This window comes from Lissotriton vulgaris, chromosome 6 (assembly GCF_964263255.1).
Source record: "Lissotriton vulgaris chromosome 6, aLisVul1.2, whole genome shotgun sequence".
In the NCBI taxonomy this organism is placed as follows: domain Eukaryota; kingdom Metazoa; phylum Chordata; class Amphibia; order Caudata; family Salamandridae; genus Lissotriton; species Lissotriton vulgaris.
The window spans coordinates 265830543-265902631 of record NC_141694.1 but is presented as its reverse complement, the minus strand read 5'-3'; the positions used below and the strand labels follow the sequence as shown (position 1 = coordinate 265902631).

The 72089-nt window shown below is 46.3% G+C and overlaps 1 protein-coding gene across 1 annotated transcript; it reads right to left on the bottom strand.

Annotated features, from left to right (window-relative positions):
* Positions 1 to 37535: 37535 nt before the first annotated feature.
* On the bottom strand, positions 37536 to 62511 carry RDH14 (retinol dehydrogenase 14). The gene is made up of 2 exons (XM_086926294.1): positions 62131 to 62511; positions 37536 to 38394 (listed from the first exon to the last, which is right to left on the bottom strand). The coding sequence occupies exons 1-2, from the start codon at positions 62506 to 62508 to the stop codon at positions 37777 to 37779; spliced, it is 996 nt and encodes a 331-aa protein (XP_086782420.1). The 5' UTR covers positions 62509 to 62511; the 3' UTR covers positions 37536 to 37776.
* Between the last annotated feature and the right edge of the window lie 9578 nt (positions 62512 to 72089).

Below are 72089 nucleotides of genomic sequence, written 5' to 3'. Positions count from 1 at the left end.
CATTCACTCATGACCAAAAACCAGAGTCTATTTAAGTTTTAAAGCTTTATTAAAAGTAAAAATATTTATTAAAATCAAGTTCGTCATAAAACAGAAACGGTTGATTAAAAATGGAAAAGTGCTAATAGTGATTTATTTCACACATTTATTGTGGGCGAGCCGAGCCCTCACCTGGTTTGAACTTTAATTTTTCTTTTTGGTGATGAATCGTTGGTCCCTCTGTCCTAGTGGTGATGATGATTTTTTTCTTAGAAGTGAATCTTCTGTCTGTTATGAGAAAAATGGTGCGTATTAAAAAGTAAGCATTCATCAGTTGTGCCAAAAAGTGCAGCAAAACAAGACCCTTCACTGGAAAATTTTACTTTAGAGTAGACAGTCACAAATTATTAGATTGGTTTCTGTATTCACATTTCTTCATTCCTAGATAAAATTCTAGTGGGTGGTGTATGTCTATGACATGTAACATTCTTAAATGTACTTTGTAGGTGGAACATCTGGTGCTGGGCCCAGCGCGGAGGTGGAGGAGGAAAGCTCTGTGGAGGAGGTGGTGCAAGTGCCGGACCAAACTGCTGTGCGGGTTGCCACGGTAGTGGCGGGCAGTGGTAAGCTCTTATATTCCTTACTTATTGAGATTGCAGACTGCATAGTGTGCTGCTCCCCGTGAGAAAACGTAAGGCTTGTCCAGATGAGAGACATGAAGAAGAATGATTGACATTTAGGGGCCTATTATGATGGCGGACGGACCGGAGTCCGTCCGCCACCATAGAGTAGGAGGGACCATCTGCAGGTGCAGTGGCGGTCCCTCTGTGGTAATTAGGATGTGACCGCCACCCTGGCGGTCACATCCTGTATTTTTATCATTGCCGCGGGTGCTGCTTGAAGCAGCACCCGCCGCAATGATAAAAATGTAAGTTGTGCATTTGCATGCACAAAGCGGCAGGCACCGCGTGGTGCCTGCCGCTTTGTGAAGGCAAATGCAGGGGGGTACCTATGGTACCCCCCATGTGCACCCCCCACCCCCACTTCACCTCTGGGGGCCCCTAACAGGCCCCCAAACAAAAATCTGTATGCCTTTGCACGTCGGAAATGCCGCCGTGTAAAGGCATGTGTTCCTCCAGACATCCTAATATGGCTGGCGGTGTCTGATAGACGCCGCCAGCCATGTTAGTGCTTTTCCGCCGCGGACGGGAGGAGACCGCAGCGGAAAGGCTGCGGACTGAAAAACGATCCCCCAGCCATCCTAATCTGGCGGGGGGTCTTTTTCAGTCCGCTGCGGATTTCCCGCATTCTCCGGGCCGGCGGTGGATTCCGCCGGCCCGGAGGATGCAGGAAATCTGCAATCTTAATCTGCCCCATAGTTTGAATGGATGGATGCCTGGATCATGGTACTATCTGACTCTTAGATAGCATATGTGTATCTAGAGAGAGTAGACGGTCACTGGATGAACTAAGTGTTACTTTGAAGAGCATGTAACACCCGCACGTCCGTCCCAGTGTAGGAAATGCAAGGAAAAGAAGTTGTAATTTTGTCCGAATACTACCATGCATAGTAGCAGTAGTTTGTATTGCAAGCACAGCATATATCCGGCTATTACGATGGCCACTCACTACCTCTGTAAATAAGTTTAGTAGAACCTCGGTCATTCATGTGTGGATGTATCACTGTTCACTCAATAAAAAGCAAAGCACCTAAAATCATCCCATGTGTAAGTAAATACATACCATGTGCAGTGATAGATAATCAGATTATTTATCTTCTTCATTTTCCTTTTCTAGTATTCATAGGCACTGTAGGGTGAAACTAAAATTAATGAAGCAGTAGCCCTTGTAACAGTGTATTCTCAGTGCTACCCGTAATAGAAAAGTAAGAGCATCACCACCTGTATGTACTAGACTGGTACAGTAACGCAAGTCTGTCTCACTCATCATGGCGGGCGTCTGTTTTCCTCGGGTGCAAGTTGACTGCGCTGGCATGATGCCGGCTTGCAGAAGTTAACGTACCAATTTTGCTAAACAAGAGAGAAGAAGAAGAATAAGACTGGTGTACTGTCATAGTCGACTCTAATGGAGTGAGTCCATAGTGCTCGTAGAATTGATTCCTTAAACTCCCACTAATGTTAGAGCAAGGGTGAAGAAGTGGGAGGTTAGATAGATACTGGCCACAATAGTTATGTACTGCACTTGCAAGTTGCTAGTTCTACTGTGACACAACTTTCTGCTGAATCATTTTTTGTTAATGTTAAAGAGCAGTGGTTATAGACTATGTCTTTCTTTCTTCGTATAGATGCTCCTTCCAAACCAACCCGGAAGGAGATGGCTACACGGGCCCGGCAACGGAGGCTGGAGGCCACTGTCGCTGAATATCGGCGGCTGGCGGCCTAGGAGGAGGGGGACACGCAGTCTACCACTACATCTACAGGGACTGCTGCATCCTCCTCCGCACTCCCTGGGTCACCTAGACGGCGCAGGTCTCCAGCGGTACGGAGCCGGGGTACCGCAGCCACCCGCCACTGCGGAGCGAAGAAATCAGCTGCCCCCCCCACAGCAGTTGAAAGAAACGTATGCACTTCATCAAATGGGGAAAGGATCACTTGTCCTGCGAAAAACTCAGGTCTGCAGGTTGGTAACTGGGTGTCTCCCAATAAAATGACCCTCATACACGTGTGTTTCTCTCTTGCTTGCTTTCGTTAGCGGTATATGAGGTGTCCCAGCTTGTATCACACGTGCGTGCGTAATCACTGGGTCAAGTCATTTGTGTGCACCCTCCACCAGGAGGTTGTACCTTAAGTTTAAGGCAGTAGTGATCGTGGAAATAGGGTGATCAGGATAGTGATAAGTGATTTTAAAAGTATAGTCCAGATACCCAATACTTGGAAGTTTATTAAATTTGGAATTGGACTATTGTTAAAAAATGGGGCGTTCGTGCTGCTGTGGAATCTGTTATGAATTCTAGCGCACTTAAAGGTCTGCTAAAATGGACCATTTTAGCAGACCTTTAAGTGTGCTAGAATTCATAACAGTAATTAATTGCCCAAATGTTTTCAAAAGTAAGTGCCTCTCACAGAGTAAGTGAATTCAATAGTCCTAGGACTTTACAAGTACTAGCGTCAGTCTCTCGTCTCTCCTAATACTCCATTATACTTCCTCCCCCCAAACGCTTATCTTACCTGTAATTTGTGTTTGGAAATAGGGCTAGGCACAGGGCTGGCTGCACGTCAAATGGCGATATGGCAATCCTGGGCGGATGAAATGTCATCATTGCGTTGGTACTAGTGGTGTTACACAGTGGCAGTTGCAGCATCTGAAAAAAAAGAAAATGAAACCTTGTTTGTCCTTACCGTAGCATTAGAACGGTACAATACAGAATATAGCAGGTGACAGTACACTAGAACAGTGTATTGTATTGTATTGTAGCAGTTTTTATTGAGCGCGATTGCTGCCCGCAGGCGTCCAAGCGCTGGGTAGAGGGAAAGTGACTGAGGGAGCTTAAGGTATATAGGATTGAGAAAACAGCAGTGTTTTTAAGTTTTTCCGGAATGCAAGTAGGTCAGGGTTGGAGCGGAGTTTGATGGGAAGGGCATTCCATAGCCTAGCGGTGTTCAAGGAAAACATCCTGCCTCCAGATCTAGCTCGCTTCACCCTAGGCACAAAGGCCAGGAAAGCCTCTGAAGACCGAAGGTTCCTTTTAGGGTGGTAGGGGGTGACCAGGCCAGTGTTTATGGCAGGTCCCGTCTTCCAAAAGGTGCGATGTGCCAGGCATAGCGCCTTGAAGGACACTCTCTGCTTCACTGGCAGCCAGTGGAGACTCTTCAGAGCAGGTCTGGCCGACTGGGTCCGAGGAATTTTCAGTAAAGTGCGTGCTGCACAATTCTGAACAATTTGCAGTTTCCTGAGGGTCATCTCCGGGGCCCCTAGGTATAAAGCATTATTTGAGTCCAGGCGAGATTGAATCAGACCTTGGACTGCCACCTTTTTTGCCTCTAGGGGAAGTAACGGGAGCACCTTCCTCAGAATTCTGAGTAGGCTAAAGCAGGTGGCAGACAGTTTTTTGGCCTGGGTGGAGAAGGAAAGTTTATCATCTAGCCATACTCCCAGGCTTTTGACACTTTCTTTATGAGTGGGCGGGGGACCCAGAGCACTGGGCCATAGGGATGTGAAAGACATAGGAGAGGTTGGGCCCAGGAGCATGAGCTCCGTCTTATCTCCATTCAGCTTAAGGGAGGAGTTGGTCATCCAGCCCTTCACGTCCACTAGGCAGTTTAACAGGTCTGCTGGGGAGTGAGTATTGTTCTCCGTTGCCAGCGAGACCACAAGCTGGGTGTCGTCGGCATATGACACAATTTTAATGCCGTATGGTTCTACAACACCCGCCAGCGGCCTCATGTAGACGTTGAACAATACAGGGCTCAGGGAAGAGCCCTGTGGCACTCCGCAGCTCAGGGGTTTCCTGGAGGACACCGTCTTTCCATCAAAGATCTGAAACGACCTCCCAGACAGAAAGGACTCGAACCACCTTAAAGCGTCACCTGAAACTCCGATGTTATGGAGACGGTCTAGCAAGGTGGTATAGCTGACCGTATCGAAGGCGGCACTTAGATCAAGGAGGATCACTGCCACCGATCCTCCCTGGTCTAGTATCCTTCTAGTTTCTTCGGTGACTGCTAACAAGGCGGTTTCGGTACCATGTTTCAGTCTAAAGCCTGTCTGGGAAGTATGTAGTAGAGAGTGGTCCTCCAGGAACTGGACCAGCTGCGCGTTTATGTGTTTCTCCAGTACCTTGCTCACCCATGGGAGAAGTGAAATGGGGCGGTAACTGGAGTGGTCGTCTGGGTCTAGGCTGGGTTTTTTTAACAGTGCCCGCACCATGGCCTGTTTCCAAGCCATGGGGACTGAACAAGCAGATATGGAGGTATTAAGGAGGTCTAGAATTGCGGGCAGGGTGGTTTTGCTGGCTCGCATAAGGATCTCTGGGGGGGCAGGATCACAGGGGGAGCCTGACTTGACTTGTTGAGCCACCTTGCTTAAAGTGTCCAGGTCCAGAGGATGGAAGTGCTCAAGGGAGGGCTGGTCTGGACGAAAGAGTGGTCTAGGGGGATGTGAGTTGTTCGAGTCCGGGGATGTGGCTGCAATAGGGAAGGTAGAGTAAATTTTTTGAACCTTTTCGTAGAAGAATTCCGCGAGCTCGTTGCATTGAGCCTGGGTTTTAGTAGGTGTAGGGGCCGTAATGTAGCCTAACAAATGGTAAAGTATTGAAAGTATAACTAGTACTTGCGTTGAATTTCTTTGACATTGGCTACTATTACAAGAAATAGTACTGAAGCTGAGTAAGTCTAGAATATATCCTCTGATTCCTTCACCAGCCTGTTGCTATGACCTTATCCTCCCCAGCAAGTGTGTGGAATTAATGCTGTCATTTAGTCACACATCAATCAAAACCACACAGCCCGGGGGAAGAGGGTTAGGGTTTGGAAAATGGATGGGAATGGGGGTTTCTTTTTGGGTAAGTTTTGTTGAGAGAAGAAAAAAAAAGCACAGCATGGACAAACAATAATTGAAGATAAAGAAATCTTTGGGTACAAAGCTAACCATAAATCTTTTAAGTGACATAAAGGAAGTGCATGCACCACTGCATGCATTGTTACTGAAAAGTAAGTAGTACTTTCGACAACCGTGAATGACAGAATGCGACAGTACAGGGCTGCAGCGTTTTCACTTGTCTATCTCTGCACTCAGAGAAACACTTGCTACATTAAATTAGGTTGAAAAAATAGCCGAAGTAAAACCTATAGAATGGCTGTAGGGATCAATTTAGAAGCAGAGAGAGATCCAAGAAATGCAGAGTCACACTCATAGAAGTTCACAGCAATAACATTACTTAAAAAATAATTTGAAAAGAATGGATACTGTATCTGTATGTTGTTGTAGTTGTCCAGTTGAATTTGGTAAGTAAGTTGCACGCATCAAACCATTCCTCTTATTAGCGGCACTCCTCCATTCCAGCTGACGCTTCGTCCATCAATGTTGGTGACCAGAAGACACCCTGTCCACTGCCTGCCTGGCGGATGCTGAATTGCGGCTCACTAATGTGAAGCCTGACTTCATACTTTTTTTCCCATTGCACAGACTGAAACCCGGCCTGTAATTATTGATGGAAAAACAGGAAGTGATATTAGAACACCACTGACAAATAAATATAAGGTATGTACGCTGTGTAGTGCAAAAAGTCACACTTTGAGTTTCCTAATAGACAGTACAATATTTTTGAAAGTGCGTACTCTGTCTGAGTCTCCTTTTGAAGGATAAATAAGTATGGGCAAATTAATTTAGCGGATCTTTCCCCTCAAGCTAGGTGTACTGTAAACTGTGTTTTAGAACAAAATTAGACCTTCCCAGCAGTGCTCCCACCCAGACCCTTACTAAAGCCAGTCGCAAAAATTTAAAAGACCCCCAATCAGATCTCAAAATACGAGGCTAGTAGAAAACTGGTGACAAAAAGTAAAAGTAAGCCCAAATACCCCCTTACCCACCGTGGATTGTATTCAAACCACTTGCAAGCAAGCAAAAGAATCCATACCCAGCATCGTTCCAAGACTCGCAACCCCCCCCACAAACAGCCCCCCACCCAAACACATGCAATACAAATACTGCTAACCCGAACGAGCCCCAAGTTAAGAATAGTGGCAAACGCTTTCTTTAACTATGCCAAATCCCCCCTTTCCCACCATGGATTTTCTTCAAATCACTTGCAATCAAAATTACACATTCCCACAAGTGCTCTAAGACCCCAGAACTCAGTTGCAAAAATCTGTGGTAAATAAAATTACCGGACTATTTTTCTATACATTAAATGACAATAAAGGATAGCTCAATAAATGAGAGGCAGAGTCCGTGGTATCTGAGTCATACGGGCTTTAATTAAGGTTCTCGAGAACCGGGACATCGAGTTCCATCACCACTAAGGTTCAGGAAGGGACATTCAACGTTTTATTAACATCACACATTATATATAGTAAAACAGTATAATTGAAATGAATATAGTAGGCGTAACAAGTGAAAAGAGAGATAAGAACACATGTGCGTAACAGGAGGCGTGTAAGAGGGCGTACACATAGGCGTGTAATGGAAAACGTCACAGAAGTGTCATAAGTGGGTGGATGCATAGAGAAAATTCTGCAGGGTCAGCAGAAACCTTTGGCATGGGTGCGTGCGCAACTGAGCATGACGTAGTATAGACGTGTAACTGGGGAGAGCTGGGGGCTTGACATTTAGCTCTAGTAGAAGAGTCTGGTGTCGGGGATGTCAGAACGACCTGTACCTATAGCATATCTGGTATCTTATGTTTGGAGGATGTATTGTCTGAAGTAAAAGGTCTCTCGAGCAGAGGCCGTTCAATACTGAATGCTAGTGCGTGCATACGTGTCTTGGTGCAATGCGCGGGGCCATGGGCCTACCATGGTAACGGGTTCTGTAAATCACTTGCAAGGAGGACAGGAAGGCCGGGCACTTTGCTCTGCAGCCGGGAATATGTTTACCTATTTCACTAGACTGGAATGTGTTTTCGAGGAGGCTGAGCAGATAACTGTAGGCAAAATACTGTCTTGGCAGGCAGGCCAGGCTGAGCCGGGCACCGCTTCGCTGGGCAGGAAGTAAGGTAGAGGTCAGGGATGCATACCTAAACAGCAGCTTTCAGAGACAGAAGAGACTCGGAGTCTCAATTAAGGGCCTGGCTCGATTAAGCCAGAAAACGTGGAAAACGTGTGCTTCGCGTTATTTAAAAGTGCACCATGTAAAGACGTTGGCACCATAGGCCTAAAAGCCAAATTAATGTGGTTTTCATGGAGGACTGAATAACTGACATGTTAACGTTGGACGCAAACGCATATGCGTCTTCGTGGCATGCACGGAAAAGAACATGGGTGCATGGATAGGGTGTGAGTGGGGGACACATTAACTACCTAAAAACTTCTATTTCCTCATTTCCTCCTTGGCCCCTACTACACCCTTTAGGATATGTCTATCTTCATGAGACTATCTATCTGTTCATATAGCATCATTTGTTCATCTTTTTTCATTCGGGAACGGGAACGTGCACTTGGGCGGGGAATACAAGCTGTGGCGCACAAGCCGCAAATCGCTGGCCCACATTGCAGACAGAGACAACAACTGAATACTATGAGGAATACTAGTCCTAGGAACGACAGTACTTTCCATCCCCAGGCGGATATCACACTCCAAAGCCAATCGGACCAAGTCCAGGTGCCAGGATTCTGGTGTATCAAGTGAGCTATCTCATGAAGCCTTGTTATTGCTTTATATACTGACGGTGCGTTATTAGGAATGAAAATACAACAACTGGATCCGATGACTCTACAAGCCCCGCCCCTATCGGCCAGGATGACATTCAAGGACAAGGCGATTTTGAAGAACAACAAGTCTCATAGCAGACTGCTCTTCAGTCAGGTTACCTAAAGCAAAAGTAGTTTCATTCACTACTGCTTCCAAAGTTCTGGTTAATTTGCGTATCAGTTTACTGTTTTGGACAGGACCTACAAAGAAAAAGAATCCTTTATTGAAATCTGTATATTGCTCCCATGTTGTTTCAGTCTGGTCGACAATCGGGGTCTTGATCTCCCGTCTATGTCTTACATGCACAAGATGTGGATTTCGATGATAATCAGGTGGGGCTAGGAAAACAGGTGGCAATAGGAACGCAATATAACACGTTCCATCCCAATCTAATGGCAGACGTACATAAGCTGTCTGACCACATATAAAATAAGAATGGCGGGAGGCTTTGAAAGTAGACTTTCCTTTATCACTGAATTCGACCACAGTATTACAATCACTGTGTCCTAGATGTACTGAACCATTCTTTCTGACGCATAATTCGCCTTTCACTGGCAAAACGGTAATAAACGGCAAGTCCGAATTAGTCTCGGATTGAACGTTCAGAATCATGAGGTTAAGTGTAAAATTACCTAATCCATATACTTCATTTTCTAGATCGGTCCCTGTCCTTTGGGGAAGACCTTCCTTGTCTGGGAAACATATTTTATTCATGACTGTATTAAGGTTCCCCCATATCCAATTGCCTTGGGAAACTGTGGACTTACTGTCTAGGGAGAACATTAAAGTAAACCATGCACCACACGAACCATTATGTGTAAACGGATAAGGAAAGAGGGGCAGAGCTCCCTTGTATTTCTGATAGGGAGGGAGTCGGCCACATACCCAGCAATTGGTGGCATTGCTGGTCTGGTGAGAATGGTGTAATATACGGATAAAAGTATTGTTGCGCATTGCTAGTCGATAAGACAGCTCGTGAGGGGGCAGGTCACTGAAAGTGTGCTCTACAGTGTCATTAGAGGAAGTATGTACATGTGAACCAAGAGGAAAGAAAACATGTAACATTAAACTTATGCATATGATTGTAAGACTCAGAAGAAACATAAAAATTAAAGTAATGACGCATCTGCTGTGCAGATTTTTACAATATTTTTCTCTCTTTTCGATTCGCCTATCTCTCTGACTACTTGGGTCTATCTTATACATGTCAGAAACCTGTCTAACCGCTTCACCCGAGGGAGACTTAAACAATTAAACGCTGTCTGACTTACTAGACCTCAACTTGGCTCGATACTCCTGTTGTGGAGTTTTCTCTAACAGGGGGAGTTTAGAGTCTGTAGCGGGGCAGTCCTTGGGAACAGTCTTTGGACACAGTCCATGAAATCTCTTAACGTGGCTGGAGTGTAGCCACCCCTTCCTGCCTTCGATCTTCACAGCGGTCCTCGTGGTCATCAACACCAATTTGGGTTCCTTCCACCTGGGCTCCAGAGGGCTCGATCGGTCAAAGTTACGGACTAACACCAGGTCTCCTGGAACGATTTCATGCGGTTTCACCTGGGTGTTGTCCGGGAAGGCAGCCGCGACCTGTGAACGACAAGATAGTAGTGCAGACATCAAGGAAGCCAGGTAATCTGTCAGAATAGTACTTTCAACATCTGTGATTTTTCGGGGCATAGGCGTACCCCACATATTTGGGGGACGTCCGAAGACTACTTCATACGGGGACAATCCGGTCCTGGAATGGGCTACCATTCGCATGTAAAAGAGGGCAACCGGCAAAGCTACCATCCAATCTACACCTTTTTCTGCACAGACCTTCGCTAACCGTGTTTTCAGGGTTTGATTATGTCTCTCAACGAGACCGGCGGCTTCGGGGTGTCGTACGCAGTAGAATTTCCACTGGTACCCTAACAGGAGTGATACCTGTTTCATGAGCTCGGACGAGAATGGCTGTCCATTATCAGAGTACACGACACGGGGCAAGCCGTATCGCGGGAAAAATTCACGGACCAGCTGTTTGGCAGTGGTTACAGCAGTGTAATCTGGGACTGGGTATGCTTCTGTCCATCGGGAAAGGGCACATACAACTACGAGGACATACTTGAATCCTCGGCATCTGTCCATCTGGATATAATCCATCTGGAGGACTTCAAAAGGATGGTCAGGAGGATGAAATCCACCTTGTTCCACGGGGATACCTTTGCCTGGATTGAACTGACAACAGATCATGCAGGTACGCACTTTCTGTTTCGCTGCTGCACGTAAATGCTTGTTGAACCAAAGATTCTGAATGCTGTCTAACATGGCTTTCTCTCCTAAGTGTGCTGGACTATGTGCTGTATTAATGATAACTTGAACCATAGAGTCGGGGAGGAACCATGTGGCTCTTCCCTTCGTCATCCATCCCTGATCTGTCTGGGTCCCTCCTTGTTCAGTCCATCTCTTGATTTCATCTGGGGTTGCATGTGTCTGTATGTCGAGTACATCTAGTGTGGGATCCTTAACTGTCATGCAATGTGTCAGTGAAGTTACTTCAGTCTTTGTCGTGTTAGTCGGAATGTCTGTTTGAGTCTGAGCTGTGAGTTTAGCTGTTCGATCTGCCAGGTCGTTACCCTGGGAAATAGTGTCGGTGACTTTAGTATGTGCTTTGCACTTCATGATGACTATGGCTGTAGGCAAGTGTATTGCTTCTAACAGGGCTCGAATGAGGGGACCGTGTTGTATCTTGGCACCGTGAGAAGTTAAAAAACCTCTTTCTTGCCAGAGAACAGCGAAGTCGTGAACGACTCCGAATGCGTACTGAGAGTCTGTGTATATGTTTACTTTCTTGTTCTTGGCTAGTATACAGGCTTGGGTCAGAGCAATGAGCTCTGCTGCTTGAGCAGACAGTGTGTCAATACAATGTGTTTCTATGACTTCAGTTTCAGTGGTCACTGCATATGCAGCCACTAACTCTCCTGTACTTGTTCTCATACATGAACCATCCACATATAGTGTCAGGTCTGGGTCGGGCAATGCAATATCCGTCATGTCTTGTCTGGGCTTTGTCACGGTATTAATGACTTCCACGCAGTCATGTGGTGCTGGATCTGCTGTAATCGATGGTAACAGTGTGGCAGGGTTGAGTATGTTGCAACGTCTGATTTCTATGTGTGGCTGGAACAGTGTCAGTTCATAACCTGTCAGTCGTGCTATGGTCAAGTGCTGAGTCTGGGTTCGGTTTAGAAGAACTTCCACGGAGTGTGGAACTTGTACTGTCAGAGGATGTCCTAACACTATCGAGTCGCTTTGTCTGATCGCTAGAGCTGTTGCTGCAACTGATTTTAGGCACGCAGGCAGAGCCTGGGCTACTGGATCCAATGTACTAGAAAAATAAGCGCAAGGCTTGTGTTTTCCTGCTTGATCTTGTGTGAGAACAGATAATGCTGTGCCATCGCGTTCAGTGACAAAAAGTGTAAAAGGTTTGCTGTAACATGGTGTCGCTAAAACAGGTGCTTGACATAAGGCTTTCTTCAGTTCATCAAAAGCTAGTATATGTTCCTGAGTCCAGGGGAGGACAGTCGAAGTCGCTGCCTCCTGTGTTGTCAACTGTATGAGTGGCTTGTCTAGATATGCATACTGAGGAATCCATTGTCTGCAGTACGAAGTGAGGCCAATAAAGGCCCGTACTTCCTTTTGTGTCTTGGGTTGTGGCAGATGTGCAATTAACTGGATACGATCTGGTGTAAACTGTCTACCCCTCTTGGACAGCAAGTGTCCAAGGTATACCACTTGCCGGGCACAGAATTGTAGCTTCGAAGGGGACACTTTATGCCCCTTTTCGGCCAGAAAATACAAGACTGTCAGTGATGCGCGTTCGCAGTCACGTTCGGTCCCTGCTGTGATTAACAGATCATCAACATATTGAAGTAGGGCAGTGTCAGTAGGCATGTGGATACAGTCTAGTTGTCGTTTTAGTGCTTGGCTGTAAATACTAGGACTTTCTGTGAACCCTTGAGGTGCACGTGCAAATTTGAAGCTTCGGCCATCTAAACAGAATCCGAAAAGGTACTGGCTTTCCGGATGAATGGGGACACTAAAGAAGGAGTTCTTAAGATCGATAACAGTGAAGAACGCTGCTTCGGAATCAATGGCAGTCAATAGGGAGGAAATATCCGGGACCACTGGGTACTGGGGTATTATGCATTTATTTAATTCTCGAAGGTCGATCACAAATCGGTAGACTAGCGGTGCATTCGGGTCAGTTCGTTTAAGAATCGGGATGATCGGAGAATTACATACATTGGAGTCAGTTTCTACAACTACTCCTTGTGCAATGAGCTCGTCAATAATTTTCAGTAAGGCTGCTACAGCCTCAGGTGGCAACTTGTTTTGTCGGATTCGGGGCAGTACAACACCTTGTTTGAGAGTGACACGATATGGTGTAATGTGCATACAACCCACATCAGTAGGACCTTGTGCCCATAAATGCTGTGGTACATTCTGCAATCTCGGATCAAAATCTCTCAACACAATGTCCTTTAAAATCACGTAAAAACAATCTCACTCCTTCCGGAGAACAACATATCACTGCTCCTAGTGCTTTCAACGTTTTTATACCAAGCAAGTTTTCAGGACATGATTTCGTAAGTAACAAGTCTGTAGTACGAGACAATGGACCAACTTCTAAGGAAACGGGCTTTGACACTTCGTTAACAATAGACTTTCCTGAAAATCCAAGGGAAACATTCTGTGAGCCTGAGAGGGGTGCCCCTGGAACCTCGTCATGACTGATGGTAGTTCTGCTCGCCCCTGTGTCAATCAAAAATTTTGTGTCTTTCCCTAATACCTGACTATGTACATAGGGACCCTCTTGATCTACAGGAACCTCGATAAGGGGCAAGCCAACCTCCCTCTCTAGGCTGTTTCATGAATACTGCTGATAATCGGGGTAATCTGACTGTGCATACTGGTACATTTGTTGTGTAACATGTTGTGTGGCAGCAATGGGTTGGTGCTGGGGTACAGCTACTGTCTGTTGTGTATTCTGTGGAGGTTGCGTGTTCTGTGGAATATTCTGTGGAACGTGTTCTGGTCTAGGTGGACGCGGTCTTTCTTTCGTCCTGCCTGTAGCAATATTGTATTTTAGAACGGTACATTCGTTTATATAGTGACCTGGCTGTTTACAGTAGTTGCAATTCCCTTTAACAGGAGCTGCAGGATGACTAGTCTGTGTCGTACCCCTCTTCTGACCATCTGCTGGGACGGATTGGGCAACTAGTACTTTCATTTTCGTGTCTTTTATACGTCTCTGTTCATGTTCGTGTTCCTCTCTGATTCGGTTCTGGTGGTACTATAACATTTGTAGCATTTGGGAAGGGGTATTAGCTTGCCATGTACTTTCAACTTTCAATACTCTGTTTTTAACCTGTGGTAAGGAATTCTCGACTAATTTGGTCACAAAAAGATGTGGATAAGATTCACTACTTGTTTTCAGGCCGCTATTAATAATGAAACATTTCTCGAATCTGGAATAAAAATCACTAGTGTCTTCATCTTGTTTCTGTTTGCAGGCTGAGATTGCATCCCAGTCTTCCTTTTTAACCGTCAATAACCTAGGCAAGACCTGTACTAATAATCCTGGTAATGCTTTAGCTTTGTCCCCAAGACCTGTACCTGGGACTCGCCCATCTTCTTCGGTTTCTAATTCTGCCCAAATAATCTTTTTATCTCCCCCTCCCATTCTTTTTCTTTAAGTTTTTCGTAAATGCCGGCTGGCAACAATACCTTTAACATTTTAATAATATCGGGATACGTATAATCCCCCATGAGTAGCATGTCTTTTAATTCACGGTGGAACCCTGCTGGATCTTTATCATGACATGGCACTAATTTTTTCATTTCCAATAATTCCATTTTAGTCAAGGGGGTGTATACGAATACTCGTTCTAGCTCACCTCCTGTGGTCCGAACGGGATGAACTTCTCGTAAGGGATTCTGTCTGTCTATGTAAAATGGTTTTCTTACAGGGGGTGGAACAGGAACGAAATGTGGAGTCAGGAAAGTTCTGTATTTATGTTGTTGTTCTAGAATGATATTAATTAAATCGGTACCTAGGCCTCTCCATCTTTTTAGGAGTAATTCTTCCAATATATTATATAGGGGACCTGGATCAGAATACTGACTTTCATACAGTGTAATGAGGTGTTGGATCATGTACATACCAGCTAGTCGCTGTTCGTCTGGGGAAAGACTCAAAAATGTTTGTGCTACTATGTCATTTTTATATACACTAGTATTGCCAGCCCATTGGACTGCTGACCGGGCCAGTTCCTGTTCAGGCATGGTACTAAGTTCACTGTAACCTATTCGTTCTTTCAGTATTTTATCGGTGGCTTGGAATAAATGTTCAAGAGAACATTGTTCTGGTATGGGAGAAAGAAAACGTTTCTGGTTTTCTAGACGTATGGGTTTGTCAAAGGGTCTGTCAAAAGGTTTCGCTCTACCTACGTACGCTATTCTGCCTTGTGTTCTTGTTTCTATATCATCGTCTTCTGAGACGTCATCATCGGCTTTCTCGGTTTCTCTCGCTGCTTTTTCCCTTTCGTGTATGTCTGGAATTTCTTTACGAATCTTTCTGTACATGGCTTCTATACAACCTTGCTTACTATGTTTTCCATCAGCTATGTTGTCACTCCATTTAATCAGAAGTTTCATTTCGTCTTTGTCTTTACCTGGCTGGTCTTGTTCCCTAATCAAACAATTTATCAAAAACTGCAAAATCATGCCTTGAGTCTCCACCTTTTGGTGCGCCATGGCCTCGTGAATACTTTCTGGTCTCTCCCCTGTTCTAATAAAGTGATATATGTTGTCTAAATGTTTAGTCATTTCTGGTAAAATAGTCAAATAGTTTGTAACACGTCGCATACGTAATGAATATAATATCATCTCTTCTTCGCCTGGTACTGGATCATATCTACAATCTGTAATGTACTGTCTAAGGGCTGCGTATGTAGCTACTTTCGGTGTGCGTTGTAATGCTGCTTCTCTGAGTGTGATTCGTTTTAGTGGAGGTGGGGTGACAGGGAGACCTCCTACTGCTCCCCCTGGAAGGGGATCGTTGACTATTACTGGCTGTGCTGTCACTGGTGGCAGTGTAGGCGGTAAAGTAGGTGCAGGTAATACAGGTGGGCCCTGAGTTGCAGGTGCATTAAAAGGATTGGTAGGACCAGTGGCCTGAACAGTGGCAGATGAGACAGTGGGAGGAGGAGTCGTGTCATCAACAGGAACGTGAACAGGATTGGGAGGATGAGCATTTGGAGGAGGATTTCTGTTCGCATATTCTGGGACAGTGTCATCTAAATAAGAGGAAAGGAAAATTTCCGCGGCGGTCTGTTTATGACGTAATTTAGTCGGGACCAATGGTGGCGGTAGGTTACGGGATACTTCCGGGGTCGCCCTGGGCAGGCCCTCGGCAAGAACAGGATACATGCCTGTAATAAGGGCATTTCTTTGTCTGTCCAATTGTTCTGCTCTAACTCGTTCACCTTCTTCTAGTAACTCTCTTTCTTTAGCTTTTTCAGATTCTTCTCTACTTTTCTCTGCTTTTCTGATTTCTTTCTCTGTTCTTCTATGCGCTTCTTTACGCCACAATTCTATGGCATCTTTCTGGGATTGTCTGGCTTTCTTTTTCCATAGTGCTTCTTCTACTCTCATGATGCATTCAGCATCCCATGTCCCTGAGACAGACCATCTATACTTCTCTTCCAGATCCCTAGTATAATCCACCCACAAGTCTAAGTACAGTATGGCATCTAAGCCATGTTTATGGTACATAAAATGTCCTGGAGTGTCCCTAGGCGGGACCGAAACTGCTTCTTCGAGTATCCCTTTCCTAGTTCCTATCTGACGTAATTTCGAAAACAGCGGCATTTTTTAATTGACTTGAACGTGAACACAGTAAACACAGTAATGAATAGCAAACAATCATTCATACCACGACATTAAACACATTTAACATTTCAGACTGATATTACCTGGTACATAAAACACAAACCCTGAAAATCTCGAGAAACAATACTAGAATACTAGAATACTGGATTACTAGATGCACTGCTAAAACAGTACAGACAATACCAGTCCCATGAAGAGACACGTCTTACCGTATTCACCTAAGTGAACATGTCTGGACCAGGTCTGTGTACCCAGACCTGTCTTGACTGGGCACAAATTAATGAACCCGTCTAGATGCGTTCCCAACAACGGTACTCACCGGGAAGCAAAACTGAAGGCCTCGGAAACTGGACTGGACTGGACTGCTACGACATCTATGCTGCTACTACTGCTACGCATGCGCTTCGGAACAGGTGGGCTTCCGGATACCTCGGACCTTGCTCTCTCGGCTTGGGGCTCTGGTCGGGACTCTCCGCATTCCTCACCGCCTCGTCTGGATGCCGGACCGCAGTCTCCGTCTCCTCCGTGGGCCTGAGGGAGATTGCAGGAAAACCCGCAGGTGTGCACAGGATTCCGTCACAGCTGTAGAAGGGTCAGGGGCCTGCGTACATCACCGGCGTGTGATGAAGGGGAGGGGTCCCTATTCGGGCGCCAGATTATGTGGTAAATAAAATTACCGGACTATTTTTCTATACATTAAATGACAATAAAGGATAGCTCAATAAATGAGAGGCAGAGTCCGTGGTATCTGAGTCATACGGGCTTTAATTAAGGTTCTCGAGAACCGGGACATCGAGTTCCATCACCACTAAGGTTCAGGAAGGGACATTCAACGTTTTATTAACATCACACATTATATATAGTAAAACAGTATAATTGAAATGAATATAGTAGGCGTAACAAGTGAAAAGAGAGATAAGAACACATGTGCGTAACAGGAGGCGTGTAAGAGGGCGTACACATAGGCGTGTAATGGAAAACGTCACAGAAGTGTCATAAGTGGGTGGATGCATAGAGAAAATTCTGCAGGGTCAGCAGAAACCTTTGGCATGGGTGCGTGCGCAACGGAGCATGACGTAGTATAGACGTGTAACTGGGGAGAGCTGGGGGCTTGACATTTATCTCTAGTAGAAGAGTCTGGTGTCGGGGATGTCAGAACGACCTGTACCTATAGCATATCTGGTATCTTATGTTTGGAGGATGTATTGTCTGAAGTAAAAGGTCTCTTGAGCAGAGGCCGTTCAATACTGAATGCTAGTGCGTGCATACGTGTCTTGGTGCAATGCGCGGGGCCAGAGACAGAAGAGACTCGGAGTCTCAATTAAGGGCCTGGCTCGATTAAGCCAGAAAACGTGGAAAACGTGTGCTTCGCGTTATTTAAAAGTGCACCATGTAAAGACGTTGGCACCATAGGCCTAAAAGCCAAATTAATGTGGTTTTCATGGAGGACTGAATAACTGACATGTTAACGTTGGACGCAAACGCATATGCGTCTTCGTGGCATGCACGGAAAAGAAATTACACGACATACATAGAACATGGGTGCATGGATAGGGTGCGAGTGGGGGACACATTGACTACCTAAAAACTTCTATTTCCCCAAATCTAGAACACCCCGAAACACATGCAATCCTGCTGCTAGGGCTAACCCTAACGAACCCTAAGTTACAAAAAGTGCCAAAAGGCTTTTCCGCATGGATTTTCTCCAAACAAGTTTTATCCGGTATTAGACCTTCCCAGCAATGCCCCAAGACCCGCCAACCCACCCGCAAAAAGCACAACACCCCCAAACAGCCAAAAAGGAAAATCTCATACTTACAATATTTATCGGCCTTCGGTCCAAACGCGCTGTGCAGCTAGGTCATAACTCCTGTTTTCCACCACGGATTTCCTGAAAAGCAAAACCACCCACAAATACCCAGAACCCCCCCAAGTCTGATTTTCGCCAAACCACTTTTATCTGGTATTAGAGCTTCCCAGTAATGCCCCAAAACCCGCCAACTCACCCGCAAAGAAGTAGAACACCCCCACAAGTGCAGTCTTTCTTCATTGGGCGTAATCCAGCCCTCTGCTTTGAGGGAAATAGGAGTCTGGAGGAGGAGGATAGAGGAGCATGTTCTTGTGAACCTGAGGAATGCAGACTGCGGCACCTTCAAATCAATAAGCAAACAAGTGAAGACAGTTCTGCTGATGGGCTTGTTTTTGTGATTAGGTGATTAAAGTTTTAATTATATTAACTGTGCACAACAAAGAAAGACAGACACACAGGAATAAAAGTGAATAAGGACGAAAAAGAAAGTTATTGATTCATTGGCTCATTTTCAGGGCTCGGTGTCAGGGAATAAGAATAAGAGTTCGTCCTCATACTCTGCGAATTCAGGCAGGAGTAGGTCAGTGTCACCTAACAGAGAAGAAATTCCTGCATCTAAGTTGCTTTCCTCCTCGTCTTCATCCGGCGTGTGTTCTCGTACTTTGTAATCTGGTGGTATGAGGTGCTGATTCATCTTGATCATTGTTAACCTCTCCACATTTTTGGCCAAGAGGCGGGTCCGTTTGGAAGTTACAATGCCACCAGCAGCACTGAAAACACGTTCAGAAGACACACTTGCGAGTGGGCAAGACAAGTAGTTTATAGCCAGGTTGGAGAGCTGTGCCCACAATTTTTTTTCCCATGCCAATACGTCAGCATTAACATAGACCTCTGTTGAGTCAGATAGTCCGGCAACATCGACTCAAGGTTCTCCAAGGTTCCTCCACTTTGCTTACTTTTTGCTGGGACCTTTTGAGAACCAAACCCAAGCCAAGTTAGCCAATACTCTGCACCAGACACGACAGTAACATTGGGTGAAGAAGATGTTCCGGTTGCCATTTTTTTTAACGGCTGAGAGGTCACTTGTGCCACAGCCACAGGTGCAGAAGTGGATTCTTTTGACTGGGGATGGCCTGCTGATGCTGATGTACTGCCTTTTCCTTCAATTTGCTGCCGTTCTCTTTCAAACCTCATGGCTGACAAGGCTAGCCAATGTTTGTACTTTGTAACATCTTCATCATCAAAAGGAAAGAATGCTCGGCCTGCCAGCGCCTTTTTGTAGCGTGGATCCAGAATAGTAGCACAAATGTAATGCTGTTCTGAGTGGATCATTTTAAGACGTTCATCGCCAAGTAGGTGCTCTAATAATTTCTCCGCCAAAACAAAAGCGTCTTGCTTTTTTTTATCTTTTGAAACATAGAAGACACCGCCTTCAGTTGGTGCTCCAGCATGCGCAACAATGGGATAGCTTTTCCCAAATTACAGTCCTCCTTGCTGACTGCACGTGTGAAGACCTCAAAAGGACGAAGCATGTCTGTCAGGCTTTTAACTAGGTTCCATTGCGCCGCATCTAGCCTCAGGTCCTTCTGAGCTGTACCCAGTGTTAAGAAATAGTGATCGAGTACCGTATACTGTTCATACAGACGCTCAAGCATGTAGAAGGTTGAGTTCCACCGTGTTGGCACCTCCTGGATGAGTGCTTTCACTGGCATTCGACGTTCATGTAGCAGGTTCCTCAGATGCTTCCGGGCCTTAAAAGAATGGCTGAAATGGTTGCACATTCTTCGGCAGGTGGCCACTAACTCGCACGCTGGACTGTCTTCATCACTCAAGAATTTTTTAACAACCAGGTTTATACAGTGCGCCAAACACGGCACTCTGAAATAGTGACCCAGATCCATGGCCTTAACTACATTGGCGCCATTATCCGTGGAAACATAACCAATCTGGCGTTTTTTTGGGGAGAGCCAGTGAAAGACCTTTGTGTTAAACTCATTCAAAATGTTTTCTGCTGTATGACGTTTCTCCAAGCCAAACATGGCTAGTGTTGCATGTTTCCGAGCAGCTTTAAAAACGTTCTCCGTGTCAACACCTGCGTTTAGCTTTGCTTTAACCCCTGAAAAAGAGACCTAGTGTGCAGTGATGCACATGTAATCAGCGCCTGCGCCACTGGTCCACATGTCTGTTGTCAGATCTATAGTGTGAAGAGCACTCTTCTGCAAAGCTGCCCCAATCACCTCCAGCCCATCTTCATGTAGTGCTGGAACCGCAACTCTGGCAAAATAGAACCGGCTAGGAACCTTCCATTTAGGGCTGAGCCCTGCCACTAATTCTAGAAAATCAACCCCTTCTACAAAAGAAAAAGGGAGAAGGTCCAGAGCTAGCATTTTATCCAGCTTAGTGTTATACAGACGTGTCAGTGGGTGGTTGCGATCATATGGCGCGTCTGAAAACAACATGGTTCCAATGTTGGCCTGGACCATGCTTTTACGGGATGATGATGATGATGACTTCTTCGACCCAGTTACGCTCGCTGATGAACTTTTTCGCATTGGTGTCCCACTCTCTCCCACACTCTTAGTGTGGCTCACAGGGGGTGTGCTGCTGACAGGGGTACTGGGTGTAAGTGAAGTGTTTGACACTTCTTCCTCCTAGTCATCATCAGATGAAACATCAACGTTTTCTTGACTTGCAATTCGGGCTTCCTTGATCTACTTTAGGTGCGCAAACCATTGGACAGCGTGCCGTCTCTTAAGATGACCTCTCTGGCCTCCGGTACCATAGTTGGTACCAAACTTACCACGACTAACTGCAACCTTAAAAATGCAACAAATGACGAAGTTTTCCTTTTTTGGGCAAACAGTAAAGAAGTCCCAAACTGCGGACTTGAAATGTCTGTGGGGGCCGGAGGCGGCGGCGGTACTGGTGGTGGTCATGCTGCTAATGCCAGATGAAGTGGAGGATGTGGATTGCCGAACTTTACTACGTTGTGCACTTTCACCACCACTAATTGAGATCGAGGTGGATGGAGGTCCCTTCTGGCGAGGAAGAAATATGGAAGCAGTAGGTGTTGGTGTACTAGTTAACTTCAATGATTGTGGTGTTTCCATTGCCCCCTCGTCGACAACATCATCACGCTCAGAAGCTTCTCAGGCTAGGGTCAAAATGTCTGTTTGCTGCATGCCCGCTGGGGCTGCAGTGACATTTATGATGACTGCGTCATCGTCGTGAGAGTCTTCATCAGCAGGAGTATCCGCCACTTCTTGTTGAGCCTCATCACACTCCATAACTATGAGACTTTTGACGACCTTCCTTTTACGCTTAACTACCTTTGTCAGATCATGGTGTGCCTCACTCTCAGACGGCAGTGGTGGTTCCCAAGTTTGATCCGTATGATCAGAAGGAGGTGGGCTTGAAGAAGATGTAGACACCACCCTTGATCTTTTCCTTGCTAGGGATGTGGAAGACAATGAATGATCATCAGGAGGAGTGGCTTCCTCAAATGATACCTCGCTTTGATTGTCGATTTCCTGATGTGCCCCTACTTCGGGAGGAACAACTATTGTGGGCACTTGTGACCCTCCATGCACCTCTGCTTGCGCATCTCCTTGCGCTGCCTCTCCTTCCACTTGTACTTGGGCTTGTACTTGCACATGTGGTTGTTGTTGCGGCTGTGGTTGTTCAACACTCGTCAGATGAGTTACAACAACCTGTGTTGATTGAGGGACATTGCTGCTACTTTCTTGCGATGAGCCAACATCACTGGTCGATGGTGATTGAACAACTAGATTAAGTGCCTATGGAGCACTCAAGGGCTTGGACTTAAGTTGGCGTGGTGGTGGTGGCACTGAGCTCAATGGTGCGGGGGTGCTGCTCCCAGCTTGGTCCCCAGCAGATCCCGCTGCTGCTGCAGGCCTACTTTTTTTTTTACTCCCAAAAAACGTGGCGTGCGGCACACCAGTCTCTTTGGTAACTTGCTTCTTCTGCTCCTTACTGGCAACTTTCTTGCTAGAGGAGCTACGGGGAACTTTTTTTGGGGCCATCTTCTTCAGAGGTCAGAACAGCAGGCCGCAGTTGCACGAGTTGCAAAGTTGTCTGTGGCCAGACGTGACGTCGCGCGACGTTATGCTGCACACACACACCTCTGCAGGACTTATTCCTGGCACTGGTGATTCTCTCGAGTCTTGTGCACCTAAAAGCAATGGATGACAGAGGAACATCAGTTCAGTTATACACCCCAAAAACTCAAAAAACCACATAATAATCAGCACAATCCCATGCCATCTTTGCCCTCCATGATGTTTAAATTCAAGACACCCCACAGAACGACTAGGCCCATGCACCACTCACTACCCCTGGGCATAATGGTTGAAAGCTAGGCAAAATAGTTGCAGGCCTGAGAACACTGCCTTCATTCAAAATGGCCCCTTGCCTCCCAGCACATGGCCAGGGCCTGCCTTTACCAGCACTCAAAATGGCTCCAACCCACATGGCCTGTTCCCATGAACACCCCCAAAAAAAATCGAAAAACACAGAAAAATCAGCACAATCCCATGCCATCCATGCCCTCCATGATGTTTAAATTCAAGACACCCCACAGAAAGACCAGGCCCATGCACCACTCAGTACCCCTGGTCAAAAGGCCCCAACAGCCCAAAAATCGAAAAACACAGAAAAATCCGCACAATCCCATGCCATCCATGCCCTCCATGATGTTTAAATTCAAGACACCCCACAGAAAGACTAGGCACATGCACCACTCACTACCCCTGGGCATAATGGTTAAAAGCTGGGCAAAATGGTTGCAGGCCTGAGAACACTGCCTGCATTCAAAATGGCCCTTGCCTCCCAGCACATGGCCAGGGCCTGCCTGTACCAGCACTCAAAATGGCCCCCACCCACATGGCCTGTCCCCATGAACACCCCAAAAAATCGAAACACACAGAAAAATCAGCACAATCCCAAGCCATCCATGCCCTCCATGATGTTTAAATTCAAGACACCCCACTGAAAGACTAGGCCCATGCACCACTCAGTACCCATGGTCAAAAGGCCCCAACAACAGCCCAAAAATCGAAAAACACAGAAAAATCAGCCCAATCCCTTGCCATCCATGCCCTCCATGATGTTTAAATTCAAGACACCCCACAGAAAGACTAGGCCCATGCACCACTCACTACCCCTGGTCAAAAGGCCCCAACAACAGCCCAAAAATCGAAAAACACAGAAAGATCAGCACAATCCCATGCCATCCATGCCCTCCATGATGTTTAAATTCAAGACACCCCACAGAAAGACTAGGCCCATGCACCACTCACTACCCCTGGTCAAAAGGCCACAACAACAGCCCAAAAATCGAAAAACACAGAAAAATCTGCACAATTCCATGCCACTGGTTAGAGGCGGCAGACCCGAGAGCAGAGGACGGCCCGGGACCAGGGTTCGATTCCCGGCGCGGCAGGTTTCTGGACCAGGGTCAGCGGACTCGATAATTCTCTCGCCTCGGTGCCCACTCTGATCAGCAATCACACTCGGCAACTCTGGGCATTAGCTTGCCTCATCTTCACTAACGGCCCCACCAGACGGCCGGGGATGCCTGGTCTCACCCTGGAGATACCCATTAAGGGACCATCTCTCAGGGAAGCCAGGAAGGGTTTCACAGCGGTCGAAGCGCCTTGGGACCCTACGGGTAAGTAGTGCGCTATATAAATGCCTATACATACATACATACATCCATGCCCTCCATGATGTTTAAATTCAAGACATCCCACAGAATGACTTGGCCCATGCACCACTCACTACCCCTGGTCAAAAGGCCACAACAACAGCCCAAAAATCGAAAATTCCAAAATTGTAGTTGCAGCAACTGTAATGCCCCAAACAAACTTACTTGTGAAATTTCTAATCCAAAAGTGATCCAAAGAAAGTCAAAAAGGCCTCAAATCCAAATATCCAGCAGCATCCACAAAAAGTAATCCTTCCAGGTCAAGAATACAAATGAAAGTGATCAGCACATGAAGAAAGCACTGGGAGGAGCCTGCTGGACAGGAACAGGAAGTTGGAGACTGTGGGGCACTTCCTTCCCCCTCCCACCCCCCCAAATGGACTCCTTGCAAAAAAAAGTGCAGGCAAATGTCAACCTGAGGAGTTATTCTGATAAAAATCATCATTTTCAGAAGGTTTATGCTGCTTGCTGGTGGATTTCTTGTGCAGAATTTCAAATTCTGCATTTCGCGAGTGCGAGATTGTTGCTGCCCGCCGCATCTACGTGTTCGCAATTGCGAACTCTCGCGATGCGTGCTGTGCATGGTGGCAAGCTGCGATTACGTAATCGCGGTCGCCAAACTCCCACGGGATCCCGCAGAAAGAACCAAAATGGCGCAGCACTCGCAAAATATCGAGAAAAACAACTCGGCAAATGCTGAATGACGGTAAGTGAACGCCGCAATATTGTATCACCAAGAAAAAAAATTCGCTGCGTGCGAATTTGCGGATTTTCGGTAAATTCGCGAGAGTTCGCGGATTGCGAATTTACCGAAAATCCACAAAATCCGCGAGTGGAACGTATTTTCCGCCCATGCTTATCCATTACTGAATTGGATAGCTGAAATGTTCACGGATGATAATAACAACTTCCTATTGGAGGCGGTTGCAACATACTGTGCCTATACGCTGTTGGATTAAAGTGACACTTTTTCTACTTCATAGACACGTATTGTACTTGTGATTTTGTAACCGATACATTATTTTTTCTTCCATAATTTTTTACTTGGAGTTTTCTTCACAACAGGGTCACCCATGCATGTTTTAATACCTTTAATAATTAATGATTCAGATTTTTACTCCCAATTACCATGTTTGGCAACATTTCTGAACTTGGTTCTGTCTCATTCAAATTTGAACTCTGCATTCTACAAATATTGCCCCCTTTATTGTATGTTCTCCGATCAAGGGAGGGTCTAGTGTGGGCTAGGCCTGGTTTGCACACATTGCTATGTTAGCATGGCTTATTAGGAGCCTAAACGCCATTTTACCTTTTGCGCCTTTTGGCACACGACACTGCATATAGCTGTTTTTGTATGTTAGGCTGCGCGAATGTCTTCACATGAGAAAGGCTTGTTTTCAACATCCCTAGACTTACATCGTGACCCTAGTCTGCACAGTGAATGCTGAAGCAGTCAAGATCATCATAACAAGGTAGCTGTTGTTCGAACTGATCGGCTAACGTTTTTAGACACAACAAATGGCAGCTGCGAGCTAACTGAGATTCTGGCACCTTTATAATTGCACAATAGCCATGATTTCACACACTTGGAAGAGTTTCCGTTTCCAGGGACGCAGAGAGCTTTTGCTGATCTTGATGTGATTCACTCTTGCTGAGCTGAGAGGTAATGGGGCCCCCCCATACAAGCCTAAGAGACCTTCTTTAGTTTATAAAACATAATTCCTAGATAGGGAGGGTGTTATAACTAGGTGCTATAAGACCTGTTTTCACCATCATTGTAAGATGCTTTCTCCCATTGTACTTTATGGAATTGTATCAATGCTTATCATATTATTTCTAATCATATGTCTGCTTATGTTGGCAAAGATACTGCACCTGAGAGCAAGTCGTTAAAATGAATATTTTAACCTTACCCGTGTCTCTTATTTAATCCTTTTGTGGACTGGTATGGGAGTATAACAAAAGCGTGTTCTCCCTTCCCATCAATTGAGTTTGTCCTAAGTCGCATGTTCCAGGTTGTCTAATCATTAGTTACTTTGCTATAGGACGAAGAGCCAATGTGACACTGATGCTAGCTGGTCGGGGTTTTCTAGGTACTGAGGTGAGTTTCTGGTACACCACAATTCACTGATGTCCTGGGTCTCTGTGCACAGTTCTGTGTAGGGGCAGGATCCTTGCAACAACACCACATAAAACCAATGGTCTTCTCTGATGCAGGAATGCACTATTTTTCATATCACTCACAGAAGCATTTTAAAGAAGCATAGCGAGACAATATTCTCAAAGATCAACACATACACATAAATAAATACAGTCACTGATCAATGACAGAACAGTGCAAATTTGAAAATCACTTCCTTGTGTTTTGTTGTCAGCCGATAGTCAATACCTCCCACGCTACACTCTGGGAGGACTGTTTTTACTTCTTTGTTCACCTACCTTTGGGTTCATAAATTATTCTCTAGCTCAGGCTCTCCTGTGGTGGAAGTTATGAGGTCCCGTAAACCCCTGCCACATATCATTTAACTGTATTGATACAGAAAAAAAAACGAATGTTTCTCTACAATTTCAATGACTCTTTCTCTACAGTCCTGTTTTGTTTACATGCCAGTTACTACCCTTTTTAAAACAAAAATAATACTATGTTTTAACTAAGCATTTGAAACACTGAAAGGTCACTTGCAGCAAGTTATTTAGCTATACAGCTTACTTACCAACTGGTGGCATTACAGTCCTTCAACGCTCCACTTTCTGATACCATCTGTTGGATAAAATCTTCCAACCCTCCTCAGAGCGACGCAAAGTAAACACAGACCAGGCAGAAGAAGTTTCTTCCAAGACAAGATACTGTGATGAGCGTCTGCCTTCTGCCTTGGCATGCCAATAAAAGAAGAAAGGTGCAAATAGGTTTCCTCGGTTTTAAAGCCTGCCTGTTGTCTGCGTTTACTCTGCGTAGCTCTGAGGAAGGTTGGAAGATTTATTACCCAACATTTACACTAGGGAGGAGGGCTTGGAAATAATACGAATACTAAAGTGCTCATTCCTATGAGGGTCTGGCTCTTCAGTCTTCTGGTAGCGAATGCTATGCACAAACTACCAACCCAGACACAAACATTTATCTGAAATGGAACATTTTCGACTTATCTCTTGGCTCCCCGCCAAGACAGAAAAACTTAACAGTTCAAGGTGGGAAGCTACTGGAGGACTGCTCAGGGTTTTGTTATTCACACAAGACTACCTACGATTTAACAGCTCTACTGGTACTAGAAATGTACATCAAGACTTGAGAAGTCATTTTGGTAACCTGCCGAATAAATATCACATCCTTTTACTTAAAAAGTAAGATTGTCTAATTGCTTGAGATCTCTTTCACAATGTAGAAGAAGATACTCATGAAAGAGTTAGGAGAAAGACTATGAAGCTACGTTCCAACCCTTTCATGTGGCCATGCAGTGTCAAAAGGCATAATATCTCATGTGCCTGGAGAGAAAAAGGACAGAGCTTTTTTGGCCAAGATGGACTTTTTTTTGGACATAAACATAAAATAAAATGTAATCAGATTAATACAGATTTTGTTGGAAAGAGAATGGGACAGGTGCTTCAGTATGACCAAAAGATCTACATTCCCCTTTTTCAGACTACCACCACTACCAGTTAATTTTGCAACTACTTGCAGACTGCGTCTGAAGAATATCATAAGAAGCAGCTAATAATACAACATAGCATAACTCTGACTCAATGGCCCATGGCCTGAGGAGAACGTTGTGTTTAGGTGTAACACTGTGAACCCATTAAAAGCAAGACTTTCCATAAGACACCACACATACTCTGCGCATCAAATGTATCCCATTTTCTTTCCCCTACAGAATCTGCATGTTAAAAACATTCAATTTCTAAAACTTGCAGCCAGATTTTAGTGACGAGCCGTATGGCAAATATTAAGTGTCACTCCCATGAAAATAAAGATGAGATCAGAATTCTTTAGGTACAATAGGGTTATACACTCTCTAGCCACCAGAAAAAGTTAAAGATCAGGTTCAGACTACCCCAGGATAATGGGTAACCAAATGGATATTTAGTCTTTTCAGACTATTAATCACATCCTCGCTTGCCAAAACGAACAGCTGAAAGGCACAGCCTGCATCACCCATGCAACATCAAGCATGGCAATTTCGCCCAGGGAAGCCGATGCAGTTGAAGACAACTTCTCCACTTCTAAACATTTTGAGGAAGCCCTACTTGGAGGAAGAGACCATGATTCACATTCGTCAACATTGAGTAGGCATAATCATTCAACAACACTTTACACATGAAAGGGAAATGAGACGGGTTGTAAGCATATTCCCCATGTCATGTGGTATACATCATCTTGCTGGCACTCCAGCAGAGTTTCGCCACAGGGCTGCAAGCTTCCAACCCCATGCCGTGCACAGGCTTTGGCATGTGCAGTATAGGCTTGCTCTTAGGGCCCCGGGGGACTCCATCCATATTAAGGGCAGGGGGCATATAAATCATCTGCCCCAAGCCTTAAAAAGCCCCAGGGACCGCATCCCTCAAATACAATTAAACAGGGGAGGAGGCAATCAGCCACCCTCCCTGAGCCTTATTAGGCCCAGGATAACCCATCCCCGGCCCAAGCCAATACAAAATAAGGGGATACGTGCGGCCCTCCCTCCCGGAGCCTTCCAGGGCCTCAGGTACTACATCCCCCAAGGACCAAAGTCCAAGAGGAGTGGGGCATGCAGCCCTCCTCACAAGCCTTATTAGGCCCAGGGACCCCACCCCTGGGGGCCAACGTCGATTAAAAAAAAAGGGGCGGGAATGTGTAGCTCCCCATCCTCAGGCCAAATTAGGCCCCAGGAACCCCATACCCCAGGGCTAAATATAGTTTTTTTTTAAAGGGAAGGAGCCGCTTGCAGCCTTCATAGGCCTCTGGGGCCCCATCCATTGGTGCAATTTTTTGTTTAAAAGGGGAGGAAAATGCACCCCACCCGAGCCATCGCCCGAAAGCCTTCATTAACAAAATGTGGGTGCCCCAGTGCCCACCTGAGGCACCCACCAACCAACATGTTGGGGGACGGAGGGGGAGAGTCCCAGGGTTCCGGCATCCCCTAACAGTTCGACCACATTGGAGCAGACACTGCTCCAGCCCCAAGAGAGCAGCTATTTATGCTGCTCCCTCGAAGTGGGAGCAATATCTTGTTCTGTTTCACCTGCCTGCCTCAGAGCAGGTATGGAAACAGAACACAAGTATGAATCCAGCTGGTGGAACACTGTAAAGTTCCCACCGGCTAGAGACTTCGCGTTTGCTCCCGTTTGCCAGGACTTTTGAAAAAAGCCCTCACCAGAAGGGAGCAAACACTTATTTTCCTGCCTAAAAGGTGTCCCGGGGTGGGCTCCCTGGGACAGTGAGCCAGCCCTCTGGAATGGGGACATTAAAGGCTCAGCGTGGGAGCTTTGAGGCCCATTCCACCCCATAATAAATACATTGGGCCCCAGAGGATGGTGTCGAATGGACCGAAAATAGGCTGGTGGTGGTTGAGAGGGGGGGGCACTAGCCCCTTTATACATTGGGCCCTGGGGGATGAGGTTCCCGGGGCCGAAATGGCTTGGGAAGGGGGCAGTGCACCCATTTGTTATGAAATACATCGGGCCCCAGGGATGAGACAGGCTACTTAGTCCAGAGTCCTGTAATGGATACCAGCAACATTTTTCTCATGTTGTTGGTTGTCAGTCAGAGCGCTCGCTCAGAGAGAAGTCTTACTCCTGCGGGAGAGAGATGGCCCTAGCGAAAAAAGATCACTAAATGCTCTATTTTTCATTGCCTTTCACAGACCCAAACATCTAGATATACAAATATTTCCCCCCAAAAAAGAAACTACTGAACAGATCGACACGAAATCCCAAACAAGCACAATCTGCGTAGCAAGATCTAGGGGCCAGATGTATCAAGATTCCGTTTTGCGAATCATAAATAAAGATTTTTTGCGAATCGCTATTTAGAATTCGCAAAACGGTATGTATGTACAAAATCGCTATTTTTTAACGAATCCTTATTATTCTTTATTTGCGAATTCGCAATTTGCGAATTCGCAAATAAAGAATAATTTCTAATGCATTCCTATGGGCCAGAGGCCCATAGGAATGAGAGTGCAATAATTCTCAAATTGCAAATTCGCAATTTGCTAATCGCTATTTGAGAATTATTTCAAGGGTGCAGGGGTGTCTCAAAGACACCCTGCTGCACCCCTGAAATCTATGTGTGTGCATGTGGCACACATACATGCCCTATGGGCATGTATGTGTGTCACATGCCACCCTCACAAATGCCAAATAGGGCATTTTAATATGAAATCGCAAATTACCACCAACTACAAGTTGGTGGTAATTTGCGATTTCTTAACACAAAATCACAATTTTAAAATGTTTCATACATATCAATTAAGGAATCGCAAAATTTGCGATTCCTTAAATGCTATGGCAAAATAAGGAATTGCAATTTTTTTGCGATTCCTTAAATTGCGATTATTTCATACATACCAGAAAATGCTAAAAGGCTGTTTGCGAGTCGCAAAAGCCTTGATACATCTGGCCCTAGGTTCCTGACAAGTCTATGGAAATTGCACAAGGATATTTGCCTTTTTGACCTCCCTCCCCCTTTTGGTCTTGGCTCCCGCTTGTTTGATCACCCCGAAACTTTCCAGGAAGGAGGTGAGGTAAATTTGCTTTTTTTGGAACATTTCATGAAAATTCGCCAAATGACTCAAAAGTTATTAGCAAAAAAAAGAAAAGATTGTCCAGGGAAAAGAAAACCTATCTAGAACTATACAAATATATATATATATATATGTTACAGAGTGAATACTGAATTTACAAGTGCTTAGGTATTGGTGGAGGGATAGGATACGTAGATAGTGCTGGATGGCTGAATGGAGAAGTGCATGGGACAGACAGAAGGATTCCTAGACTGCATATGTACTAACTGGGTATTTAGAAGAGCGTATCAATAGTATGTAGCTGATTACAGGTCTGCATACATGGTGTACAAAATATTGTACCTGCACTTGTGTTGGTGGCTAGTCCATTCCTAAGTATATGACTAATACCTGGAGTAATTTAAGTGCTGCAAAGAGAGTGCATGCTAAATGTATTAGTGCTTAGGTATTGGCAGAGTGATAGGATACGTAGATTGTGCTGGATGGTTGAATGGAGAAGTGCATGGACAGACAGAAGGCTTCCTAGACTGATTAGGCACTAACTGAGTATTTAAAAGACTATCAATGCTATGTAGCGGATTAGAGGTCTGCATGCATAGTGCACAGAATATTGTAGCTGTACTAGTTTTACTGGCTTGGTCATTCCTTAGGTACAGGACTAGCAACTAGAATAATTTCAGTGCTGCAAAGAGAGTACATGTTGAATTTATAAGTGCTTAGGTATTGCGAGTGATAGGATACATAGATAGTGCTGGATAGGTGATTGGAGAAGTGCATGGGACAGACAGGAGGATTCCTTGGTTGCATGGGTAGTACTTTATAAGTAGTTGTTTAGAAGTTTATATATAAATATATATAGTGCACAGCTGAATGTAGTTGTGCATTGATAGTGTTTGGATTACTTCATCTTACCTGGACAGTAGTACATATCAAAAAAAGCTAAAAATGTGCATTGTCAGAGCCTTTAGAGACAGAACTAGGTCAGCAGATGTGCTTTAGAGGGAGAGAACCAGGTCAGCAGAGCTGCTTTAGAGGAGGGAACCAGGGCAGCCGAGCTGCTCTAGAGCCTAAGAACCAGGTCAGCAGAGCTGTTCTAGAGGCAGAGAACCAGGTCAGTAGAGCTGCTTTAGAGGGATCCAGGGCAGCAGACCTGCTCTAGAAACAGAGAACCAGGTCAGCAGAAGTACTTTAGAGCATGAGAACAAGGTTATCAGAGCTGCTCTAGAGCCTAAGAACCAGGTCAGCAGAGCTGCTCTAGAGGTAGCAAACCAGGTCAGCAGAGGTGATTTAGAGCCAGGGAAACAGGTCAGCAGAGCTGCTCTAGAGGTAGCGGACTAGGTCAGCAGAGGTGATTTAGAGCCAGGGAAACAGGTCAGCAGAGCTGCTCTAGAGCCAGAGAACCAGGTCAGCAAAGCTGCTCTAGAGCCAGAGAACCGGGGCAGCAGAGCTGCTTTAGAGCCATAGAACCAAGTCAGCAGAGCTGCTTTAGAACCAAAGAACCAAGTCAGCAGAAGTGCTCTAGAGGCCAAGAACCAGGTCAGCAGAGCTGCTCTAGAGGCCAAGAACCAGGTCAGCAGAGCTGCTTTAGAGGGATCCAGGGCAGCAGACCTGCTCTTGAAACAGAGAACCAGGTCAGCAGAAGTACTTTAGAGCATGAGAACCAGGTTATCAGAGCTGCTCTAGAGCCTAAGAACCAGGTCAGCAGAGCTGAGGTAGCAAACCAGGTCAGCAGAGGTCATTTAGAGCCAGGGAAACAGGTCAGCAGAGCTGCTCTAGAGGTAGCAAACCAGGTCAGCAGAGGTGATTTAGAGCCAGAGAACCGGGTCAGCAGAGCTGATCTAGAGGCAGAGAACCAGGGCAGCAGAGCTGCTCTAGAGCCAGAGAACCGGGGCAGCAGAGCGGATGTAGAGCGAGAGAACCAGGTCAGCAGAGCTGCTCTAGAGCCTGAGAACAAGGTCAGCAGAGCTGATTTAGAGCCAGTGAAACAGGTCAGCAGAACTGCTTTAGAGCCTAAGAAACAGGTCAGCAGAGCTGCTCTAGAACCAGAGACCTAGGTCAGTAGAGCAGCTCTAGAGCCAGAGACCCAGGTCAGCAGAGCTGCTCTAGAGGGAGAGAACCAGGTCAGCAGAACTGTTCTAGAGCCAGAGAACCAGGTCTGCAGAGCTGCTCTAGAGCCAGAGAACCAAGGCCGCAGAGCTGCTTTAGAGCCAGAGAACCAAGTCAGCAGAACTGCTTTAGAACCAAAGAACCAAGTCAGCAGAAGTGCTCTAGAGGCCAAGAACCAGGTCAGCAGAGCTGCTCTAGAGGCCAAGAACCAGGTCAGCAGAGCTGCTTTAGAGGGATCCAGGGCAGCAGAACTGCTCTTGAAACAGAGAACCAGGTCAGCAGAAGTACTTTAGAGCATGAGAACCAGGTTATCAGAGCTGCTCTAGAGCCTAAGAACCAGGTCAGCAGAGCTGAGGTAGCAAACCAGGTCAGCAGAGGTCATTTAGAGCCAGGGAAACAGGTCAGCAGAGCTGCTCTAGAGGTAGCAAACCAGGTCAGCAGAGGTGATTTAGAGCCAGAGAACCGGGTCAGCAGAGCTGATCTAGAGGCAGAGAACCAGGGCAGCAGAGCTGCTCTAGAGCCAGAGAACCGGGGCAGCAGAGCGGATGTAGAGCGAGAGAACCAGGTCAGCAGAGCTGCTCTAGAGCCTGAGAACAAGGTCAGCAGAGCTGATTTAGAGCCAGTGAAACAGGTCAGCAGAACTGCTTTAGAGCCTAAGAAACAGGTCAGCAGAGCTGCTCTAGAACCAGAGACCTAGGTCAGTAGAGCAGCTCTAGAGCCAGAGACCCAGGTCAGCAGAGCTGCTCTAGAGGGAGAGAACCAGGTCAGCAGAACTGTTCTAGAGCCAGAGAACCAGGTCTGCAGAGCTGCTCTAGAGCCAGAGAACCAAGGCCGCAGAGCTGCTTTAGAGCCAGAGAACCAAGTCAGCAGAACTGCTTTAGAGGCCAAGAACCAGGTCAGCAGAGCTGCTCTAGAGCCAGAGAACCGGGTCAGCAGAGCTGCTCTAGAGCCAGAGAACTAGGGCAGCAGAGCTGCTCTAGAGCCAGAGAACTAGGGCAGCAGAGCTGCTCTAGAGCCAGAGAACCGGGGCAGCAGAGCTGCTCTAGAGCCAGAGAACCGGGGCAGCAGAGCTGCTCTAGAGCCAGAGAACCGGGGCAGCAGAGCTGCTCTAGAGCCAGAGAACCAGGTCAGCAGAGCTGCTTTAGAGGGAGAGAACCAGGTCAGCAGCGCTGCTTTAGAGCCAGAGAACAAGGTCAGCAGAGCAGCTTTAGAGCCAGAGAACCAGGCCAGCAGAGCTGTTCTATCCGACACTGACTGACTGCTCTCCACTACTCACTCTCTACTACTCCCTATTAATCATTCTCCACTACTCACTCTCTACTACTACCTATTAATCATTCTCTGGAGAAGTGTGGCTCAGGGGTTAGAGGCGGCAGACCCGGAAGCTGAGATCGGCCCTGGACCAGGGTTCAATTCCCCGCCTCGACGGGGGTTGGGCTCAATATTTCCACTGACTCGATAATTCTCGCTCCGGTGCCTACTCGACTCATGGGTTCACACTCTGTGACTCTGGGCAATAGCTTGCTTAATCTCCACAACGGCCCCTCGCGGCGGGATGCCTGGCTTTCATCTTGTGGATACCCTGCCGGGGTGTCTCACAGGGGAATACCAGGACGGGTTCCCTAAGCAAGCGCATAGATGCCTGCGAAGTGGGCGATTTGCGCTATATAAATACATGTACATTTACATTTACATTTACTCACTCTCTACTACTCTCTGCTCCTCACTCTCTGCTACTCACTCTCTACTACTCTCTGCTCCTCACTCTCTGCTACTCACTCTCTACTACTCTCTGCTCCTCACTCTCTACTACTCTCTGCTCCTCACTCTCTGCTCCTCACTCTCTGCTCCTCACTCTCTGCTCCTCACTCTCTGCTCCTCACTCTCTGCTCCTCACTCTCTGCTCCTCACTCTCTGCTCCTCACTCTCTGCTACTCACTCTCTGCTACTCACTCTCTGCTACTCACTCTCTGCTACTCACTCTCTGCTACTCACTCTCTGCTACTCTCTGCTACTCACTCTCTACTACTCTCTGCTACTCTCTGCTACTCACTCTCTGCTACTCACTCTCTGCTACTCTCTGCTACTCACTCTCTACTATTCTCTACTATTCTCTGCTACTCTCTGCTACTCTCTACTTCTCTCTACTTCTCACTCTCTACTTCTCACTCTCTACTTCTCACTCTCTACTTCTCACTCTCTACTTCTCACTCTCTACTTCTCACTCTCTACTTCTCACTCTCTCTCTACTTCTCACTCTCTCTCTACTTCTCACTCTCTCTCTACTTCTCACTCTCTACTTCTCACTCTCTCTCTACTTCTCACTCTCTCTCTACTTCTCACTCTCTCTCTACTTCTCACTCTCTCTCTACTTCTCACTCTCTCTCTACTTCTCACTCTCTCTCTACTTCTCACTCTCTACTACTCACTCTCTACTACTCACTCTACTACTCACTCTACTACTCTCTCTACTACTCACTCTCTCTCTACTACTCACTCTCTACTACTCACTCTCTACTACTCACTCTCTACTACTCACTCTCTACTACTCACTCTCTACTACTCACTCTCTACTACTCACTCTCTACTACTCACTCTCTACTACTCACTCTCTACTCTATTTCTCCCTCCACACCTCCACCTCGCTACACCTCAACCTCGCTACACCTCAACCTCGCTACACCTCAACCTCGCTACACCTCTACCACGCCGCACCTCTACCACGCCGCACCTCTACCACGCCGCACCTCTACCACGCTGCACCTCTACCACGCCGCACCTCTACCACGCCGCACCTCTACCACGCCGCACCTCTACCACGCCGCACCTCTACCACGCCGCACCTCTACCTCTCGCCGCACCTCTACCTCTCGCCGCACCTCTACCTCTCGCCGCACCTCTACCTCTCGCCGCACCTCTACCTCTCGCCGCACCTCTACCTCGCCACACCTCTACCTCGCCACACCTCTACCTCGCCACACCCCTACCTCGCCACACCCCTACCTCGCCAAACACACACAAACACATATATATATATATATACACATTATATATATATATATATATATATATATATATATAATGTGCACATCTATATAAATATAAATGCATGCATACATAAACATTTATGCATACACATGCATGTTATATACATTACAGTTTGAAAAACACTAATAAAAGCAAAGCTAAAAAGCCACCTAATTACAAACAGAATTGCTTTAACTTAAACGAGGGCGAGACCTTTTGCATTTTCAATGCTCGTTTACTTTGGTTACATCAAGAAGGCATTCAGATGTGTCACGCATTTGCCATAAATTCTAAATGTTAGCACTCTAGTTGCTCATTAGATCACTGTAGTAAAGCTACTGCTTACCAGTGAAGTCTGCTGCTGGTATTCAAAATGCATGTTTCCGTCAGCATGTCAGAATTTTTTTATGAAATAGAAGAGGATTTGAGAAGTCACTCAAAATGTGCCCTAATTTTTCTTTCTGCACCACTAATCATACTTTCTATGGCAAAATAAACCTCCTCTTTTTGTTCCTTTTTAAATAAAATGTTTTAAGAGTTACCACTTTATTCAAATCAAGATGGCTTCAGGTGTGCCATACGTTTGTAATAAGTAGGACTATTAGCGCTCTAGTTGTTCTTTAGAACACTCTGCGAAGCTGCAGTAGAACACAAAGGAGTTGGATGTACATGTTTTACTGAGAATGTCAGACTTCATTCTCACATGACTGAGAAAGATGATGTGAATTTACAGAAAATATGCTCTCAGTCTAGCTTATAGATCACCTTCCAAAACCTCTGTGGGAAAAGCATGATTCATTATATCCCAGCAGAAGGCTTTGTCACGCGGTAAAATCACCTTAGAACATACCACAATTCCTAAAATGAGTATGGTACCATCAACAAATGATTTATAATGTAACTATAGTCTTAAAACCTTCTATTAACTGCAATGCTTTTTAATGAGGTGCTATCATGTATATTCATCCCAAGATGGTTGCCAACACTTCTTGGATGAAGTGTTGACAGCCAATCAGATCTCACGATGAAATGTGTGGTTAGGCTCTGTATATGTATGTATATATATATATATATATATATATATATATATATATATATATATATATATATATATATTTTAACCCCTTGCGTGCAGGGCGTATTCCCAGCCTGTACTGACTCCGCCTTGCGCGGGCGGAGTCATGACGGAACGGTTCCGTCATCAGCACAGCTCAACCGATGCTGATGACGGAACGGTTCCGTCATCAGCATGGAAGGGGTGAATATCTAAAAATGTACTGAACAGATTTACACCATTTAACAAAAAGGCACGACTCTGAACCAAGGGCTACCTTTTTGCCAAATTTGGTGTAATTCCCTTCAGCAGTTTGGGCTGTAGCTGTGATTAAAGGTTCCTAAGGAAAATTGCATGGGAAAAACATTTTGGGACCCCCTTTTTTCTCGGCCCCCACTTCACAAATCACTGTGAAACTTTCAGGATAGGAGCAGACTGGAGCGTCCTGCCAGTTTTGAAAATTTTGCGAAGATTCGCCAACCGGCGCCAAAGTTATTGCAAATAGAGTGTTGCGGATTTCCTATGGAAAATAGGTCATAACTAGAACTACCTACTGGCGACCGCCAGTAGGTAATATATCTATATAAAAATATACATAGACACACACACACACAGTAAAGGCACAAAAACTCACTTGCCTGGTAAACGCATTGTGTGGTAAAGCCAGCGTACAAGAGTATGTTCCACCTACAGAACCCTCATTCCAAGATCAGTAATTAAGACAACTTCGTGAAGGATCAGTATGGGTAACTACTGTGCATGTGCACTAGCAGGTAAAAACATTTTTTTGGGTTCGATATACAACAGGCAACCAATATGCATATTCCATAGGGTTGTATTCTTTATTTGTGCTCATTTTCAACTTTGGAAAAACAAATTAGAAACACACAAAAACTCCATCAACACGATTACCACAGTCATATCAAATATAACTTACAATCAGAACAGCTGAATAAAAGTCCAATATGTTTAACGGATTGATTATGAGCTTTTCATATGTACTGCAAGCAGGAAGTGTCATGTTAATACCCGGCCTTTGCTGAATTTCGAATATGAATAATTATTTTACAAGTCCAACCATAACTTCGCTTATATCCCACAGTTTTCGTGCAACAGAATCATCCATGGCTTTAGGCAACAGTTCATCCTTTTTGCAATCCCCATAATACAAGCCTGACACCCCTTCCACTTCTGGAGATGATGCTAAATAAATAGAAGTCTGAGCTCCTTCTAAAGGAGTTTTAAAGAAGGCCCATGACACTAAACTGAAAAGGGGTTTGGCTAGTAAGGGTATGTTGATATACCTGCCTAGATTGGTCCTAACAATCCCAGGATGTAAAGCATTTACAGTGACTCCTGAACCTTCCAGGCGCCTGGCTAGTTCCCTGGTAAATAATATGTTGGCCAATTTGCTTCGACTGTAAGCAAAACTTTTATTGTAGTTTATCTCACTGTTCAAGTCATCAAAGTTGATGTCCCCATATTTGTACAGTTTGGAGGACACTACAACAATCCTGCTTGGGGCTGATTTTTTCAGGAGACCAAGGAGAAGTTGAGTGAGCAGGAAGTGGCCCAGGTGGTTCACACCAAACTGCAGCTCAAAGCCATCTTCGGTCTTCATGTGCGGACACTGAAATATTCCTGCATTGTTGATCAACACATCCAGCCTGGGCTCGTCCTTTGAAGAGAAAAAAAATGTAAAGTCAAGCTTGTCAATGGAGTATTATGTAAATGAATAGCAATGTGAATATGTCTGTCTTAAATTCATATGGGCATCATATAATTCAGCAAATGTATTAGTGTCTCAATTGGCAAGCAACAGAAAAGCAAAACATTGTCTTGTTCTTTCCATTACAAAGGTAAAGTAGCACACTTACCAATTTGTACAGTAAGTGACTTTGACAACTTTTAGAACGTTTATCCTCTGCTGATGTATTTAAGCTAAGAACCATCTACAAGGAACACTACATTTAAATGAAGAAACAAAATCACAATGTCTCCTATGAGGTGGAAGAGGATATTGGTGATGTTAGTTAGGGCCATTTTTTCGTGGGCGTCTGCCCAGGCATTTCCAGGGTCCTCATACAATTCTTCAACATTAGTGATGCTTTGGAATTGAATATGGTTGTGGATCATAGCAGCGTAAATGGAGGCCTGCATGACATACCTGTTGAACATTTGTATCAAAAGAAAGACAAAGAAAAAGTCAGAGGATTGGAGAAGTGACTGTATGGCGATTGATTCCTTTCTTAGTTCCAGCAGAAAGCCAGAGCCAAATTCCTGATCTATCTATACCACAATGCTTAATAATTACACAAGAACTCTCAAGAGAGGATTCTCTAGAGAGACGAAATAAAAGACAAAACGTCCAGAGATAGAGTAGCACAAGGAGAGAATAATGGTAACAAACAGAAGGGCAAATTACAAATTCAAGAGGGCCCATCTGGACAGAGGGAACACCCTTCTCAGCTATCTCCCCAGATACTAAACTAATACCTCTGAGCTCATCATGGGACATTAATTAATTACCACTACCCCGGAACCGTCTACCAAAGACCTTCCACAATAATTTTATATTCCCGGAGTCCGGAACCCTCTCTAGCCATTTGTTGCTCTCAAACTAAGTTCATGCTTAACAAGCACCAACACATCCCTGTACATACAAACATATGGTTTAAAGAATATATTCAAGATGCAAAAAAAGAATGTGAGTCGAGTAAAAAGAGTGACAAGAGTTTGGAGGGAAAGAAACAGAAGGGAGTAAAATGGCACAGGAGAAGGACGAGTTGAGAAATAAGTTGGCAGAGATGAAGATGAAAAAGCAATGGTAAATGTAATAGGTTTTCCCTATGTGATTAGTATTAACTTTTTGTTGTTTTAAGTTTTGGCTTGGTGAGCATGTGTAAAACTGATATGGTAAACTAATATTTGAATGGGGTACCTGAATGCCAGAAGGTACGGGTGTCATATGCAAAAGGTGTGCATGTTCACCGATAGATGTAATGAAAATAATTATACGTTACTGTCTATGGAACACTGTAGGAGAATAAAGGACAACATTATAATGGGCTGAGCCAGGGAGAACAAAATGGTGCGGCAATAAAATGCATGGTTAAGAGACGTATGAAGAGTAAAGTGTGTATTACTGCTACAAGCATTTAAATAGCTTGTTAAATTAAGAACTAGACAGTGGTTTAATTTTATAATGCACCACAAATCTTAAGACAAATATTTGAATTTGGCCATATTTCCACCATATTAACCACAAAGGAATAGTGCATTTCCAGATAGCATGAGACAGTTTCTAATGTCTAGGCGAATTCAGGTGCCATTTTTAAAGCATGTGGTAATTGACAGGATTTCCGAGGGAGGCAGCATAATGCTGGCTATAATATACATGTATGGAAACAACACAACATACATTTTCATTTTGTGTGGAAGTATAGGAATAAGTAAATTGCCAAATTTTTAAGGAAATGTTATATCTAAGACCCAAGTACTAATGTATTTCCCCAAGTCTTAAGCGTGAGGTGTATGTGAATTAACTCATTTTTCCAATACTGTGTTTTGTGGTATGTAATGACATAGTGATAATTACTTGATTCAGCTCTTTTCAATAAACAAATAAACTTCTTACAAAGAACGTTCCATACAAACTAAGTCAGTGACCTAAAATGTCTGCTGCAACTGTGAGAAACGCACACGCACAGTGCACTGCACGCAGAGCAGGCTAGAAACCAGGACAATCACATGACTATAGCATAATTTGAAATGCAGCTATTGATTAACAAAGTAGAGAAGGTACGAGTTCTAGCAAAGTCGAAGCAAAAAAGAAAAGTGGGTGGGACTAGGCATGTTACAGTTCAGTGCTTAGGCTCACTGTGCGTTTGTTCCTTGTGATCACCAAGTCGATGTCGGAGGATGTGCCCTGCCAGCACTTTTCGGAGTTCAGCGACATCCAGGATATATGGTTGGTGAAAGACAAGCACACCATACAGTCCAATAGGATATCCTTTGTCAAGTTTGCCAAGTCTTCTCAGGCCTGCTGGGCCATGGAGGAAATGTACAACCTTGGACGTCGACTTGCTGATCACAAGGAACACACAGCTGTTGGGAGAGTCGTCCAGACCGTCTGATGACAGTCGGAAACTAGAGCCTCCTCGTCAATGGTTAGAGTCAGGCTTGCAGTGGAACTTACCTCTCAAGAAAGGCGCTAACTGCAGCCCGGCTTCGGATGCAGAGAGAGGCTGAGAGGTGAACTGCGTTAGGCTTGCTACTAACACGCCGGAGTTATGTATTCGATAAGCTTGCAATTCTGGAGTTTTGATTGCTGAAATGGAAGACTGACTAAGCATTCTCTAAAACCAACTTGCACTGAACATGCAGAAAAAGGACGAGGGCTGTGCTTGGTGGATGAGCCGCAAACAAGATGGACATTTTGGTAGATTTGTTGAAAAAGCACAGCACAAGCGCTGTGTGAAGCCGTGGTTGGGGAAGTCATGGCAGCTAGTGAGAGTATTGACTGTTGATGTGCTGAACTGTATGATAGGCATCCATGCAGGAAGAGCCTGCAGTCTGCTCAGAGTCACCAGAATTCTACAACACTGCACATAAGCATACACATAAAAAAAATTCCATAAAGCTGGAGTACGCTGATTATCGTGCCCAGAGAAGCGTCTTTGTTTAACGAGCACAGTTCAAGCACCGTGGAAGCAAACAAAAGATTAAAAAAAGATCCTCAAGTAAATAAAAACAGTATCTGGTCCTGAGGAGACTAATATGTGAAGAACACCAGGAGCAACAGGCTACAGCCAATAGAAACAGAGGAAAGGGAAGAGGAAAACACACGAACCAATGAAAAGCGAGGGTGGGATGTAAGCCCCTTCTAAGATTTATATTTAATACAATAGAGCACAGAATAGCATAAATAAAATATCCACAGGAGTGACTGGAGATGCTATGTTCTAATAACTCAAATACAAATACTGAGGAAACCAGAGTCTTAAACTTGGATTCCCAAATTGACAAGAATTATCATCATGGGAAAAGTCACTATCTTCCGGTGAATAATTTAATTTATCATTCAAACCTAGGATGGCTAAGAAGACACACTAGAAACATTTTAACGCACCAAATATGAACACCTGGACATCACTTGTAAACAAGGGGAATTTTGGGGCCGAATAACATGTTCCATCATCTAAAACAATCGGTTTGGCCGCAATCCACTCTCCCCCAATAGAAATGAATATGTAAAATTGAAAGTAACAAACATTGTCTTTTACAGTGTCAATAGCAAACCATTAAATATACCTTAAACCCACATACATAAGGGCCATGCACTCTCCCTTTATAGGAAGGTCGACATTCTTTATCATAACATTGTGACAGATCGATCAGACTTTATTTTTAGGCATTCGACTGATTGAATGTGGAGTGGTTGTGTACAGAAACGGTCTAATGATAGTACTTTCAAACAAAGCTATATTTGGATGTCACATAATCAAGCCAATAGTGTGCAGATACTTCACACTCCCTTAACCATGGGGGAAACTGGCCCCTTCCTCTAAGCTGAACGGTAATTGTATGGACTATTTCCATCCCACTTTTGACTTGAATCTTACAGCTGTTTCTTAATATAGCACGAGAAGTCATAATTGTACTACTGAATGTTATGTCAAGGCCAGGGAGCCACTATCTGTTAATGGCCACTTATCAAGCAGCAGGTGATATCAAACAATCCAGTAATGTTCAAGGTTCAAATGATCTTTATTCGGTCAGCAATGTGACCATAAAAGAAAATGTTAAAAACAAATTAAAATGCTACATGTGGGCGTGACTTAGCAACACACAGAGAAAGAAATAAAAAAATAAAACCAACTGTATAAAATGAACATTAATGTTCTCAATGTGTTAACGTGTGCGTTGATGTCTTTAAGTCTCTGTGCATCAGTGTCTGTGTATGGGTCTTGTATTTGTTAGTTAATGTGTACGTGAAGTTAGGGTCATTCCTTGTTTGGACCTCGTTTGACATTATGTTTCCATAAAAAGTCCGGACACAGTATTTTAGAAGTTGCACTTGCTGAACAGCGCATCTCAGAGGTGGAAGATGTCTTGCGCAGTCTGCGAAAAGAGGTCACACAGCTGGCAGCCTCTTTGAAAGAGGCCGCATGGAGAGTAGACGATGCGGAAAACCGTGCATGATGGAATAACCTACGTTTAATAGGTTTTCTGGAGTGTTGTGAGGGTACAGACTGAGGATCCTTCCTCTTCCAATGGCTCAAGGACACCTTCCCGAATACTTAATACTCTGCCTGCTTTGCGATTGAACAAGCCCAAAGGATGCCGGGTACACGGCCACCTCTGGGGGGGCCCTCCCAGGCCGGTGATTGCCCGTTTTCTAAATTATTAGGACAAAGACTTGATATTGTGAGAGATGAGGAGCACAGGTGAGGTCCGACTGGGCAATACCAAGATAATGTTTTTTCCAGATTTCCAGAGCTGTCCAGAAACAGAAAAGAACCTTTGACTATGTCAAGGAACAGTTGAGGACCCTTCATATGCAAAAGATCTTACTCTACCCCATAAAACTTGAAGTACTATTCCAGAATAACACTTTCTTCTTTCAAATACCATATGCCTGCATAGAGGAACATCCCCCTATATCGCAAAGAATGGAAAAGACGGAGGTCCAACGACCAGCCATGTGCACTACTGCAAGATCCAAACTACAGAATACAGCATCGAAGCGTTGTTTGGGAAGGAGATCCAAGCCACAAAGACGCACACCATGGAGGCATGATAGGAATCTGGAAGAGAAGACCCACAACATGGACACGAACGGAGTGTCAGACCGAGGGCTGCGGGGATGACATCACCCAGGAGCTGTCTCCGACAGGCAACCCCAGTCATGTCAGAACAGGAACACGCAGAGGACAGTGACAGCGATCACCTACTCATACAAAAGATTACAGGCTATAGGAACAGAAGGCAGATATTGACACTGGTGAAACACATTGGCCAAAAACACTGGATGGGAGCAAAGAAGAAAGACAGGAACAATAAATCGTTAAGCCCCAACAGGCGACAAGGCTCGGGCTGCGTTAGTATTCTTTACTTTATTGGTAAACATTTGATTTGGGGGGCGGGAGGGGAGGAGGGCAGAAATACAGACCTCTCAGACTTTGTCTGCACCAGTTTTGTTTAGTTGAGGAAAGGGCGTATAAGGGGGAGAGTGTGAGTGGGGGGTTTTCTGAGGAATTTTCTGTGTGTAGTCATGTTGAATTCTTTTTGGCCAGTATGTGGGATATTTGGAGGGAGGAGTCAGCGGCCAGGGCTGAAAAGAGGTTGCTACTAGCCATCATAGACATGCATTGATATATACTCGGTCCGGACATGGAACATCAACGGACTAGGTAACAAAATCAAGAGGGGGCTAGACACGAGGTATTTTAAGAGACTCCAACGAGATCTAATCCTCCTGCAGGAAACACATTTGATGGGAGTTCACAGTGCCTTTCTGGGAAGAGGGACATATACCACACTGGCACGTGCTGGGTTTACCTCGGGATCTAGGGGTAGCTGTCCGAATTTTTAAAAAATCACCTCCCTTTAGGACAAATATGATTTGGACGGACCCTGGGGGCACGATCGTGGTAGTATGAGGGACTTGGGGATGAAAGGCACTTACATTAATCATTGGTTATGTGCCCCCCACGACTACAGGCTCAGACTCTAGACAAAGTAACAGATTCTTCTGGAATCCAATCCTTCGACACATAATTGGGGGGGTAGGGTGGGGGGGGGATTTATGACGTAGTCGACCCACTGATGGACCACACAGGGGTGACTGCAGGGTCAAGTAGACCTACCCAACTGGCTGAATTTCGGAATGCCCTGAGCTTGACTGACCTATGGCGTCCACTCCACCCAGTGGACCGTATCTAGTCCTTTTTTTGGGAAGCCTATGGAGTTTTTTCCAGGTTAGATTAACTCCTCGAACCTGCAGATGAGATTGAGACAGTAGAAAGGGTTGACTACCTAGCGAGAGGTATATCTGACCATTCACTTCTATGGCTAATAGTGTGAGGAAATTCGGATAGAGGCAAGCGTAAATGGAGACTGAATTCATAGGATTTGAGAGACAGGAAAGTGACAGGTAAGATTAGAGCAGACACGGAGTTGTGCAACAGAATACCCATGCACACAACAAATAATAATTGGAAAGGGGTGTCGGTATCGACACATATACATTTCAATACAAAGCCTGAGTAAATGAAAAACAAAATATGTCTTGTACAATCCGTCAGTGTTTTGGTTATTTAATGCTTTCTTAGACAAACCAGTCGACTCGTGTTTCGTCGAATGTGGGATATTCTTCCAGCGACTCCTCAGGGCCAATGTGCAGTAGGCGTATATAGAGTAGTCGCTCCATCAGTGATATTTCCGACCCGGCAGGTCCCAAGACTTGGTGGTCGGTATGTCCGTAGGTAAAAAGGAGATCAGATGATCGTATTAGAAAGTCTAAATCCCAGGGTACGGTATGGTCCCATATGGTATGCAGCGATGTTGTGGTAGGAGATCCGGTTTCTTATATGAGTAGTGACGAGAACGAAACGATAATTAACAGGTTCGTTAGGTGTGGTCACCGCAGGAGGGTAAATGCGTGCTCAAGGAGCGGTGCTGGCGGAATTCAGGTTAGAGCTCGTACGTAGGTTCCCGTCCTAAGGTTGACCGTGTTCCGAATGAGGACCTGCAGACACAGAGTTGTACTTCAAGGAGAACATGGGTTATTTTGCCTCGGCTGTCATTATATACCAAGCTTACAAGACAGTACTTAGAGACAGACCTCAAAACATAATAGCCCTCAACAAGAGGACGAGTCCTTTGAACTAGAGGCCTTGGAGAAGAAACTGTTAGATCTGGAGAGACTCGTAGATAATAGCACCGATAGGCACAGACTCAGGCAGATTGCAGTAACGCGTAGAGAATATCGCGCTCTGGTAGAGAGGGAGCCCAAAACCATACTTCAGGCCACACAACATAGACTCTATGAAATGGGAGACAGGGCAGGGAAACTTCTCGCATGGCTGGGTAGGAAGGAGGTAGAGGCTAGGTGGGTTGATATGATATGAGTAAAGGAGGAGATGCCTACAACGGCACCAGCATTTGCAGGCGACTTTGCCAAATACTACACTGAACTTTACAAAGCACGACCCCTCGCAAACGAGGCTCAAATCACTAACTACTTAAGTATGATTACAATGCCCACCCTTGTACAGACAGAGAGATTAGAACTTGATAAAGATATCTCCTTGACAGAAACAGTGGATACTATTAGCAAGATGAAAACTGGGAAAACCCCTGGTCCAAACGGACTACCATTAGAATTTTTAAAAAGTAATGCCAGCCTGCTAGGTCCACATCTATTAAACATGTACCTTGCCGCCTAAACTGAGAGGTCACTTCTGCCAGATCTCTACAATGTAACAGTGGTTGTGAACCACAAAAAAGGGCAAACCCCCAATGGACTGCGGGTCTTATTGCCCCATCTCATTACTTGATGTAGAGACAAAGATCCTGGACTCTATTCTTGCAGCGCGACTGCTGTCTGTAATCACATCACTTGTTCACTGGGGCCAATCAGGTTTTATGCCCGACCGAGCCACGCGATTTAACCTTCTTCGCTTACCCAACTGGCTGGACACAGTAAAAGATAGGTCCACCCGCATGTATTTTTTTCATTAGATGCCGAAAAGGCTTTTGATGTGGTACATTAGCTGTATATGCGACAAACACTATTGAAGTTTAGATTTGGCCCCATCTTTATTGCCTGGGTAGAGTTATTATATACTAACCCGAGTGCCAAGCTGCAGGTAAACGGGGCACTATCGGACACATCCCCTATACAGAGAGGCACCAGACAGGGCTGCCCATTATCCCCTTCCTGTTTGCCCTAGTACTGGAACCTTTTGTGAGCCTGGTCAGGGATCACACATCCATGAGTGGCTTCAACAACGAAAATGGGTTCCTCCCGGAGGAGCGAATTTCACTCTACGCAGATGACATTGCTATATGTCACTGATCTCAACAGGACACTCCCTCTGATCCTACAGGTGTTTGAAGAGTATGGCAGATACACAGGTCATAAAATAAACTGGGATAAATCCAGCCTAATGCGGTGGGAGGTACTTTGGATATCCAGACACTCCCCGGATGCCTTAGAGCAGTTCGAGAGAGGTTCCAATATTTAGGTCTATTTATAACTATTCATGAATCCATGAACCTTGCTCAAAATATCAAGCGGGCTCTAGTGGACTTCAGGGATGATGAAAGAAGATGGAGACAATTGCCCCTTATGATGATAGGCAGAACAGCCATGTATAAGATGACAACCCTTCCGAAACTACTCTACGTATTGCAAAATATGTATTGTAGACTGCCAGAGACAATCTTTAACATGATAAATGAGGAGCTATGCACACTACTATGGGATGGGGGACACCAGAGCGTAGCACGGAGGACGTTACAACAGTCAATACAACAGGGGAATCAACCTACCAGACATACAATCATACTACAGGGCAGCTCACCTGGTGGTGATCAATGACTGGGAACATATAGCAGGAGGGCATCCAACCTATGCCCTTGAAAGTATCCAATTCCAGAAACATACACATCGGCGCTACATATATGGGGGAGAGGGTCTCAGCTGCTTACTTCCTGCTACCCAAAGAACTCTTAGAGGCCTGGAAAGGGGCAAATGCAATGGGTAAAGATGTTAACGTGGGAAAGCACGGTGGGAGGGTACGAGAATGCTCGAGATAACTAGACTCCGAGGTTTTTAGACACTGGAACACAAATCGGGATCCTCCAGCTGGGCGATATCCTGAAAGAAGGAGCTCTCATCCCCTTTGTGGCATTCCAATCTGACGATCACCTGAACGACACCCAAAGATACAAGTCCCTCCAACTAGAACACACCTGGAGGGGAGAAAAGATAGACAGCAGATATCCCAGAATTTGCGCCCCTATAGGGTAGGTTACTACAGGAGGAGGTTAACAGTAAGGCAATCGCATGGACATATAGAACGTTAATAATATTCCAGACAACTTGACAGCTTAAAGATCTAAATGGAACACACTACAGAACCACTGATGGACAGACTGGGAAGCTGCCCAAAATGCACCCACGAGAAGTAGCCATTAAGAGTAGACTTTGCATGAGTCAGTTTAAAATATTACACAAGGAGTATTAGGACAGGGCATGAATGAATGAAATAGGGAGAGCAGAGACACCAAATTGCTTGCACTGCAAGACGGAAAGGGGTACATTTGTGTACACATTTTGGGAATGTCAACAGATTAGAACTTACTGGTCCCAGATACTGGAGGAGGTTAGCAAGGTACTGGAAATGGAACTCCCCATAGAAGCCATGTTTATTCTGCTAGAGGTGTCCTCAGATGTAAATCTCCCCCGCACTAAACTTCTACTATGTAATCTGGGCCTTGTGGTAGCAAAGAGAGAAGTAGCCCGATATTTGGAAGCGCCCACTCTCCCGACTATGGTAGAGTGGAGAGCGAGCATGGCCATGAATATGGTCACTAAGAGGGTGGTATATAAGGCGAGAGGATGCCCTAAAATGTTTAAGAAAATTTGGACCCCTGGATGAATTTTATGGACTTGAGATATTAGAGGGAGGAATAGAATTGCATCAAAGTCCTGGGGAAAAGGTGAAAGCCTTCCTTGCCAGTTTCCCCAATATCCCCAGAGATCAGGGACGAGATGATTGACACCTACACGACATATACACAGGTGATAGGCAACTTGATTGGTAATTCTGAATATGCTGTGTTCATTCAGATGTGTTGTAATGTGACCCTACACTGTAATGTGATACATAAGCAAGACCTATATCTCAATATAATGGCTTATTTTGTATTGTTCATAATAAAATAAAATAAAACATGCATTTCAATGCAATAGGTCTCGCATTAGGAAAGTTTGAGCTATTGGTATTGTAAATGACATTTTTTATGCGTTGGTTTTGAAAATAGCTAAATTAATAGCTTTGTCATTTACAATGCCAATAGTTATAACTTTCGCAAATGTGACACCTATAGCATTTGTAATGTAATATGTGTTGTATTTACATGACTTAGATGTATAGATATTACAAATAACAATGGCTTTTAATCTTTTTCATAATTAATACTTAAATAAAAGATATTGTAATTTATAATGGCAATAACTTAAACTTTTGAAAATAACTTATGAAGATTCTGTTCAGTGTATTTTATTGTGACGAAAATCCATGAACAGAAGTGAAATATTAACTTTTTTTGTGACATTTGTAATAAAGCTTGAAACATTGAGAAAACATATTTGAACGAGTTGTTGAATCGTTGCACAGATTGATGCTGTGGTGCCGAGTGATGCTTTGTTAGCGCATAGTGATATTGTGGTGCCCCTGAGTGATGCTGTGGTGATGCAATAGAGTAAGGGCGATAGATAGAGGGTGATAGATAGAGGGCGATATATATATATATATATATATATATATAGATAGGTAAGTGAGTGTGTGTGTGAGTGGGTGTGTGTGGGTGTGTGAGTGTGTGTGTGAGTGGGTGTGTGTGTGGGTGTGTGTGTGGGTGTGTGTGTGGGTGGGTGTGTGTGTGTGTGTGTGGGTGGGTGTGTGGGTGGGTGGGTGTGTGGGTGGGTGTGTGAGTGGGTGGGTGTGTGAGTGGGTGGGTGTGTGAGTGGGTGGGTGGGTGTGTGAGTGGGTGGGTGTGTGAGTGGGTGGGTGTGTGAGTGGGTGGGTGTGTGAGTGGGTGGGTGGGTGTGTGGGTTGTGTGTGGGGGGGTCGTGTGTGTGGGGGGGTCGTGTGTGTGGGGGGGTCGTGTGTGTGGGGGGGGTCGTGTGTGTGGGGGGGTTGTGTGTGTGGTGGGTTGTGTGTGGGTGTGTGTGTGTGTGGGGGGGTGTGTGTGGGGGGGATGTGTGTGTGGGGGTGTGTGTGTGGGGGGGGATGTGTGTGTGGGGGTGTGTGTGTGGGGGGTGTGTGGATGGGTTGTGTGTGTGGGCGGGGTTGTGTGGGTGGGCGGGGTTGTGTGTGTGGGCGGGGTTGTGTGTGTGGGCGGGGTTGTGTGTGTGGGCGGGGTTGTGTGTGTGGGCGGGGTTGTGTGTGTGGGCGGGGTTGTGTGGGGGGGTTGTGTGGGGGGGGTTGTGTGGGGGGGTTGTGTGTGGGGAGGGGTTGTGTGGGGGGGTTGTGTGGGGGGGTTGTGTGTGGGGAGGGGTTGTGTGTGGGGGGTTGTTTGTGGGGGATTGTGTGTGGGGGGTTGTGTGTGTGGGGGGGTTGTGTGTGTGGGGGGGTTGTGTGTGTGGGGGGGTTGTGTGTGGTGGGCGGGGTTGTGTGTGTGGGCGGGGTTGTGTGTGTGTGGGGGGGTTGTGTGTGTGTGGGGGGGTTGTGTGTGTGTGGGGGGGTTGTGTGTGTGTGGGGGGGTTGTGTGTGTGTGGGGGGGTTGTGTGTGTGTGGGGGGGTTGTGTGTGGGGGGTTGTGTGTGGGGGGGTTGTGTGTGGGGGGGTTGTGTGTGTGGGCGGGGTTGTGTGTGTGGTTGGGGTTGTGTGTGTGGTTGGGGTTGTGTGTGTGGGGGGGTTGTGTGTGTGTGTAGGGTTGTGTGTGTGTAGGGTTGTGTGTGTGTGGGGGGGGTGTGGGTGGGGTTGTGGGTGGGGTTGTGTGTGTGTGGGGTTGTGTGTGTGGGGTTGTGTGTGTGGGGTTGTGTGTGGGTGGGGTTGTGTGTGGGGGGGGTTGTGTGTGGGGGGGTTGTGTGTGGGGGGTTGTGTGTGTGTGGCAGGGTTGTGTGTGGGGGAGTTGTGTGTGTGGGCGGGGTTATGTGTGTGGGCGGGGTTGTGTGTGGGGTTGGGGTTGTGTGTGTGAGGGGTTGTGTGTGTGGGGGGGTTGTGTGGGTGGGGGGGTTGTGTGGGTGGGGGGGTTGTGTGGGTGGGGGGGTTGTGTGGGTGGGGGGGTTGTGTGGGTGCGGGGTTGTGTGGTGGGTTGTGTGTGGGGGGGTTGTGTGTGTGGGGGGGTTGTGTGTGTGGGGGGGTTGTGTGTGTGGGGGGGGTTGTGTGTGGGGGGGGTTGTGTGTGGGGGGGGTTGTGTGTGGGGGGGGGTTGTGTGTGGGGGGGGGTTGTGTGTGTGGGGGGGTTGTGTGTGGGGGGGTTGTGTGTGTGGGGGGGTTGTGTGTGGGGGGGTTGTGTGTGAGGGCGGTTGTGTGTGAGGGCGGTTGTGTGTGCAGGGGGGTTGTGTGTGCAGGGGGGTTGTGTGCGAGGGGGCAGTGTGCGAGGGGGCAGTGTGCGAGGGGGCAGTGTGCGAGGGGGCAGTGTGCGAGGGGGCAGTGTAATGAGTGTGTGAGTGTGCAAGGTGTGCGAAGGTGCGGGGTGTGAGGGTGCAGTGTGTGTGGCCTAAAATAGTGTGAGTGCGCAATGTGTGAGGGGCAGTGTGTGTGAGGGAACTGTGTGTGAGGGGACAGTGTGTGTGAGGGGACAGTGTGTGTGAGGGGACAGTGTGTGTGAGGGGACAGTGTGTGTGAGGGGACAGTGTGTGTGAGGGGACAGTGTGTGTGGACTACATTACTGCGAGTGAGCAATGTGTGAGTGCACAGTGACCAATACTGTGCAGCATGGCTTTTAACCACTCCCATGCTCGTGACGGAACCGTTCCATCACGAGCCTCGGGTGGGCTGTGCTGGTGACGGAACAGTTCCGCCACGGCCCGCTCGCCGCGCCTGCGCGGTGCGTTCTATTGAGCGGGCGGGGCCGTGACGGAACCATTCCGTCAAAAGCACAGCTCACCCGCGTGCTGTGACAGAGCGGTTCCGTCACGAGCACAGGACCGCCGCGCTGCCCCCCCCACCCCCTTAGCACTGCGGCGGAATAGCCGCCGCAGTGAAGGGGTTAAAAAAAAAAAAACTTGAGCGACCTGCATGTCATGTTGTAGGCGCGAACGCCAAGAAAACATGTGCCTAAAAAATTACACAAGTGCCTTTTTTTCTATTTTTGGATCCAAGTTGAATGGGAAAACGAAAAATAAAAATAAAAGTTAGCACAAATGGTGTGGGGTGCTTCTCTATCAATCGGTGCATTTTAATTATGTTATGAGTGGCAACAACTGCAAATATGCATTTTGTCTTCGCTAATTAACATTGTTTTACTGTTACTAAGTGACGGCAGAGACCGTAGTGAGAAGGCTGCTTACCCATGAAGAACTAGGGCTGTAACTAGACCATATAAAGGTTACACTCCGTTTTATACCCCGAGTGTAGACAGGCGTATTGATTTGGACAGTTGCATAAAGGGTAAAAGGTTTGGGGAAAGAAAAAAGGGTTGGGGGCAATAAACCACAGCAAGGTAGGTGAAAGCGATTGTCAGGCAACGCCGAGAGAAGGCAGCAGCAGGGGCCCGTGGGAGGGGAGAACAAGCATGGATGTTTTGACAAACAGAAGAAAAAAATACTTCTGCCCCTCTTACCAGGCCAGCAGCACTGTTTGTCTGGCTGTGACCTCTGGTCTTTGCTGAATAGCAGCATAAATTGTTTGTGAAAACAGTTTTGAGTACTCAGAAAAAACAAGCGGAAAACTTCTGAATCTTGTGCCACGTCCAACACCAAGCCCCCCAAAACGTCCCCATTGCTACAAAATCCTATAGTTTGATGGATGCAGGAACGTAATAAAAGCAACACACATACAAACAAATAAAATAAAATGTATGTAAGACGATCCACACTTGCACCGCTGCAACTGGCATTCTTTGTGGGAGATCGGAGTTATCATAGCAAAGCAAAAAAATGAAAACATTTATTGTGAACATTGGGGAAGATATAGAAATGTGGCATCTTTGATTGTTTTTCAGAGAGGAAGTTCACCTCCTTTTGAGTTATCCAGCTGTTTTCTAAGGATTCTTTGACCAGGAAAGAAATGTCACTGCTTCTTATCCCCAACCCCTCCCCAAGAGTTTCCTTTCATGGCAGCATGTAACCAAGCCCCTCCATGAGTTACAACAGCTTTATAACTTGGCAGCAAGCTCCTTGACCCAGCATGGAGCTAACCAACATCTTTGGAGGGTATTATCTCATTTGCAAAAAATTAAATACATTCATAAATACTACATTAAATAAAGTGTGCACATAATTAGCAGTAAGTAACCACACGCAATTATAAGCAAATACTCGAGTTAACATGTTACAATGAATTAAGTTAGCCTCATATCTTTGTAATTTTGAATATAGACTTTAAATATTTAAGGCCAAAAGGTATGCACTTATTTTCACAGTTCTTTTGCACAAGATGTTTTCTTCCCCTGCCCACTGCAGATGCTGTAATTTTCCAGACACCTTATATTAGTTAGTGTTGCAAAGTCATCCTGTGCCCTGGGCACCCCCCAACTTTTTGCTGACTGGAACAGGTGGTAACTGACTCTGACTGACCCTGGGCTCTGTTTAACCAGGCCCAGGGCCAGTGCCAAGCTAAAAGGAACACATTAGAATACAGTTAACACACCCAACATACACTAGGGTACACTATGGTATGGTGGGGTACCCCTGTAATTGGCATGACCCTAGTATGCAATAGGGCAGGGGATTGAAACTACCTAGAAGTCTCCAGTATCCTGGGGCATGGCAGTTTAGAGGCCAGCAAATTTTATGCACTAGCATGTGTGCAGTGCTGAAGCCCGAGGTCAGTTTAAAAGCATCCCTGGTGGCCAGGACAGCTTTTAAACCTTAAATTGTGCCCAAACTCCACTTTGGAGGTAGGGGCCCTTAAAAATGAAAACCCCACCATGTTTTTGCATATTAGGGACCCCCAGGGTCACCCCTATGTATCCCGAGGGTGGGGGTCAGTTATCAATAAGGTACGCCCTTATAAAATGAGTTTTTATATGCCGGGGTAAAGTGAAATTTTACATGTCACTCCCCATATTGTGTTAAAGAGCTGCTCAAATTCGACTTTGATGCTACAAGAATTGGGTAAGGATAATCTGCATGATTTCTGTAGATTCAGAACCCCTGAAGTCTCCCCTAGTTGCAAAGGGGGTGGGGTCCTGTAGAAATTAGGGAAATACTTATTAAATATGGTTGTATAATCCCTGGTTCTTGAAAAGTGGCCTAAGTCATTTTCCCCATTGCAAACCCCATGGCCCATAGGTTAACATGGTAGGAATTTATTGATTATTAAATATTGATAGGAGAGGACTAGCCGGAACATTCAAAGATCCAACAATATTATATTGTTGAATTTCTCCTAAAGTGTACATACAATAAGTTATGAGACTTTCTTGTTTGTAAGTCCAAATTCAGCCTTTCAGAGGTCTGCCCTGATTGGTCAGAGTTAAGTGGATTAGCCAGGTTGCTGGGAGGGAAGTGTGCTGATCTATAGGAATGCAATGGCCAGGAGGTGGCATCGTAAATTATGCTCTTCAAAGGCAGAGGGAAGGCCTGGGTTTCAATCCACTGACTGTCTTGACCCAGAGTCAGGGCTAGGCTTAAGGAAGGTAATGTGCAGATGGTAGGGGGAGAGTCCATGGAAAAAGGACATGCCAGGGGGTGTGTTTAGCCAGCTCTTACCTCCTTCCTGGAAAATCAGAAATTATGAATTTGGAAGAATGATGCACTCTGGGACAAACTAATGTCACACTCCACAGGATGAGGTCATAAGTATGAGGAGTTGCCCTGCTCTCATTGGTCAGCAGTGACCTGGTGCTTGACCCAGAGAATTTTGAGTAAGTATCTGAGAGGGGCAGAGCCCTCCAGATTTGCTGCTTAAAAGTGAATGAAGCAAGAAGTGCCCTGCTGAAAAAGTTCTTTCTGTGCAAGGAACTCTAAGGCCTGTCCTCTGAAGACTGCACCAAGTGAAACTGCAGCCCTGTGGATTACCTTGCTGCCAAAGGACTCAAGAGTTGAACTCCCGTCAAGCTACAGGTTAACAGAGCTCACCTGGACAGCCTCACAAAGAATTCAAAGCCTGGAGTACCAGTGGATTTGTAAGGGTTTGTTCAAGTGGATTGCAGAATTGAAGTTTCACACTTTCAAGGACCCTCTTGGAGATTCCAGAACCTTGAATTGTGTGTTGGATACTTTGGGACCCGCAAGCAGAACGCCAGGAAGGTGCACTAACTGGACCCCGCTTGCTGAAGAAGGCGGCCTACTACAGTGTTGAGAATTCTTCAGAATAATTTATAAAGGTGTGTCCCTGACAGAGAAAATGAAATGACTTAAAGGGGCGCTGTTGGTTTCTAAGCACTAGAAAGTGACTAATCTTTAAAAATTCATATCTCTGGTTCCCTATAGTGGATTATTTTAGTTTTGGTGTCATTTAAAAGACAAAAATATTACCTATTTTTATAAATTGGTGTTGGATTTTTATTTTGTGTGGTGTCTTAATTATTTGCTGAAATGGTGTTTTTAAATGCTTGACATACCGGTCTTTGAAGTTAAGCCTGTCTGCTTGCAGCCACGTTACCAAGGGTTGAGCAAAGGAAATATTTTCTAAGACCTATGCTGAGTCCTATCATGTGTTAGTGGCCTTATTGCCAGTGGCAGACCTACATTTGCCCCTACCAATAACCCACTTTCCAACAGTTAGCGAATAGGTATTTGTGATGTATTACACAACTAATAGTGAGGTTCTCATCGGGATACGAAGAAGATACCTGGGAGTGAGACTCATGGGAGGAACACAGAACCACTGATTCTGTTCAGTGTAAAAACTCCAGGACTAGTGTCATGTTTACACCATTGTCATAGTCTGAGGAATAAGGGAGTTCATCGTCTGAAATATTGCACTTATAGTTCTGTTGAATTTTAAAAAAGGTGATCCTTAGACAAGTGCGCAAGAGTTAGAGCGAGAGAGCATAGAGGTTGCCTTAGAAGAAGTTTGCTGACTTAGAGCAGTGAAGACCTTTCTTGATTTTGCTAATCTTTACTGCTTGAGTGCCAAGGCTTCATGCCTCAGAATTCCAATTCTCTCATCAGAAACCTTCATTTTGTTTTTTGAAGAGGAAACCTTACCTTATTTGCCCCGCTTGATCTATTCTTTATAGCATGGATTAGAGGTTGTCCATTATAGAACACACGTCCTGGATAATCCGTTTTCTTTATACAATCTTGGTTCCTGATTTATTTTACGCTAATTAATGTATGACAATGTAATTATGTAATGAAAATGCTTACACTTTAAATATCTGATTATCAAGAATTTTAAGCAGACTACATTTGTTATTAAATCCCTTTAAAATCATGTCAAACCTCTGTTGATTTCCGTTTAGTCCCAATTGGTCTTCACGGTTTATGGCAATTAATGTAAAAATTAGCCCCTTACCCACTCTCCTTTCAACTAACAAAGGCCCATACAGCCAATCACACACTAAAGTGATTAGCTGGTTATCGTTGGCATAGGTCATAAAGTTGACACCATGTGATCTGCTCAAGTTGGCAACATACATATAAAACAATTTTGAGCTTAAAGAAGAAACCTGTGTGACCCCTTGCATGTCTAGATGATGAAATGCAGAATAAGATCTTAACTGCCTGGGTACTGTCATGTAAATAAGTCCTTACCTATCTCACTGCTGAGCCTCAGGTGCCAATTTCATGTCGCTGATGGTATTGGAACAGGTAGAGAGATTAAAATAACAAGAGCTACACTGCCAGCATTGTCTTAAACCCAACACAGTTTGCCAACCACCTCAATCAGGGCTGACACAGAACTATGGAATATGAAATCCAGATAAAGCAGGGTTAAGAATGGAATCAGAGTCCAAGAGAGAGGTGATGACAGAAATGATGTTGCTACAACACGTTAATTTGAACGAGTAAAAGAGAAATAAGATAATATTTACTAGTAGTATAAGTTTCTACTGTTTTTCAAGATACAGGAAAACAATAGCATGCTTCCAGGACAGAGTACCACAGAAGACACAAAGAAGTGTTGCACAGTTATGTGAGCAATGGGCTAAGCTTACCAATGCTAGAATGCAACAATTGAGCACAACACACTATACAGGGAGAACCGGATTTAACTAAAAGCACAAATTTCTTGATCAATTCTGGGGTCAGAGAGTCAAAGTCCGCAGAAACAAGTGAGGGATGAACATGGATAGAACAACTGGTCATTTAACGTATAAACATTAAAAGTAGTAGCAATGGAAAATGTTGAAAAAAAAAACATGAGGTTTGTCAGTGAAGAAACTGGCCAAAGATTCACACAGGTGCCCCTTGATCCACTCTCAGGGCCGGTCGCTCCACTCACCGCACAGCCCCCGTATTCCCGCTGCTGCCGAGAGTTCTGCCGCCACTCCTGCTGCCCTGATCTGCTGAGCGTCTCCCAGCTCGGTGCCTGCCTTCTGCCTCTGCCACTGTTGGCTCTGTTCTGTTTTTCTGGTCTGGGCTCTGCTCCCGAGGCTTTCCACCTCGCCGCTCTCCCCGCGTTGTTGTCCCGCTCTGGGTCCCCCGGGACTGTTTTTCCCGCTCTGGGTCCCCCGTGATTGTTTTTTTCCTGTTCTATGCCTCCAGTGACTGCCTTTACCGCTTGTGTCTCCCCCCGCTCACCGCCTCTGCGGCCCCGCCCCCTTTTCCTCCGTACCCGATCCCGCTTCCCATTCGCCGCCCCGCTCCCGCCTCCCAGCTGCTCCTCCCTTCCACTTCGCCATTTATGGCGGAGCCCGCGCGTGCAGCCATCACGCGCAGCGGGAGCGCCGATGGTGCGCCAAAGGCAAGCCCGACTACGCCCGTCCAGCGCCAGAACGCCTGGACCCCGCCGGAGCCAGCCCACCCGACGGAGATACAACGCCACCACACTCCACGCACTCAACACCGGCCGACAACCAGCCTGCTATCGCGCCACCCCGAAACGCACCCACGGAGCATTCACCTGCCGCGACTGCAAGTTCACCTGCCCTCGGTCCCGCACCGCGCCCGCCAGAACCGGCGCCAACAACAAGCCACCTGGAGTGCATCCTGCTCAAAACCCGCTCCGTCCACAAACACGCCGTCGAACTCTGGGACCTCCTAGACCGCACAGCGCCGGACGTCGCCTTCCTCACGGGAACCTGGATGAACGCCTCCAAAGCCCCCGACATCGCCATTGCCATCCCGGACGGCTACAAGATCATCCGGAGGGACTGCGTCAACCAAGCCGGAGGTGGCATCGCCATTGTCCACAGAAACACCGTCCGCATCACGACCAACACCGAAGACTCCCTCACCGCCGCCGAACACCTTTACTTCCAGATACACACCGACCCCAAGACCACCCTCAGAGGTACCCTCATCTACAGACCCCCAGGACCACACACACACTTCAGCGAAGCCATCGCAGACTTCATCAGCCCGCTCGCCCTCGCCTCCTCTGACTACATCCTCCTAGCGGACCTCAACTTCCACCTGGAGAACAACAAGGACAACACCACCACCTCCCTGCTAGACAAACTCGCCAACCTCGTACTCAAGCAAATGGTCAACACCCCCACCCACCGCGCCGGCCACACGCTCCACCCCATATTCTCCTCCAGCAACCACATCTCCTTCAACCACGCCACCGAACTACACTGGACCGATCACAGCTGCGTCCATTTCAACTTCAGCAAAACAACGACCCACCACCGCCCGCAACAAGCCCCCCGAAGATGCTACAGCAAGATCACCACCGACCAGCTCACCACCTCCCTGAGCCAAAACCCACCCACCATCACTTCGGACCCCACCGGAGCAGCCGACCACCTCACACAGTGGATCACTGACTGCGCCGATGCCCTTGCTCCACTGAAGAACCCCCCCAGCAACCTGGACAGCAAGAAAGCCTCATGGTTCACCAACGATCTCAAAGACTAAGAAATCCTGCTGCGCCCTCGAGAAAACCTGGCGCCACGACCAATCAGCGGAAAGCATGACATCCCTCAAGAACGCCATCCGCAAACACCACCAGCTGATCCACACCACCAAAAGATAATCTTTCAGAGAACGGCTGGACAACAACGCCCACAACAGCAAGGAACTCTTCAGCATCGTGAAAGAGCTCTCCAACCACAACGCCAGCAACAACGCCATCACTCCATCACAAGACCTCTGCAACTCCCTCGCCACGTTCTTCCACCGCAAGATCGCTGATATACACGACAGCTTCGGCGCTCAGACCTCAGATCCTACCACCGAACCAGCGCCCCCCACCACCACCCTCTGCACCTGGACCCCCATCAGCACGGAAGATACCACCCACACGAACACCATCCACTCAGGCTCCCAAGCCGACCCCTGCCCACACCACATCTTCAACAAAGCGGACTCCATCATCGCACCCCAACTCCGGGACATCATTAACAACTCCTTCGCATCCGTCACCTTCCCGGAGAGCTGGAAGCACGCAAAGATCAGCGCTCTCCTGAAGAAACCCACAACAGACCCCACAGACTTCAAGAACTTACGCCCCATCTCGCTCCTCCCCTGCAAAAGTCATCGAGAAAACCGTCAACAAGCAGCCGACCGCTTTCCTCGAGACGAACGGCTCCCTCGACCCATCGCAGTCCGGATTCTGAGAGAACCACAGCACCGAGACCGCCCTCATCACAGCCACCGACGACATCAGGACCCTGCTGGACAACGGGGAAACGGCCGCCCTCATCCTCCTCGACCTATCGACTGCTTTCGACACGGTCTGCCACTGCACCCTGACAACCCGCCTCCACCACGCCGGATTCCAAGGAAAGGCACTGGAAAGGATCACCTCCTTCCTCTCCGACAGAACCCAAAGAGTCCGTCTCCTGCCCTTCCACGCAGCAGCCACCAAGATTATCTGCGGCGTACCCCAAGGCTCCTCGCTCAGCCCCACCCTCTTCAATGTCTACATGAGCCCCCTCACAGCCATAGCACGCAAGCACAACCTCAACATCATCTCCTACGCCGACGACACCAAACTGATCCTCTCCCTCATCAACGACCCCGCCAAGGCCAAAGCCAGCTTCCAGGAAGGCATGAAAGGCGTCACAGAATGGATGAAGCTCAGCCGTCTGAAACTGAACTCCGACAAGACGGAAGTCCTCATCCTCGGCCCATCCATCTCCACCTGGGACGACTCCTGGTGGCCCCCGGCTCTGGGCACCCAACCCTCCCCACAAGCCCACGGACCACGCACGCAACCGGGGATTCATCCTCGACTCCTCCCTCACGATGACCAGGCAAGTTAACGCCGTTACTTCTTCCTACGTCAACACCCTCCGCATGCTCCGAAAGATCTTCTGTTGGATCCCCACTGGAACCAGAAAGACGGTCACCCAGGCCCTCGTCACCAGCCGACTGGACTACGGCAACACCCTCTACGCTGGGACCACTGCCAAACTACAGAAACGACTTCAACGCATACAGAACGCATCCGCACGACTCATCCTGGACATCCCCTGACACAGCCACATCTCCGCCCACCTGAGAGACTGGCACTGGCAACCAGTCAGCAAGAGGATCACGTTCCGGCTCCTCACCCACGCACACAAGGCTCTCCACAACACAGGTCCCGAATACCTCAACAACCGCCTCACGTTCTACACACCTACCCACCAGCCGCGCCCTCGCCACCGTTCCACGAATCCGCAGAACCACCACCGGAGGAAGATCCTTCACCTACCTGGCGGCCAAGACATGGAACACCCTCCCCACCCACCAACGACTGACCCAGGACCATCTCTCCTTCAGGAAGCACCTCAAGACCTGGCTCTTCGAGCAGTAGCGACCCCCCCCTCCCAGCGTCTTGAGACCCTCGTGGGTGAGTAGCGCCCTCTATAAATGTTCTTGATTGATTGATTGACATTTCCTGGGACAGAAGCAGTACTGGAGAAATGCAACAAGGATGATAAAAAGGAAATACATATTGAATATCTGTTTTGTATTATTCCCAGATGCGGCAATTTGTTCTCCCAGGCGAGTGGTTTTCCTAATTTGTATTTTAGTTGTTCAAGGCAGCTGAGTAAGCCAATTTCTCATCAAAAATGTAATCTCACCTCAAAATCTGCTTTAAATTCCTACCTTCAAGTTTTATCTTCAAGAAATCAGGCAAAAACAGGGGTCCGAAGGACTGGGTCTGCAACTCCTATTACTCTGTACCTACGAAAGACCCTTAAAACCAGTGCTGTAAATGCACCGGTACTCACAGGTACTGAGTACCAGCACTTCTTATTGTTAGGACTCCGAGTACAGGCACTTCTCTACTGCCGTGGAGAGTACCGGTACTCATGAAGGGTAGACGCATTGGCCTCTAGTGGTGGTAGCCTGTCTATTTGACAGCCAAAGCGTTTTTATACAAGTGAAAATTGATTGGGTTTGGGTAAAGAACAGGAAGAAATGGCACTCTAGCAGGTACGTTACATGTAAGATTTTTAATTGCTCAAATACCACGGTGCAAACAGGTCAGGGGAACAAACCCAGACAGAAAGCAGCCCCTGTATAGGTAAGTGACATGTGCCATACCAAACAATTGAGTACAAGCATTTTTATAGCCCTGAGCTGAGCCCTTGCTGACCTATTCAGCGTGGGCTCATTTGCATGATAGCCGGGTGTTCGCCCTCATGCTGTGTTTCAAGGAATCTAGGCAGCCCAGTGACTGCACATTGAGGAAAGCCATGGGATGTAAGGAGGTTAGGAGGGCATTAATCTCACCTGATTCTTTTGTGCGAGTGTTTGCTTATGTTTGTCTGTTTGCCTGCTTGTGTGTGCGTGTTTTTGTGTGAGAAACGAGAGAGAAATATGCCAAAATAAGAAAATGTTAAAATATCACTGTGTTTGACTTTCGTTTTCTATAAGGAATTAACCTGTTTTGTTTATAGAAACAATGTTCTCGTGTTTTGGTATGTGCTGCAACTAGTATAGAAGTCAATAAACTTCGCATGTCTTGCCTTTAGCAGCAGTCCTAGCTCTGCCCACTTGCCACATTTAAATGAATACCTGCAGTCTTTTTTCCCCATTTAAAGCACTGCTTAAAACGAAGTACGTAAAACAAGTTTGGGGTGGAATGTACGCTTAAATCAGTACATGACTTTGTGCAGGTTCTTTCTGGATCAACAGAGGAACAAACATATTGTTGGTGGGGAGAGTCAGGTAATATGCACAGGGATCAATCAGCCTTAGTGTTAGTGCATATGGGTGCACGGATTTGGGGGGCGGAGGTATAGAAATAGAGTATGGATGAATGAATTGTGTGAACCTGGAGCCGGAGATTACATTAGCAGCTTGGTATTAGAATATTTGGGGTAAATGCGCAATTTTAGAACATGTAATAGAGGCTGGTGCAGCAGAGAATGCAAGGAACTGAGAGGAATGACAGATTATGACAGGCAAAGAGCATCGGCGCGTGGGTGGGGCACATCGTGAAATTCCTTATTTACCTGTATCACCCCATGACAGAAACGTTGCACGGAGCTCAGAGAGGCCAGGTCCAGGTGTCGGATGACTACCTCTCCAAGCTCAGCGACGCCGCCCTCCGCAGCCTCGCGCAGGATGTCTCGCGCCGCCTCCTCCGCCCGCTGCCTGTCTCTGCAGGCCAAGATCACCCGAGCTTGTCTCTTCACTAGCTCGGTAGCAGTAGCTTTACCGATGCCACTGTTGCCACCAGTTATGATCACCGTCTTGCCCCGCATGAGGCTGAGCGGGCACCGTCGGAGCCCAGAAGAAAAGAGCCGACGGCTCAGCAGTAAAACAGCGCCCCCCAGCCCCAGGGCAGCGGCGGTAAGCAGCACAGTCCCTGACATGCCAGAAATAGACATCGAGATAGGACTGTGCAGAGCCACTGCCTGACCTTTCTACGCCTCTAAACTGGGCTGTGGCCACCATTGTAAAACGCCCCATTGTCGATGGTGGTAGATCTTGAGACAGTTGAAATATCAGAAAGTCAAGGAAGCAACTTAGTTGCTAAGAATCTTGTTAGTTTCTAAATATTTCAAAGCATACTAGCGAATAGCAGAAACACTTACATTTAATTTGGAGTAAAACGTAATCTGTAATATATTTAGTTTCTGCAGCAAAATGCTGTAAACAAAACCAGTGAACGAGTTATATAAAATACTTACTTTACTAATTATTAGTAGTAATGAGGTTACACATACAGGGAAAACAACGTTGTTCCATTACAAGATGGCCGCTCTTTTAAAAAAAGGAAAGACGACGGTGCAATTTGTCTCAGCTACGCGTGTAAATCACGCCCTTGTCTCTCGGCTCGCTATTCCCTCGCGCAGGCGCAGCTAATCTGCACTAGCACTTTTATTTGTTTATTTGGAGTTGTCCTTGTTCACCATGAATATGGAAGGACGTCTACCATCTGGCTGATAACCATCTGAAACCCAGAGTGCGATCTCAGCTTCCATGTCTAAATGCCAACATTTTAGAGGAGGAAAGTGGGAGATTTAAAAAAAAGAATCGGGAGAGTGTATGACTCTCATAGGTTTATGTTGAAGCAGCAATTTCAGGTAGGAGACAGCCAAAGTAAAGCCAATTTTTGGCGTAATGAATCTGGAGTTTCTCTCCTGAATCGCGTCTGTTGGCATGTATGGGAGATTTAGATACCCTGTAATATTAGGACCTCATAAGTGAGGTTGTAAATTAGACCTATAAAATGATGTTCTGGGCCGAAATAAAGGCGCATTCAAAAAGACAAAGGTCTAGATTTATCATATTTTCTCATGTCAGCGCAAGTCTGTCTTTAATTGGAACTCATGTATACATGCAAATACAAAACAACAATGGGAGAGGCAGGGAGATTAAGGAACACTCTCTTAGTCCCCGGTTAAATGCAAATAAACAAGAGAAGAGAGGTTAAATAGGTCTCAAGAAGCCACAGAGACGGAGCGAAGCAACTGGGGGATCACACACCCACTTTGGGTGGAAAAGAAAGCCCTCACACACCGACCTAGTCAGTGTCATGCTTCATCATAGGGCCCCACCAAAGAGGCCGAATGCCTCTTTGGTGTGCTACGACGCCAGAAGACTGGTTGTGTGAAAAGGGCGTGCTGTGAGGTTTAAAATTAAAAGTGCCTAAAGGGTATCTACAAAAATGTTTAATGGTTGATCCCTAGGACACAAATAAAAGGGTTATGTGTCTGAATTTACTGCCAAAGGTAATGGATTGGTTAATTCAGAATATAAGTCAGTCAACATGTTTCAGCCTTAACAGTGGTTTAAATTTACCTAGGCATTCATCAGGACAGAATTATACCCCGGCGGTATGGACTCTCTAATCGTCCGGCGGTATGGACTCTCTAATCGTCCACCCTGACCTGGGGGCGTGAAAGTGAAAAAAATCAAAAAAGTGATAAAGTGCATAAAAAAAGGGGGAAGAGCAGGTTGCTCATTGCCGGGGTATAATTCTGTCCTTATGAATTCCTAGGTAAATTTAAACCACTGTTAAGGCTGAAACATGTTGACTGACTAACTTATATTCTGAATTAACCAATCCATTACCTTTGGCAGTAAATTCAGACACATATCCCTTTTATTCGTGTCCTAGGGATCAACCATTAAACATTTTTGTAGATACCCTTTAGGCACTTTTACTTTTAAACCTCACAGCACGCCCTTTTCACACAACCAGCTCCGCAGTCTTCTGGCGTCGTAGAACACCAAAGAGGCATTCGGTCTCTTTGGTGGGGCCCTATGATGAAGCATGACACTGACTAGGTCGGTGTGTGAGGGCTTTCTTTTCCACCCAAAGTGGGTGGGTGATCCCCCAGTTGCTTCGCTCCGTCTCTGTGGCTTCTTGAGACCTATTTAACCTCTCTTCTATTGTTTATTTACATGCAAATACACCAATTCAGCTGGAAGACTCCCTATATTTTAAGCAAAAATTGCTTTATTTTAACTGTTTCCTGCCTGAAATTGCCTCTCATTCAATATAAGTCAACGGAGGAAATACATTTTTTGTTGTTGTCCTCATACGCTATCAGATACGTTTGAACTTATTCTGTTAACTCCTGTGGCCCCTCTTCCATCTGACACCAACTGGAGAGCTCCATATCTAGAGGGATATGCTTTACACAGGGCTTCTCTGAAGATTGGCTCTGTATCTCTGGGTGCCCCACAAAAGCCAAAGAGAATTAGTAAAATAGTGTAAAGGCTTAGGGGGCATGTGTATCAAACAATTTTGTATTTGCAAATGCTGTGATTGTGAATACAAAATTGCAAAACGCGATGTATGAGCCTTTTTTGCATCACATTATCAAGGAATCGCTAATTTTGCCATTCCTTAATTTTGCGTAACCATTTAAGGAATCGCAAATTGCGATTCCTTAAATGCTATGTAACAAGCACCCAAGTTGTGCGATTTCTCCTTAAGAAATCGCAAATTATCACCTATCACCAACTTCAAGTTGGTGGTTGTTAAATCTGGGGGTCTCTAGTTGGCAATGGTATTCACCTTTGTCGACTAGGGACCCTTACTTCTAAGTCTGTGCAGGGGTGGGGAATTCCTATCTCCTGACGCCCTAAACATCTAGATTCCTTACAAGGGCAAGAGGATTTCATTTCAAACTTGTCCAAAGGACAAGTAGACAGTCTTACAGTAATCCAATACACAGCTGCAGCCTGTTCAACCCTTTTGGTCACAGCCAGTTAATAAGGAGCTCTGAGCAGTTTACTGGCAGTGAAAGGGTCAATGCAAAAGCTGGGGCCTACACTTTAATTTCCCCAGAGCAGAACAACAACATGATGGCACTCAAATCACTGGAATGTAAGAGGCTGCCTTAAAGGCCTCTTGGCTCCTGCTCTGACTTTAACCTTGTGACCTCCTGCCTTTTATTCTGTGCTTCACCCTTGAGCCTCAAATCAGCCCCAAGATCCCTCCTCACCCTCACCCTCGCCTCTGGGGGCCTACCATGAAGCCCATGCTTTCCCTTCTCTTGCAGCCCCTGCACAGCCCTCCTTTGCACTTTGCTTTTCCCGTATACCTTATGTTTCACCAGGTGCCTGTATTTGCTAACCCCGCCCCACCCCCTCTGCTGTCCCCTTTGACTGCCCTGACCCACTCCCCTTGGCCTCTCATATCTTACCCCAACCAGTGCTTACATTACAGCTCATTAGCTTCCCCATGTGGAATTCAAGCAATCCTCAGGCACACCCTCATTTCTCTCCTTGCAATGGGGCTCTCATCTCACTTTGTGCGTGCACCAGGGGCATCTGAACAAGCTGCTGTAGCAGCTACAGCAGCTGTGGAGTTCTTAAGGGGCCTCTTCTTCCTGCAGGTCCAGACAAAGGTCCATAATTGGCATGAATGGATGGTTGGATATATACATGGATGAATGAGTGAAAGGATAGGTGTAAGGATGGATGAGTGAAAGAGTGGATGGATGAGTGCAAGAATGAATGGATGGATGGGGTGAAAGTGGATGGATGAGTGAAAGGATGGATGGTTGAATGAAAGGGTGGATTGATGGATAAGAGAAAGTGGATGAATGGCTAAAGGAGTGGATGAATTGATGGCTCGGTGGAAGGATGGATGGATGGATTGCTGAGTGGAAGGATGGCTGGGTGGAAGGATGGATGGATAGTTGGGTGGAATGATTGTTGGCTGGGTGGGTGGAAGGTTGGAATGATGGATGGCTGGGTGGGTGGAAGGATGGATGGATGGCTGGGTGGAAGGAAGGATGGATGGCTGGGTGGGTGGAAGGAAGGATGGGTGGATGGCTGGGTGGAAGGGTGGATGGATTGATGGGTGGATAGTTAAGTGAAACGGTGGATGGAGGGATGAGTGAAAAGGCGGATGGATGGATGGCTGGGTGGAAGGATGGATGGGTGGGTGGGTGGGTGGATGGATGGGTGGATGGATGGATGGCTGGGTGGAAGGATGGGTAGATAGATAGATAGATAGATAGATAGATAGATGGCTGTTTGGAAGGATGGATGGATGGATGGCTGGGTGGAAGGATGGATGGCTGGGTGGAAGGATGGATGGCTGGGAGGAAGGAAGGATGGATGGATGGCTGGGTGGAAGGATGGATGGATTGATGGATGGATAGTTAAGTGAAACAGTGGATGGAGGGGTGAGTGAAAGGGTGGATGGATATGAGTGAAAGGGTGGATGGATGGGGTGAAAGACCAAATAGCAAAAGGATGGATGGATGGAGGGATGAGTGAAAGGTTGGATGGACATGAGTGAAAGGGTGGATGGATGGGGTGAAAGACTGAAAAGAACAAGCATTTGCAATGCAATAGGTCTCGCATTTGCGAGAGTTTAACATATTGGCATTGTAAATGACAATGCCTTTTATTTATGTTTTAGACACCAACACATAAATAAATGGCATTGCCATTTACAATGCCAATATTTCAAACTCTAACAACTGCGAGACCTATTGCATTGCAAATGCTTGTTTAAAAAGGATGTCGGTGTTCGGGTGTGATGCGCACAGGCCAGTGTTACTTATACAAAGCAACGAGATATATTCAGAAACGCATGTAAGGAACTGGTGGAACTATGTTTAACAGTTTGCATTTAAAGCAGCTAAATTGTTTATATACAACATCACAACAGGCGTAAAGCAGGTAGTTGTGTGATACGTTCAGTAGTATATAAAGTAGCGGTGCGATGCTGATGACACAATACATGGACGGTACTGTATTCCGCACTTGTGCATTACATACGTTCAAGAACAGTTTACACGGCTACATGTGTTTATTTTACACAACAGCTGTAAAACGACAATAAACACATCTTTCCTACATAACTAATACATCTGGATATTGCTACATTACTGTAATGTCGTATGTGAGACCCCTGCTGACTCTACACGAGTAAGGCTGTAAGGAACACTCACTAGCCTCTGTTGTGTATTATTTCATATACATCTTCCTTTATAGGAGTAAACTCGTTACCTTTGCTGACTTTCCACCAATGAAACAGAATGTGCACATCACTGCTGCTGACTTGACCCAAGCGGCACTGCAGCGAACCAATCCCATCCCTGCTTACAGAAGTAGAACTTTAATGCACACACAAGGTCTGCTCACTTCAGAGAAGTAAGCATTGATATACATCAAAGTATTGGCATTACTACTCCGAATTCCCGCTTCCTTTACGGGAGCTGCACTATGTACACGCCTCTTCCCTAATTACAGTGCATAAGTAAAACTGTAATTTTAGACAATGTATCCGATCTTACTTTACATAAACAAAAATAGAACCTACACTCACAGCCCTGTTTAAACTAGTGACCCTGAAATGCACCCCCTCCCCTTCGATTATAGGAGTACAGCTGCCTACACACTCAATACAAGTTACACTGTAATGTGCGCATTTCATCCATGCTTTGTAATAGAAGTGAAGGGTAAGTAACCACCCGAATGCAGGCAGTAATACGACTGTAACACACACACCACCTGCTGCTTACAGTACGCAGGTGAAACTGATATGTGCCCTTCATTTCCCTGCATTCTGTACAGAGTACAGCGATGATCAGAGCGCCCTGCTCATTTTACAAAAGTACAACGGACAAATATAGATTATATTTCTGAAGAAAAAACGTTATTTACACACTTTACAATAAATGAAACCGTACAGAGGACATCACGTCTCTACCGACCTCACACAGGTACAGAACACACCCCCTGCATACTTTATAAAGTAAGGCTGTACTGCGCGCATCCAATCCATGCTTCCTTTATAAAGTGAAGCTTCTTGGCGCGCATCGGAGCCCTGCTTACTTTATAAAAACAAAACTGTACAGGGGACATCACATCCCTGCCGACCTCACACGTAAATGTGTTAATACCGCCTGCCTACTTTAAGAAGTAAAGCTGTTGGGCGCGCATCGGAGCCCTGCTTCCTTTATAAAAGTACAACTCCAGACTGAAATGCATAATTTACCCAAGTAAAATGCAATATATGCACTCCTGCTTCAAATCTGCAATGCACTCATGGCCTTGCCTCCTCTCTGAAAGTAAAGCTGCAATGTACATGTCACACCCCTGCTTATCGCACACAAGTAAACACTGCTGAACACACCCTGCCCCTGCTTACTCAGCAACAGTGAAACTGTAGGCTGCACCCCCACCCAGCTTTCTTTCACAGACCGCCTCTGCCTGCACCCCCTGCTTGCATCCTGCCCGGCTTCCTGTACGGGAATAACCCTGTAATGCACACGCCTCATCCGTGCTTCCTCCATGGAAGTAAGCCCATCCGCCCTGCCTCCCTTGCATCTCCTTGGCTGCAGCTCCCACGATCCTTTGTGCGGTCCAAGAGATGCGCTTCGAGTAAACAGAACAGCTGCAAAGCAACACGTCCACCTTTAAAGCGCTCTGTGGGGAAAAGTGAAACGGAGTATAAAACCGCGGTCTAAACATGACAAGCAAACGGGAATTATGCAGCTGAATCCGGGCACGTTCAGGTCGGCAGGGGAGGGTCGGGTCGGACACTTGGATCCGCGCCAGTTGTGAGCTCAAACGGACAGTTAAAAAACGAAAGACATAAGTGTCAGAGGAGCGCCCACAACCTTGATTTCGGAAGGATTCTAGGCACTAAAGTCTTTGTGCAGCGCTTTGGGTACCCATCCCGCCTTCCATCCAGCGCTACAACACGGCCCCGTCTTGCTTTCTTTATCTTTATTTTTAGCAGCTGCGAGGAATCCCCATATCAGCAACACACAGACGCGGCGAGTGAGCGTCGTTTGCTCATTTTTTGTGGTTATACAGCTGAGTGCGTGTTGTGTTATAGAACACGAGGGCATGCTGTACAACTACTTCTATAAGGCTATACAGCAGGCACACACAACGCATCAACTCACACATACAAGGGAGTTTCAGCTGGATTTGTACGTGTGGCGTGCCCTTTGGCTGCGTGACATGCAAACGTGTATGTTAACATGTCATTACAGAGAGCAGCAGCTTCTTGGCGCTGCAGACACTAGCACACAGAATGGGTATGCACTCCATCAGATGAAAGGACACACAGAGCAGGCGTGGGGACGGCCAACACTTTAGCCAACACTGCCTGTTTATGAGCGCTGCGCGCCCCTCTGCAGACACCCCTGCATTCCACGAGGCGTGCGTCGCGATCCGGCTTTGTCTGCATGCGCACGCAGCCCGTGTGCCTCTGGCAGTGAGGAGGAGGGTTGCTGCCGGCCTCACACAGGCCACAGGCTCAGACTCCCCCTGCATTCCAGCAGGCGCGTGTCGGGATCCGGTCCTTTCTGCAATGCTGTCGGCAGAAGCGCACGCGCCCAACGTTACCCTATGGGGAAACACTGCGCGCGGCCAGGTCTTGTCGAAGGACTGCTTTTTGAGCTGAGACGACAGCTATAGTTCTCGCTTGCGAGAACGCGCTTTCAGTGCGTTCGTCGTAGGCGAGACCTAAAAAGGATGGATGGAGAAATGAGTGAAAGGGTGGATGGATATGAGTGGAAAGGAGGATGGAGGGGTGAAAGGTGGAAGAGCAAAATAATGGCTGGATGGATGGATGAGTGAAAGAGTGGATGATATGAGTGAAAGGGTGGATGGAGGAGGTGAAAGTGGATGGGTAGATGAGCAAAATGATGGATGAGTGGAAGGAAGGGAGGAGGGATGGATGAGTTTGATTGGTAGATTTGGAGCTGTAAGGATAGGTTTGGCCAAGGGTGTCATGAACCACTCATTTTAGCGGCTACAGTGGGGGTGGAGCTCTTGAGGGGCCTCTTTTCTCTGCAGCTCGGCAGACAAAGGCCCATAATTAATGTGTAAGAGCGAGTGAGTAAAAGGATGGCTGTGTGGGTGAAAGGGTGGATAGATGAGTGAGTGTATTAATGTAAGTGTGGCTTGCTAGATGGATGAATGAGTGAAAGGATGGATGAGTGACAAGGATGGTGGATGGACGTATTGATGAAGGAAAGGGTGTAAAGATAGATGGGTTGCAGGGTGGATGGATCAGTAAGAGGAAGGATGGATGAATGAAAGGGTAAATTGATGGATGAGTGGAATAATGGGTGAGGGAAAGGACGGACGGATGGATGGATGGATACGTTTGGGGATGGATCTGTAGATTTGGATATGGATGGGCGGATGGATGGATTGACAAACAGAATGGTGAAAGGCTGATGAAAGAATGAATGGAGGCCAATGTAAAGGTGAAATGCTAGATATCAGTAGGTGAATGAAAGGATGAATGGGTAGATCTGCAGAAAAGAGGCAAAATATGGAATTCACTAGTATTCATTTCCTTCTACACTATGAGCCTGACCTACCCAGAGTAGCTATTATCCGAGCTCTTCTATAATGAGTGCTGCCATTATTTGACAGTGCACTACATGGCACCAAAGGGACAAGTAGATTTTGTACAGGACAAGTAGATTTATGAAGCTATCTGTCCCATGGACAAGTAGATATTTTATTAAATTCCACATCCCTGCAGTCAGGATAAGAGGATTACACTCCTTAATAACCCCCTGCTCACCCCCTTGGTAGCTTGGCACGAGCAGACAGGCTTATCTCAGAGGCAGTGTGTGAAGCATTTGTGAATATACACAGTAATAGAGTGACAACACTACAGATGGACACAACACAGGTTTTATAAAAATAAGTATTCTTTATATAGACTTAAACACAAGACCACAAACGACAAAAATCCACAATACTACACTTAAGATTATTTAAAAGATGATTGAAGTCTCTTATTTCAAGTTGTTGGTAAATGCGACAAAGTTCTCAACAAAGTACCTGGATGCGTAACACAAAGTGAACAAAAGGCTCGCAAAAGGAGAGATGCGTTGGTTCCGTGACCCGGGGGAACGGTTGCGTCCTTCCTCAATGCTTGTGCAGAGTAGGGGACTCGTTGTGAGCCTTACCGGTGCGGAGGTGATGCGTAGATTCTCAGCTTGCGGGCCCGTTGCGGTGCGCAAGATGGCGCCTTGATGCGATGCGATGATCCGGTTGCGATGCGAGAAGATGGCGCCCTTGATGCCGCGATGCAATGACGCCCTGACGCCCTGGCAGCCTTGCGAAGACTTTGTACTTTGGAGCCGTGACAGGCCATGCGACACGCTTCTCCGGTGATGCCATAGCGACTCTCTTGATGGTGTCACGCTTCTCCGGTGGTGCAACAGCAGGCAGCTTCGATGAACACACGCTTCCAGGGAGATGGGAAAAAGGCACGCTTCTCCGGCGTTGCGATGATTTCAGCTGCGGCGGCCATGCGCTTCTCCTCGATGCGTTGCGCTTCCAGCTCCCCGCGGCACGAAAGTGACTGGAGTCAGAATTCCCAGCAAGGAAATCCAGGAGGGAGCTGGAGGTGAAGTCTTTTGTCCCTGAGACTTCAGCAAAAGGCAAGCACAGTTCAAACCCTTAGAGAATATTCTGTAGATGAAAGTCCTTACAAAGTTCCTTCTCCTTTCCC

Coding starts and splice junctions, on each gene's coding strand:
- RDH14 (XM_086926294.1), bottom strand. CDS start 62,508: ATGTCTATTTCTGGCATGTCAGGGACTGTGCTGCTTACCGCCGCTGCC. Junction 38,395..62,130: donor TCTGTCATGGGGTGATACAG/GTAAATAAGGAA, acceptor TTCTCTTCAAAG/GACGAGCCCAGGCTGGATGT.